We start from the raw sequence: 50,682 nt of genomic DNA, 5'->3' as shown, positions 1-50,682 counted from the left end.
TTGTAATAATGGTGAAAGAAGAAGAAGAAGAAGAAGAAGAAGAAGAAGAAGAAGATGATGAAAAAGAAGAAGAAGAAGAAGAAGAAGAAGAAGAAAATGATGATGGAGAAGAAGAATATCCAATTCCATTATATGATCGAGCAAAGGAAGGAGCCAGGATCCAAATCTAGACCTGGCTAGCGTGAAAAATATAGACAAACTCAAATAGCCCATAGGTCGGTCCTACTATTCTCAAATCATAGGTATAAACATTTCAGATTTTATGAACCATTATAAGAACCAAGAGAAGAATGTTTTATATTGATAAAAAGAAAACCAAAGTGTTCTATATTTTTTACTGATTATTGTAGTTTTCACTTGACTTATTCAATTTATCTTCAAAATAGACGACGAAAGAAAAAATAGCATAAAGATAGAGAAACAATCCCATATCCAAGAAAACATGCATAAAAAACCTAACATCCAAAACCAGTTTGAAGAAAAAGAATTAAAATTATAATCTGAGATTGAGTAATGCGTCAGAAAGAGGAAAAGGGAATGAAATGAAGGAACAAGGATAGTCTCTAAGTATATTTTGACTTGAACCGTCGACCTCTTACTCATACATACTAAGTCAATACCAACTACGCTACTGGGTTGTAGATGAAACTGAAGGATATATTTCCTCGGTCAGAAGGAATGGTATCCTTCCGAAGGAATGTCCTTCGACCAAGATGTCAATGCGTACGATTTGGCGAATAGGATCTTAATGACCTTACTCGGAAGATCACTAGTCCGGTCCAATTAGGGGTCGTAACGCTTATCTAGAAGTCAACTACGATCGTTGGATAACTTCGGTAATCCGCGGCTAACATAGACCGGATCCTACAAGGGTTACACATAAAAGTGATGATTTGAACGGAGAGAATTGACTAGTAATAGACTGGCATATAATGTTGGGTTTTACACTCTTCTACTAGTGTTTATAGCGGAATTAAGACATCTAATGTCTACACTAGTATTCCCAGGATCACATGCATAAGCCTATGATAATCATTAATTAAAACTAGAAAGATAAATACCTTATTCGCTAGTTTTCCCTCGAACCTTTCCAATTGCTTATGAGAAGATCAAGAGCTTCAAGTGTAGCTCCTCTACTTGGGACACGAGCAATCAATTTGATCTCCCACCTTGTTGTATAGCTAGCACACCAATGGTGGTTGGAAGAAGAACTCCTTTCTTCTTGACTAGATAGATAGTTAATGGGAATTAGCTCACTTTCTCCTCTCTACTTGATGTGGTAGAGTAAGAAAGCTTAGAGAGAAATTCCACACCTTATTCTCTGCCCTAAGAGTGTTTATATAGAACCCTAATAAGAATCCACCTCCTTTTAGGTTTCCTAAAACACCCTTTAGAATAAGATTTAGGGAAATAGTCGAAAATAGCAACTATTGATATTTTCTCAATTCCCTAAGAAGGAGGTGTCCAAACACCACGAAAATTGTCAGATATGATGTTTATTATATCAGCAACTAACCCTCCAAAATTCAGCCCAATCCGAGTCCTAGAAGTACCCGAACCGGTCTAGGCCCAAAAACCCTGTTTTTGGCCTTTTTGTACTATCTTTGCCTAATTCCTTTTTAGGCCTATGAGATATGTTTATGGGACACTCCCATGATTATATCTCACTCCCACTAGTCATATCCTAGATCAATTTATCACTCTTATGTGTAACCCGTTGTAGGATCCGATCGAAGTTAGCCGCGAATTACTTCGTAATTCGACGATCGTAGTTGGTCTCTAGCTACAACTCTACGATCCCTAAATCAATCGGACTTGATGATCTTCCACATCAATTGTCCTATCCGACAAATTGTTCGCATTGTCACCTTGGTCGAAGGACATCTCCTTCAACTCCTTCAGACTCCCACTTGGACTTAGAACAAGTACAATGCTTGATTCCCATGTCACTTAGTATCCCATCTGAAACATCACGTCATTCAGACTTTCTTGATCTCGAGTACAACTGTCAAAACAAATGATTAACTTTTAATCCATTTTAGCACGGCCATGCATTTTCAGTTGTTGCTCGTCAAGTGGCCCGAGGACACTGCATGTAACATGGTTAGGAGGACATAATCCATTCTTGCGCTCCCACTCAACTTCATGTCTATCCTGTCCTTCCCAGTATCCGCTTTTATAACCTCCTTTTACGGCGCGACGTTTAACGGAACCAAAGTCAGACATTCCTTACATAAGATGAGCTGAGCACTCATGTTTTGAGGAATCTCTTCAATCTTGTCTTTATGAGAAGTTTGACGATTTCATCATTCTTTGGATGAACTTCTCATGTTGAGGGTTATTCCAGTGTATAATCCTTATTATGCACTCACGTAGTCGAATCGAATACACTATTCCTATAGCCCATGAAACTGCGCTATCCCATCGACTCCCGTACTAGTCTTCGTGAGTCATTGTTGTCCATGTAATGACCTGGACTAGGGAATTGATAATGAATCACTCCAAGTTCACTTAGTAAGGTTTCATTCATCAGATCACGTATCTGACAAGCCTACTCGGAGCGTTTTCTTTATCGTGTGGACTGTCTCTTAAAATACCAAACCAAATTTTAAGGACAAAATAAAATTTCTTTTATTTTATTTATCGAATGTAAGTAATTAGGCACATAAACTCTTTTATGAATCCAAATTACATTTGTTGCCATTCCCCAATGCGCTTTATACCAATGTCCCTCATGTGTGAATCATGTTTGGGCTGAGGTAACGGTTTGGTCAACGGATCTGCAACGTTATCATCCGTATGAACCTTGTAAATTACCACATCTTTTCTTTCTATGATTTCTCTAATCAAGTGGTACTTCCTTTGGATATGTTTGGATTTTTGGTGCGCTCTTGGTTCCTTGGCTTGGGTTATTGCTCCGTTGTTGTCACAATAGAGAGTTACGCCCTCTTCTATGCCAGGTACGACACCAAGTTCTATCATGAACTTCTTGATCCAAACTCCTTCCTTTGCAGCTTCCGAGGCCGCTAGGTATTCTGCTTCAGTGGTAGAGTCTGCAACTGTGCTCTGCTTAGAACTTTTCCAACATACCGCTCCTCCATTCAGACAGTAGACGAACCCAGATTGTGATTTGAAGTCGTCTCTATCCGTTTGAAAGCTTGCATCCACATGGCCTACAACTTTTAGTGTATCTTCCCCGCCATATACCAGGAAATGATCCTTAGTCCTTTTCAGGTACTTTAGGATATTCTTGGCGGCGTGCCAGTGCGCTTGGCCTGGATTTGATTGGTAACGGCTACACATGCTCAAAGCATATGAGACGTCTGGGCGAGTGCAGATCATGGCGTACATGATTGATCCTATTGCCGAAGCATAGGGTACTTTCATCATGTGTGCTAGCTCATCAGGACTCTTAGGACACTGATCTTTGCTAAGCACCATACCATGTGACATGGGAAGGAATCCTCTTTTGGAGTTTGTCATCTCGAACTGTTGAAGAATCTTATCTATATAAGTTTCTTGACTAAGTCCGATCATCCTCCTTGATCTATCTCTATAGATCTTGATTCCCAATATGTATTCTGCTTCCCCTAGGTCCTTCATAGAGAAGCATTTCCGAAGCTAGTCTTTAACTGATTCCAACATCGGAATCTTGTTTCCTATGATTAATATGTCATCGACATAAAGGACTAAGAAAACTAGGTCGCTCCCACTAACCTTCTTGTAAATACAAGATTCTTCTGCATTCTTGAGAAATCCAAATTCTTTAATTTTCTCGTCGAATCGAAGATTCCAACTCCGGCTTGCTTGCTTGAGTCCATAAATGGATTTCTTAAGCTTGCAAACTTTTCCAGCATTTTTGGAATCTACAAAACCTTCGGGTTGTGTCATGTACACATCCTCTTCCAAGTGTCCATTCAGGAAGGCGGTTTTGACATCCATTTGCCAAATCTCATAATCATAATGAGCTGCAATTGCTAGAATGATCCGAATGGATTAAGCATTGCGACAGGTGAAAAGGTTTCATCATAGTCTATGCCATGAATCTGTTTGTATCCTTTTGTCACGAGTCTAGCTTTGAAAACGCTAACGTTTCCATCCTTGTCAGTTTTTACTTTGAAAACCCATTTGCATCCGATTGGTGTTGCTCCATCGGGCAAATCGATCAAGTTCCATACTTGATTTTCTGACATGGAATCCATTTCCGATCTCATGGCCTTTAGCCATTTTTCGGAGTCGGGGCTCGTCATAGCTTGGTTGTAGGTACTCGGCTCATTATCTTTTAACAGTAGGATATCTGTTTTCTGAGATAATTCCTGGAGCCTTTGAGATCTACGAGGGGCCTGAGCAACTTTTGGAGTATTCTCAACTAGTTGAGATGTCTCCTGTGAATTTAATTCGACTTGAGCGGGAGGTACTCGCTCGACCTCATTCTCCTCTTCCATACTTTGTGTATAGATAGGAGCCGCTAAACCTCTTGATATCTCTATATCTGTGTTTATTTGTTGCTCATATCGAATTTCATCGATATCTACATTTCTCCCACTTGTCTGTTTGGAAAGGAATTCCTTTTCAAGGAAGACACCATCTCGAGCAACAAACACTTTGTTCTCAGATTCGTGGTAGAAGTAGTAACCCCTTGTCTCTTTTGGATAGCCCACAAAGAGACATTTGTCTGATTTAGGTGCGAGTTTGTCTCCTTGTAAACGTTTTACATAAACTTCGCATCCCCAGACTTTGAGAAAAGACAGCTTTGGAACCTTTCCAAACCATAACTCATATGGCGTCTTTTCTACAGCTTTTGACGGAGCTCGGTTAAGTGTGAAAGCAACCGTTTCTAGAGCATACCCCCAGAACGTGTTTGGAAGATTTGCTAAACTCATCATAGATCGAACCATGTCTAACAAGGTGCGATTTCTCCTTTCAGAAACACCATTCATCTGGGGTGTTCCTGGCGGAGTGAGTTGAGATACTATACCACAACTCCTAAGATGATCGTCAAATTCTTGACTCAAATATTCACCACCTCGATCGGATCGAATGGCTTTTATTTTCTTGCCAAGTTGATTCTCTACTTCGTTCTGAAATTGTTTGAACATGTCAAACGATTCGGACTTATGCCTCATCAAGTATATGTAACCATAACGAGTGAAGTCATCCGTGAACGTGATGAAGTAGCCATAGTTACCTCTCGCCAGAGTACTCATTGGTCCGCATACATCCGTATGTATGAGTTCCAAGGGTTCTTTGGCTCGGTCTCCTTTTCCTTTAAAAGAAGACCTCGTCATTTTACCCATTAAACATGATTCGCATGTGTCATATGATTCTAAATTATACGAACCTAGAAGTCCATGCTCATGGAGCTTCTTCATGCGTGTCATGTTAATGTGACCCAAACGACAATGCCAAAGGTAACTTGGATTTGAATCATCTGACCGTAGCCTATTGGTTTCTATGTTGAAGACTTCGTTCTCAATATTCGTAATATAGAGACCGTTGTATTGCTTGACACTGGTATAAAACATTTCACCTTTGTATAAAGAACAACGCTGGTTTTTTATTAATAGGTGATATCCCTCTTTGTCTAATTCTGAGACAGAGATAATGTTTCTAGAAATAGAGGGTACATAATAGCAATTATGAAGTTCTAAAACTAGACCAGTTTCTAAAGGTAGACTGAATGTTCCTACAGCTTTCGCAGCAACCGTTGCTCTATTTGCTACTCGTAGGACAAGCTCCCTTCCAGATAAATACTTGATTCCCTTAAGGCCCTGCACATCATAAATGATATGAGCACCACATCCGGTATCGAATACCCAGGATTGAGAATCAAATGTATTTGCTAAGTTAACTTCGATAACATAGATACCTTGGTCGGAATCGTGAGTTCCTTCCTTTTTCCTTTTGTTCTTCTGAATCAGTTGAAGTTCTTTCTTTGATTCAGACATTCCAATGCCTCTCCGGATTGCCTTGGAAGTCCCGTACTTCCTCAACCGTGATTTGTTTCGGGACATGTCCCTTAATCGACGGATGATTGTGTGCGCATCCATCTTCCTGAATCTCTTTTGAAGATTAGGCTCCATGGTTGCCAACATAAGGCAAGTTACTGAAATTGATTTCATCCGGATACTTTTGGCCTGCTTTTGTTCCTCAACCTTTGAGTTCGCAGTTATCCTTGGAATAGGGGTACCCAGTACGCTTTCTTTGTTTGTAGACTTGAGAACACTTCTCAATCTCTTTTCCCAATCAAGGAAGTTATCCATGTTCAATTTGTCCTCATCAAGGATTGAACATAGGTTGAAAAGATTGATTTTTGCCATAGTAAAACTACATGAAACAGAAAAAGGATTTTGCTAAGTATTACATTCGATAATTTTTGCAAAAAGTTCTAAGTTTTTACCACATTATTCAAGAAAACGTGTCCCTAAATGAATAATGCGATTCCGAGATCCCATCTCTCAAGGATTAAGCGGACTAGGGCCCTGCCCTTAATTCCCATTGATTTAGGTGAGTGAACACTTTCACTGATCATACCATATGATTCTCGGTTGATGGATTACATATTTATTGTAAAATCCATCCTTTTGCCTCGAGTATCCAAGACTCTCTTGCTGATCTCGTTGAGTAGAACCATTTAGACATGTAGGCCTCTTCTATAGACCTACCCGCAATGTCCCAAGGTAGAGGAGGTACTCTGCGAAGGCCGACCCACCTTCCTCGAACAAGGGCGCAAGGAGTGTCTTAATTTGGATAGGCACTGTACTCAAAATTACTTTTAGGGACTTTTACGCTAGTCTGGCGTTCGTTTTAGTGAACTAATTAGCCTAACTAACATCCGCGACATAAGGCGTAAAAGGTAAGTAAATGCGCGCAAGAAAGTAAATCAAGCACATATGGATCCTAGTATGGCCCCTAACCTAGAAGATCTAATCTCCTTTGGTTTGCTTCTTGTTTCGCCTTTTAGTTCGTCTAGATCTCCATCTTTGAACCTCCATTGATTTCTCCCACTCGCCTTTGGATTTCCTCCTTCAGTTTCATCAATGGACTCATAAACCCTAAACTCTAATTACAAGACTCAAACGATTCGCAGATCGTGTAAACTTGAAATTAAAATTATTACAAATTATGCACCCATCTGTGCTTAAAACAAGAATAAGAATTAAATTCTATGGCCATACTAGTTTCCGCATTCACATCACATGCAATCATATAATATATTTCAAGGCTAACAATTATATATGCATGTATATCCGGGAGATACTTTTGTCGACATCCATATGTCATGTACGTACCTTAAGTCTACATCAAAGGATTAGACTAATGGTGCGTCTTGGTTTGATTTTAAAATCTGATTTTAAAGAGAAATTCCGTTTGGGCTTTGAATGGCCCGGGTTAATTTCGGAAATATTTGGATGGGAATTTGGGAGAAAATTTGGATAAAACTCCCACTCGAATAGTGGTCCCTTTTCGTGGTCCGAAAAGCCTTGAAAAGACCCGGGACAAGTCTTAGACAAGTCCCGGCCCAAGCCCACAAAAGGGTTTGGACAAGGTCCGGATATGGCACGACCCATAGGGCCGGCATGTCCGAGCCGAGGCCAATAGGCCTGATCTCGTCCTGGCCGGAGCCAGGACGCTAGTCCAAGCACCAGACGCGTCCTAGACGCATCTGGTGCTGGACCGGACCAGCACTAGGTGTCTCGGACTTAGTCCGAGACACCCAGGACCCCAGACTCTTTTAATCAAACCAATTTGGATCAAAATTTTAGGTTTTGAAACTCTTTTCAAGAACAAATTTTGAAATCTTTTGACAAATACTTGAATCTTATCCAAAATTAATCAAAATTTTGTGTTCAAAACACTTTTAAACACAATAATCTATCTAGAAAAGCATGGAATTGGTCCAAAACTTAGATAAGATAGGCTAATTGCAAGAGGCTCTGACGCCACTGTTGGGTTTTACACCCTTCTACTAGTGTTTATAGCGGAATTAAGACATCTAATGTCTACACTAGTATTCCCAGGATCACATGCATAAGCCTATGATAATCATTAATTAAAACTAGAAAGATAAATACCTTATTCGCTAGTTTTCCCTCGAACCTTTCCAATTGCTTATGAGAAGATCAAGAGCTTCAAGTGTAGCTCCTCTACTTGGGACACGAGCAATCAATTTGATCTCCCACCTTGTTGTATAGCTAGCACACCAATGGTGGTTGGAAGAAGAACTCCTTTCTTCTTGACTAGATAGATAGTTAATGGGAATTAGCTCACTTTCTCCTCTCTACTTGATGTGGTAGAGTAAGAAAGCTTAGAGAGAAATTCCACACCTTATTCTCTGCCCTAAGAGTGTTTATATAGAACCCTAATAAGAATCCACCTCCTTTTAGGTTTCCTAAAACACCCTTTAGAATAAGATTTAGGGAAATAGTCGAAAATAGCAACTATTGATATTTTCTCAATTCCCTAAGAAGGAGGTGTCCAAACACCACGAAAATTGTCAGATATGATGTTTATTATATCAGCAACTAACCCTCCAAAATTCAGCCCAATCCGAGTCCTAGAAGTACCCGAACCGGTCTAGGCCCAAAAACCCTGTTTTTGGCCTTTTTGTACTATCTTTGCCTAATTCCTTTTTTAGGCCTATGAGATATGTTTATGGGACACTCCCATGATTATATCTCACTCCCACTAGTCATATCCTAGATCAATTTGTCACTCTTATGTGTAACCCGTTGTAGGATCCGATCGAAGTTAGCCGCGATCGTAGTTGGTCTCTAGCTACAACTCTACGATCCCTAAATCAATCGGACTTGATGATCTTCCACATCAATTGTCCTATCCGACAAATTGTTCGCATTGTCACCTTGGTCGAAGGACATCTCCTTCAACTCCTTCATATAAGTGGATTGGATCCATTATAAGTAAGACCAATTAGTTCGGAGGAGTCTGAATAGAGATAAACACATCCGTGCCTTAAAGGAAGACCCGAGGAGGCTTTAGGTGGGCCAGCCATGTGATGGCCGACCTAAGCAAGGGGTCGGCCATCTCATGGCCGGTTAGACCCTAAGTGGGCCGGCCAAGGAAGCCCATAAAGGGCTATGTTGGCCGACCACACCGAGGGAACCCTAAAAGGGTATTTTTGGAAAATACTTATAATTAGGCTTTAGTAATCCTAGTTTGGGTCAAACACCTATTCTAGGGATTTCTATATAAGGACCTAATTAGACAACCTAAAGTAAGATAAAATTCAATTGAAGGGAATTGAAATCACTTCTTCTCAAGGAAAGAGAGAGAGAGATAGAGAGCTGTTTGAGAGAGAGAAAAGGAGTTTTCTCAATCATCTAGTCAAGAAGAAGGAGTTATTCATGTCAACCTTCAAGAAGGTCCTAGCTGACTGAAAGGAGGGAGTTCAAGTTAAACACTCAGTGTCTCAAGTAGAGGAGCAACAATTGGGGCTCTAATCTTCCGAATACTGGTCGGGATTTAGTTCGTGGGAAAGCAATTAAGGTAATCTTCTTTCCATTCTAGTTCATTGATATGTTCATGTATAGATCCTGGTAACCTAGTGTTAAACATATAGATGTTTGAGATTCCGCTTACAACACTAGCAATTAGATGTATTAGATACATAAGAAATCCTATAGAAACTTCTAACCACGTCTATTAAATATTCATGAAGGTATCCCTAGATGCAGCCAGGGATAGTCTCCATATATCTTTGCCCTTGCGTTCGAGGGTGTAGCGGAGGTTGTAGCAACGGTAAAAGAAGAAGAAAATGTTTTTTTTTTTTAATCTAGTGTATTTGTTTCTTTGTTTAATTTTTATATTGATATGAATACTTTATAGTTCTGTGTCACAATTACTTATAGATCAAATAAGGCAATTGTGTTTGACTTATATCGAACTCGGTAGTTATTGTTCTTGCAAGACTTTTGTTGATCCACGTAGTGCCCACTGTATGGGCCAAGATACGTCACCAGGAATGGTCCCTGAAATACACGATTAATGGGCCTACACAATGACCAAGCCCATGAATTAATGATTAATGAGCCTGACCCATTCATCTCCGGCACCCGAAGCAACAGTAAAATACGCAAGCACATCCAACCCTGGATAAAGAGGGTAGTCCTCATCTCCTCAGTAGACCTACGTCCGTATATCAAGGAGATGTTACAATTATTCCACATGATAGTATCTCAAATATATCCGTTAGGGGGTTACGATATCCGTATTTATGGTGACAGCTCTATGCGTTACTGCATTAAAGAGACAACTCATTGACAGGTGACAGTCGACACGCTATAAAATGACCGAGAAGAGGATGATACAGATCATCGAGTATTGGCCTAACATTACCATCCAATTATCGACAATAACATCTGAGATCTCGATATCTAAACATTCAAACCACTTTCTCTCTTATATAGAGCAATCATCGGGTTACCACTTTCTATCTTGCTCTTTCATATAATTCCGCTGTCTTGTAGAGTCCGACTTTCATTCTCTAATCCAAGTACTGTTCAGAGGGTACATGACCTTATCAAGTACTAACGACAGAGAGTACAAGGCCTCACCTTGAGAAAACAAACATATACTTTACCAGAAAGTACAAGTACAAAACCTTATCAAGGGTCTACTTTGTCAAGGGTCCGCCTACTTTATCTCTCTAGAAGGTCACCTACTATATCAATTGTTTGCCTATTTTATCTCTCCGAGAGGTCAGACCTTTTCTACATCACCCACGTGATTATCTACAGAGGATACAAGGTCTGCCCCTAAAGTTTCCCACTTTATTTACGGTACATACCCTAACATGAACAAGACAGCCCTCACCAGGGATGCCTTATTTAACGACCGACCTTACAAATTGTCATATTCTCTCTCCAAACAAGTTAGTCTTACCCATAGAGATCGAGCTTCGGCCACTCTACGAGTCGTGTCGTACTCCGACCATTTCCCCGAACGGTAATATTCCATGGATATCATTCACGTGTCTATTACTTCTTTTGAAAGCTTACTGACTTCACTGTCAGAGTCCCTTTGGTCAGCACCACCCCGGTGTCCCCCAAGGATCTTAATGTCACGTGTGTTTCATTTCTTGTAACAGGTTAAGCCCTCAGACGTCGTCGGCGCCGATAAAAATATTAACAGGTGAAGGTCTGACTTCTGGTCAACGACCCAGTCCCGTTGACTTCTTGACCTGCGATTTCAGCTCCCCACACCCGCCAAATCGTCTTGGACAAATGGAACAAATAATGTTTCATTTAAAATGATTTTTATTATATTTGGACCGTTAAAAACCAACGAGGCAGATATAGCATGGTGATATCTGACATGGACTCATACCGAAGTGGAAAATTACTTGGGGATTGTATTTAAAAATAAAAATACGAAGTGGAAGATTACTCAGGGACTATTTAAAATTAAAATGGAGCATCTGAAGACACGACCACCTACGAAAAATTACAGACCTGGGTGTGCCCACTTTTTTGGTTGTTGTTGAGTGTTAAGGCGAAGTGGTATACACATACACAAGTGTAATGGGAATTTTAGAGAGGAAAAGAGGTTGCAATAATGGCAGGAGGAATGGAGGTAAACAAGAACAGGGGCGTAGAGGACGAGAATGTGCTAGAGTGAATCTGGAGCATAATTTCCGATGGACTCGCCGTAATTGGATAGGATAAAGACGAATTAGCGTTTCAATCCATGGGGAATAATGATTCAATTCACTGGTACCAAAGACACTTGCATTAGTAATTTAGGAAGTTTATGGCTACAATAATATATTTTTATACCTCTGTTTCTTCATTGCTTTATTCCTGTAATTTTAATTTGAGAACAATCATAACTTGCTTGGCTATCATGTATATCTAGATCAAAGAAAACAATTTTGTGTTAAGTTTGTGGTCATCCAACTCAAAACCAATTGGCAATGAGTGAAGAGGACCTAGACATTATATTTTTGGTTGTTGGAGTGTCCACTCCAAATGTAAGACTATTCTCATACGCCCCTTCACGTGCGCCCTTCTTTGGGCCTAACACGTGTTTTTTTTTTCTTTTCGGGTGACGTGGAACACATGTGGTTTTAAACCTATCACGTGTAGGTCTAGCTCTGATACTATGTTAAGTTTGTGGTATCCTAATTGAAAACCAATTTGCAATGAGTAGAGAAGACCTAGACATTTATTCTTGGTTGTTGGAATGCCCACCTAAATGTGGGACTATTCTCACAACCTGTGTGTGTCTTCTAATTTGTTCATTACAATGATATTGTAAAGGTAGAAAACATGTCTAGATGGGATCGAGCCATCAAGGTAATGAATTTTAGTTTGGTTGGAAAAAAAGTATTTCCCCTCGGTATACGTTTTGGTCCACTCTAGAATCGAAATAGTTTACCTCTTCCATATTCCCCGATTGCATGAATCATTTATTGGAAGCTTTGATTACGCACCGCATTTAACAAAATTCCCGCTTCTAACATCCATCCAGTAATTGCTTCCCAAGCTTCTTGCTTCAACTTTTCCTTAATAGGATTATTTTGCTCACGTGCGGTTTGCTCATTTTTTCGAAGTCAGGCTTCATATGTTTATCCATGGGAACTCTAACATCACTTGCTACTTTCAATTTTTTTGGTAAGTTGAACTTCAACTACTTCTTCGGCTTCATCATCTCCTCCAGTCATTACAGGGATCTCATTGTCAAAGAATTCATCGATTAATTCCTTCTTCTTATGTTTGTCCTTTTTCTCCTTCATTGAGTCTTGAATTTTCTTGATGATCTCAATGGTTGTTTTAGGACATGCCTCTACTTGTCTTGATTTTTGTGACAAATGTACCTTTAATCGAGTAATCCTTCCATGCATTTTCTTAGCACACAATTTGCATGTAATAACCCTCTCGTTATTTGGGTCTCTCAACTCTCCCCATTGCCAAGCAATGTCCTTCTTACTATCACTCCCAAAAGCCATTCCTAATCTCTTAAGATCATATAGATTTACAGAAATTAGTTTATAAAAAAACCAAAATCTGATTTAATATAGTTTTTAGTTATATAAAAGAGAATTTAGTTATATAAAACAATTTTAAATTTTAAATTTTAAATTCAAAATCTGATTTGGAATAGTTATGTAGAAAAAAGTTTAACTATTTATATAACAAAACACAAAGGTTGTGACTAGGACAAAAAAAAAGTAAAAAAATTGCCAACTGGATTGGAAGACGACACTTTGTATTTAATCCTCAAACTTCATCATAAGTGTTCTCATTTAAACCATGTCTATTCCTCCAACAACCAATTCATTTAGTAAAATAATTTGCGTTACTAATAAATTCTCAATTAACTCCTTTATTATCACATATAAGTCAGAATCAATGAATTATTTAATTCTTTTCTAATGGGAGCCCTAATACCGAATTGACTACTCACAAGTACCCAAACTATTCACAATCCACACTCAGATGACTGTTCATAACCCCTTTTACGTCCCTCATTCACTGTACCATTCAAATTCCACCATGGATGTTGTTCATCATCCATTTCAATTACTCTCTAAGTATCAAATTTCATTCTCCATAAACCTTTCTGTCTACCACCAAGATTTTTAATTGACCCTCCTTTCAATATAATGCTCATCAATGGATTGGTTTTGAACTTTAGACTGCTCTACTTCTCTATAGAACCCTTATTCATTATCCACTAAAGCACACCAACTTAGTTCATTCCATTGTGTTCCAGTTATCCAAAATTAACCTCGATAAATTTTGCTCCTCCGTCTTTTAGCCAGTTTTATGATTCTTAATACATGTAACATGTTTGTTATAAATGTGTATTATGGTCGATGGGTGTAAAAATAGAATCAAAGACACAATTATATAATATGTTTATTTTTAAGGTGAACTTTCTATTATATATGCCTCATAATGCATACAAACATTCCGTCTCACTGTAGTCCGACACTGAAAAGTTTGAGTGAATGTCATTTTTTGGGTCATAGGTATTCAAGATTTCACTGATTATGTAAACTAAACATTGCAATCTTTTCATAATTCAAATGCACACCAATTTGGTTACTAAATTTTTCTATGTAATTCAATTAGATTAGTTTGCCTATATTAATCAGTTCTAGTTAAACTTGTATTATGTTATTAGAGTCTAAAATTTCTGTTACAAGAATAATATTTGTAATTGGTCATCTATAATTGAATCGAAGCTTACCAATTCTTCGTCCAAAAGTTCTGATGGTTGGATGGTTTTGACAACTTCAAGACACAAGCCATCAACTAGCTCTATATAATGAGTATCCTAAAATTTGTAGTTTATTCTTACAATTCTAAATTTTATAATGTGTAGTTTGAAAACAACAGAGGGTATATTGAAGGACATAGTTGATGTTAATAACTTAATGGAATACAAGAAAAAAGACTTATGATTCAAAAGTCAAAAACTAGCTCGGGCATTATGGCTACTGGTGCACCAATAAGGTCAAAGGAAAACTTAAGGACTTCTGATGATTTCCATACTAATATGAAGTTTGCTTGGCAGGAATATTAATCGGTTTCAAATGGGTTGTGTTCTTGGTCATGGAGGAAATATATGCGAGGCTGAAGGTCTTGTGCTACCAATGCCTATTTCTCCGGAAGGAGGTGTATGGGGATCTTTACTTGTTTCTGATAAAATCCACAACGATGTTGAAATAGGTGAATGGGCAGCCATAAGGGCTATAGAATTGGAACCTGAAAATGATGGGTACTATATTGTGATGTCTAATATGTTAGTTCAAATGAAATGTGGAGGAAGGCAGAGATGATCAGAGAAACCATGAGAGAGAAAGGAGTGAGAAAGAGTTGGTTGGAGTTCTCTTTAACTTAGAACAACCAAGTTTATGTAATGTTATATCGGAAATACTTTAAAAAGTGAATTATTGTGTTGAATCCATCTTAGATTTTGTAGTATTGGTTTTTGATGTGAAGTCAATAATTAAAGATTTGTTTCATTACTCCATACAGTTTAATTTCTAATCAAAAGAAAGATATACATATATATACATATATATATCTTTCATATCTATATCTTTCTTTTTTTAGAAAGAAAGATATAGGTATGAAAAAAAGATTGGTTGCACGGCATAGAATACTCTTTCTCTGTCCTTTTTTTTTTATATTTTGTCTCTCTTTTCAAGTTGTTTCCCTCTCTTCTCCCCGCGCCCATACAGTCCATTTCATTTCAATGTCAAAATGCTGTCATTTTGTTTTGGACGATATTTTCTAATTCTTTAACATTTTTGTTGAAAACAATGTTAATATTGAAAGACTTTTATAGTAAACTAGCTAAACAAAATAAAACAAAACAAACAAATTGTCTGATAACTAGAAGGGAGGCAACATCAGGGAACTAAGAGCATCTCCGATAAAATAATGCTCCGCCAAACACATAAAAGGCGTCATCACAAACTAAAAGCATCTGTGATAAATTTTCCAGCATAAAGTATTTAATTTTTTCAGAAGCAATAGGATTTTGAACTTTGGTATCTCCAGTATAAAGACATATATATTACCACTTATTTATAGTGAACAAATATGCATTTTTTTTGTTGAAACAACAAATATGCACTTGAAGGTGCTAATCGTTTTGCTCATGAACTCCTACCTATTTCACTTTGTAATTGTAGTCACAGGTGACGTTAACAAAAATTTTGTATTTTCGAGGGTTGTAAAAGTGAATAGTTTGAATTAAGGGGTTTTCTCGATATTTGTGTTGTTATTAGGTATACAAGGATTCAATGCTTGATCCATTTAGTTGCTAAAGACTATTGAGCTTCGTTTACAAGTAAACCTTCCATTTTTCTAGCTTGCCTTGTGTGATTCCAACAATGTTTAAATGACTAAAGAGTGGTTGCACGGAGCTTCTAAGTACATCAAGATTATGATTTTTCTCAAACGTATGATAATCACACTATAAATTTGAAATTAGAACTTCACCGTGCCGGAGGCACGGGCTATGTCTAGTAGGAAACAAATACAATTGAAGTTTTACTGAAGAAGGTGGTGGATTTCATTTCACTGATGTTGTACAGCGCGTGTACTTTTAGCTACTGCAACTTCCATTCTCAACAATAAGATTATCTTTGACTAATCCTAACCCTAGGTGTTGAGGACCAAATAGCGAGTTAAGTTTGTTGGACGGTCTGAGTCCAATATTTACGAACTTGATGGGGACGACCTACTTGTATATACAAAGAGGCAAAAGACAAATAAAGCAGTGAAAGCTTGAGTTATGTGTGGTTCATGACCCTAATAACTCAGACAGTTATGTGAATGATCAGACCCGTAGCAATAATGTAAAATAAAGAGACTACAGAGGTGGCACAATGTTGAGACCCTGTGGAATTCGTGCGAGTTGGATTTTGCACTAAAGACATGTCTACTGTGAGCTATTCTAAAAAAGAATGACGACATAGTCTTCCTCTCGAGACTCCAAGAGGTAGGATCACTACTTATGTCCCGTGGCAATTTTTGTGTCTTGGGGTGTTCGGAACGATAACGACTTGGTTATCTCCCATAAGTTGGACGGAGACCCAATTGTTTGGATCTTTAAGCTACATCTATAAGGTACTGCTACCAGGGACGGATCCAGGATTTTCACTTAGGGGGTGCGGATTTATATACCTAAATAATTTTTTTTTCAAACACAATAATTAATAAAATAATTATATTCATTCATTATATTGATACATCAACGGTTACAAACGCAATTGACCTCTACGAGAGTTCATATTTTGAAATGTTCGAATAATCGATTCATTGTCAATTTCACTAAAAATTTCTTTTTCAATAAAGACTACTAAATTATCATTTGGCCACGCATCACTCATCCTGTTTCTTAAGCATGTTTTAACTAGCTTCATAACTGAAAAAGCTCTTTCAACAGAGGCGTCACTAGCTTCATAGCTGAAAAAGCTCTTTCAACAGAGGCAGTTGCAACCGGCAAAGTTAGTGCTAAAGTGATAAGCAAATAAACTAAATGATACGCTTTATCCTTCTTAGTTTCCACCAATGTTCTGGAAAGAGCTCCAATTCCATCTAGATTTGAGAATTCGTCATTGTGCCTCATATCGTAAATGTAATTATCAAGCTGAGAACTTAGTAGCATAGTGTCTAGACTACTGAAATGTGACGGATAAAATTCAGCAAGACGCATCAACTTACTTTTATCGAAAAGAGCAAAATCTCTAGATGGACTCAAACATGCCATACAACGGAGCAACTCGGTATTCTTCTAAGTGAAACGAGCATTTAATTCTTGAAGTTGCATATCAATAACGGTATTGAAAATCTCCACTTGATAGTGATACAAGTTTGTAATTTGTTGTGCATTCCTTCTGCTTCTCCCTTGAACTATGTACGAAGAAAATTTTCTTTTAAAATACCTTTCCATAATTACTAGTTGAACTTGAGTACTTGATTAGATGAATAAGAAGAAGTACTAGTAGAGGAGAAGTGATTTTGGTGTGGTTTGGGATGAAGAAATGAGAGATATATATAGAGATAGAAAATTGTTTAGTTGAATAGTTGGATATATGAATTAAAGTTTATAGGGGTTTAGGATAGATGAATTGAAGTTTATAGAGTTTAAGGGTAGATGAATTGAAGTTTGTAGGGGTTTATGGTAGATGAAAAGAAGTTTTAGAATTTAGGGTAGATAAATTGAAGTTTGTAGGGGTTTAGGGTAGATGAATTGAAGTTTGTAGGGGTTTATGGTAGATGAATTGAAGTTTTAGAGTTTATGGTAGATGAATTGAAGTTTGTAGGGGTTTATGGTAGATGAATTGAAGTTTGTAGGGGTTTAAGACATTTGAAGTGATTTTATATAGGTTAGTAGTTGAATTGATTGTATTTTTAAAAAATAAAACTAAATTGGGTGTAGCTGGGTTCGAACCCGTGCCACATTGGTTCTCAAAGACCAGAAGCTTGCCATTTCTACCATCATGCCACTCTCCAACTCTGTCATTGTAATGCACAGTCACTTACATATACAAAGGCGCTGGGTTTCAAACTCATGCCCTTCATGTCAAGGTGATTTGAATCCCGTACTTGAACCATTACGCCAGAGTCTTCATAATGTCATCTACACACATCGTTATATACATATGCAGATATACCTATATGTATAAAAAAAATTATTACTACTACTATTTTTTGGCCGCGACTTTGGGGAATAAAGAAAATTCTCCGGGGAATATATTCTCGAGGGAATCCAGATTTCTTTGAAAATCTCAGGGGAATAAATTTTTATGGGGAATACAGAATACATATTTTTGAAAGTTCTCCTCCATCTCATCACCTCTCTACCACCTCATCTTCTCGCCACCTCATCATCTTCTCCGGCGACCTTCAAACATATTTTCTCTCTTCCTCTCTCTAACACTCCGGCGAAGGGAGACCTTCGCTGGAGTGTTAGAGAGAGAATTTTTTTTTATGTTTGAAGGTCGTCGGCCGAAAAATTTGCCGGCCGACGACTTTTGCCGGAGAAGATGATGAGGGGGCGAGAAGATGAAGTGGTAGAGAGAGGTGATGAGATGGAGGAGCCTTCTAAAATTTGTTTTATTTTGAACTCCCAAAATTAGAAGCCCCTTAGCAATAAAAAGAAACATAAATGTCAATCTTATTTGACTAATTTTAAGAAAAGTCTTTATTCCCCGGAGAATTTTCTTTATTCCCCAAAGCCGCGACCTATTTTTTTTCAGGGGGATCCAGGGGGTGCGGCCACACCCCCTCGCACCCCCATGGATCCGCCCCTGACTGCTAGCACAGTGGTTTCTAAGTGGTCCTCAATAGGAACTATAGTTGAATACTATCAAAGCTTCTATAAACAAGTCCAAGTTTGGACTTGAGTTGAATAATATCAAAGCTTCTATAAACAAGTCCAAGTTTGGACTTCAGTCATATTAATTAAGAGGGCACCTTCCTAGCTTTGTTTTTTAGTTACAAGTTGTACAGAGTTACAGCGAACCCAAATGCGAATTTTACCCCATTTATAATTCTCTGTGACATTAATAGATCATATTGCAATAGTCTTCTTCATAAATTATTTCTTGTCCAAAATTGATACTAAATCAATAATATAACGAAATTGCAGTAAAATTTCTCATATTCGTAATTGAAAAAGATCAGTTTACACTCAACTTATAGTAGTGGTATTGTTATCAATTTGATATTCCATTGTAAAAATCATCAAGTCCCATTTTTACTTATAAATTACACGGGGGAAGATAAAGAAAAGAAATTTACCTACTAAATAACAATTATTTCCTGAGTTGCATCTTGTAGACCGTAGACTTGGAGATATTGTGGTTTATTACCATTTTTTTCTGTTTAAATGTATACTTCATATTAATAAATTAGAACTTTGTTACAATACATTTTAACTAAAAGAAAAGGTACATTATTCCATGTCTTCGATCTATTCTTTATCCTTGCCCATTTTGTTAACTTGTCCGCCGGAGAGTTGAATTTTCTATTCGTGTGATTGAATTGGACCCTTTCCAGTCTATTTTTGACTTCTTGAATTCTTTGTATGTGGATTCTGGACTGCCATTGTACACCGTGTCTACTATTTTTGTATGTTTTTGATGATGTTGATGTTGTCGCTTTCTATGATGATGTTGCGGTAATTATGTGCTTCTGCCCATAACAGGCCATTGAGGATTGCTATAGCTTCACTTTCCTCAGTGTTTCTACTTCTTGTGGTTGATGCATGTGCTTTTATGAATTTAGATTCTGTATCATGTATGATTAAGTTGATTCCTGTGATTGATTGGACATTGGTAAAGGACGCGTCTACATTTATTATCAGGAACGTTGGTTCTGGAGGTTGACATTTTTCTTGGATAATTTAATTATTGTTCAACTGAGTGATTTGGTTTTTCGGGAAAGTTAATATCATGTTTAGTACTTTAGATAGAGAATTAATTTCATGTTGGAAGCAGTGGTCACATATAGTTTTCCATATTATCCACAGAATTGTAGCGTAGTGAATATTATTTACCGTGTTACTATGTTGAGATGTGTGATCCTAAGAGAAAACCCATTCTGCCACCGAAGTGATGTTTTCAGATAAAATATTTAAATAGTAACAGATGTTTTTCGCTAAAGGACAGTGGAGCAGCGCATGTTCGATAGATTCTATTTCATTGCAATTAGGGCAATTCAGATTGTTATCAATGTATTTACCAATTCGTTCTCTCATCGGGAGAGCCTTGGAGCAAATTTTCCAAATGAAGAGTTGGATTCTGGGCACAGTTGGGATAGACCAGATGAAGTTCTAGTTGGGGGAATGGGGTAGAGGGGTATTTGTGCTCATGCATAGATGCTGATACATAGACTTGACTGTGAAGTTACCCGATTCTGTAAGGGTCTATTTCATTTGGTCTCCACCTTCACCATTAATAGGAATAACTTTGATCAGATTTTTCATAGTATTATCAAAATTGCTGGTAAGAGCTTCATCATTCCAATTATTATTCATGATGAGTTGGGATACTGTGGTAAGATTAGAGTTGTGGCTATTGCTCGGAGGATTGGGTAAAGAGGGGATCCAATTATCTGTCCAAATATTGATCTTTTCTCCATTGTGGACCTCCAAAGTAGTAAGATCGTCTATATGATTGAGGTGTTTATTGATGGTCTTCCAGTTCCAGGAGTGGCGCACCTTGGCTGGTCCAGGATTCCCCGTATGGGGGAAATACTTGCTTTTAAGAATTACACCACATGGAATTAGGTTCAGATTTGAGTCTCGGGGCTAATTTACTTAGCATGGCTTTGTTGTCAAGTTCTAGAAGATGAATACCTAGACCTCCCATATTTTTTGGGAGGCAAATAGAAGACCAAGATTTGGTGCAAATACCTTTGGACTTACCCCACTAGAACGACTTTTGAAGTGTCGAAATGCTTTTACTTGTACATTTAGGGATGGCAAAGCATTGCATCTGGTATCGGGGTACGGCAACAACTATTGCTGAAATGACAACAGTGCGCCCAGCTTGAGAAAGGAAAGGGTGATTCCACTTCTCTAATTTGTTTTTTATCTGCTGGAGAATATCATTGAAGACCTTCTTCTTCTGCGCCCCAATGAACAGCTGAGCTCCGAGGTATTCCTCTGAAGAGGCAGTGTACTTGACTTTAAGGGTGCGTATGATAAGGCGCTTAAATTTCGGGTGAGAGTTCTTGGAATAGAAGATGTTGGACTTATTATAATTGATCATCTGACCCGAAGCTTCACAAAAAGTGTTGAGAATAGATTTTAGGATGTGAATGTTATCAAGGGAGTTACGGCCAAAGATGATGCAATCGTCCGCGAAGAGGAGGTGTGAAATTACAAGGTTAGGATTGTTGGTGGGGAAACCCTTGAACTTACCTGTGTCTAGATCTGCAGTGATAAGACGACTCAAACCTTTCATGGCTAGAGTGAAAAGGAACGAGGATAGCGGATCCCCTTGTCTAATGCCTCTGGAAGGATAAAAAGTAGGACCAGGGCGGCCATTGACTAACACTGTCATGGACAAGGTAGAGATACAGTTGGAAATCATCTTAATGCAGTGTTCCGAGTATCCCAAACTCCCCCCTCAAATTTGCCTTGAGGGAGGCCCCTATAACACATATAGGGGGGCCCTTTAAAACTACCCTAACCAAATTCCCAGTACACAGAATAGTTTCCGGTACACAAGACAATTTCCAGAAAACAAGAAAATTTCCCAGTACAAAAATGTCTAGTACATAACCAAATTCCTAGTACACATAATATTTTCCGGTACACAAGACAGTTTCTTAAAAACAAGAAAAATTTTCCAATACAAAAATGTCTAGTACATAACCAAATTCCCAGTACACAGAATATTTTCCCGGTACACAAGAAAATTCTCTTGTAGAAATCAACAGAAAACTACCAAAAAAAATATATGAAAACAATTATAAAAAAATAATATATGAAAACAAATCAATGAAAAACCATCAAAAATGAGGAAAATTAAATTTTAAAGAGATAAGAAATAAATCTGGAAAAAAGAAGAAAATTTGTTGAGATTGGAGAGAGAAATTTGTTGAGATTAGAGAGTGTGTGAGAGAAAATAAAAAAAGAAACGAATCTGAAAAAAAAAACGAAATGGCAAGTTGGTAATTTTGTAATGGCAATTCTATAATTTTGTGGGAAAGTACAAGGTCTAATAGCCTGGTGTGTCAGATAGTTTTTCAAAAAATTTCATATTTCCCGGGAATTTTTCGGTGGCAATGTTGTAAATACGTGGAAAGTACAAAGTCTGACAGCCTGGTGTGTCAGATAGTTTTTCAGAAATTTTCGCTTTTCCTAGAAATTTTTCGATGGCAATTTTGTAAATATCGAAAAAAATAAGGGCTTTCCGAACATTCCATCTCCTCGTCTGACGCAATGGACCTGATTTATATTTTTGGCCGAGTTTGGGCTGGGCTCTTATTTTAGGCCCAATTTTGGATCTTTCATCCATTCCCTCTTTTTTAGTCCTTTCACACTCCGATCTTTCTCTCTCTAAATTCATCTTTAGATTTTATAACCAGAGAAATTTGCGAATCTCATTCTCTCCATCTTCCTCTCTCTCTCTGTCTAAAATTCATCTATAGTTTTAGAAAGAGAGATGGATAAGACAGTAAGATCAAAAGATGGAAGAACATCTAAAACACTTCCATCATCACCATCTTCTCATCACTCATCTTCAGATTTTGAATTCTCAATTTCATTAACTGCCCACAATTTTTTTGGTGGGCAATACGCGGACAACCGTTTTTCTCATATGGACAACTATTTTCGGGCCCGATGCGAGTCAACTGTGCTTGACTTACTTGACTTTGATTTAATAAGGGGACAACTCCATAAAGTCTTAAATACTAATAATTAGTAACATGTGGACTACTAACAAAAATAATAGTTAAAGATTGAAAACAACTGTCTTTTTCTTCATCTTCTTCCTTCTTCTTAGTCTTATTCTTCTTTCTTCACTTCTACTAAAAGTAAACTGTAGTTTCTACCATTTTTGTTTATCAAACCCTAGATGGATGAAGAAGACAAAATCTCTTCTTAGTCTTATTCTTCTTTCTTCACTTCTACTAAAAGTAAACTGTAGTTTCTACCATTTTTTTTATCAAACCCTAGATGGATGAAGAAGACAAAATCCCTCAATCTGCACCTGAAGAAGTTTTTCCGGACGTTTCTATAATAGACATTAATGACATTGATGAGGCAAAACAGAACATAACTTGCGAAGAAAATCTGGCAAAATCGGACAATTTTCCAAATTTTCGTAGCAACTTAGCTTCTGTTATGCCATATTTTCGCAGAAAACCGACGAAAATATTGCATAACAGAAGCTAAGTTGCGACGAACATCTGGCAAGTTTTCTGATTATGCCAAATTTTCGTCGCAAGTGATGTTCTGTTATGCCATATTTTTGCACAACTCGAATTACCAGATTCATCTTCCTCTTCACCATCGTTTTCAGAGTCGGAACCAACAGATCCATCTTCGTCTTCCACATCTTCTCTGATTTTCTCTGCCATCAGTACCATCTTCTTCTTCATGGTTGGTTTTAGAGTTTTAAGGTTCTAACCTTTGTCTTTGGGAAGATTCTACAACAACTCCCTTGCCTTTGTTTCATCCATAACCACCAATGCTTGTCCAAAGAATTTCTCTCTCTACAAATTTGGGTGATGATGAATAACAAGTAATAGAAGAGATGAAGACTAAACTAACCTAGGGTTTATGGAGAAAGAAGGAGGTCATCAAATAATACATCTGATTGTAAGAGGACTTGAGTGAAAATAATAGAGAGTTGTCCCCTTAAAAACTGATGTCCATATAAAAATTTAATCTTTTTTGCGTTATCCACATAAGGTAGTTGTCCATATAAGAAAAACAGTTGTCCGCGTATTGGCCACCTTTTTTTTTTCATATAATAGTAGTACATTTTGTCCAGCTGATGAACTCTTCTTTAAAGTTCAAATCCTTCCTCTTCATTTCTCTCCTCGTCTCTCAATGGTCGAACCACTTTCTCTTTCTTCTTCCTCTGCAACTTCCTCAACTACTACTTCTCGTGATTCAACTGATAGCTCAAATGATCTTTTCTTATTAACTGAATCATGTAATTCTTCTCGAAGACAGAGTTTTGTTATAGATGAAGATGAGTTCAAACGATTCAGTAATTTTTCCAAAAATTGTCAACTCCTAGATCTTCATCACCAATCTCAGAACAACAATATCCAAGAACTAAAGAACCCCAGGAAGTATTCATACTTCTCTTTTGCCAGATTCTCAAATGTGTTTCGAAATGAATCGAAAAACAGAGTAGAAAATGGGGAATTTTTTCATGAATTTTCAGTGAAAAGGATGAGTAAATCAGCTAAAGAAATGATGACGAAATATATGAACAAAGTAAACACTTTGTATGAGAAATTATCACAGAATAAACAACAACGGTCATCAATTAGAGTTGTGAAATCAAAGAAATAATTGAATCGTGGGTTATCTCAATCATTTTCGGAAAATCTTAGATACCCAAGAAAGAAATCAAATTCTGTATCAAGTTGTCCATCTTCAATGAGATCTTCACCAAATCGAGTTACTGTCAATGGTGGTGGAATAAATAGTCTTTACAGCTCAAATTCTTCATCAATGGAAGAACTTAATAATGCTATTCAAGGAGCTATTTCTCATTGTATAGATTATATGTATAATTAGAGAAATACAGTCAAGTAAACTAGCGTGTCATAGTACATTAGTACCAGTTAGAGTATAAATTAGTAAGATAGTGTATATCAAACTTTTAATGCCATTTTCATCCCTCAAGACCAGGAGGCATAGTTATCTCCGGATAAAAAAGGGGTAATTGGAATGGTGGTAGGCGAATCCGGATGATGAATATCAAACAAAGCAGTTGAATGCGGAGGTGTTTGAGGAATGTAATCCGAGGAGGCATCTGGTGTTGTAGTCATAACGAAACAAGAGAGAAGATATTATTAAAATAAATATATTTTGGCTCCTATATTAACTAGTGTTACATGTATTTATAGTATTATGAAAGCAATTAGGATAAATCTTTAGATAAGTATTGGTACAACATTCATGTATATCCCATGGCGGGACCAGTTGGAGTGGGAGGGGGCCGGGTCGATTGTGTAGCTTGGCGGGTAACCGGTTCTCATATGGATCGGGTGACCGATTCATATCCATATCTCTAATAATAAGTCTCAATGAGAAAAATTTATTGACCAAAAATGACTTTGATTTACACGTTCTTTTATCCGTGTGACTTATCAAGTCAAGAATTTTGTCAAATATTCTTTCTACACTTTGATTTAGACGTTCTTTTATTTTCTTAATTGATTCTAGAGAGTGGATTTGAAAGTTTGAAACTTTGATCAATTGACAAAATCTTTGATCAGTTTTAGTGGAGATGACGAGAGGGAAAGTATTTTAGAGAGAGAGAGAGAGATGAGAGTGTTTTTAGTCAAAAGCATAAAATCATCCAAGTATTCCTATCAAATAAAATGAGTGAGAACAACCAAAAGAAGGGGTTGATTTTCACGTTTTAAAAAGTTTTAGCAGTTCCTCACAGTACACCCATATATTTTAGCAGACGAACTTCGTAGAGGAGCCAAGAGAAATGAAAAGAACAAAGGATGATCAAAATCTAACATTTCTAGTTAATTTGAAATCCCATTCTTTTTCCAAAACCCAGTCAGTACGTCAGTTTCACAGATCAAATTGATAACAATATCAGCAACTTCATGATTAGATATTATTTCAAATTTAGGTAATTTGAAATCCCCTTTTTTTCAAACGAACGAGTATTAGTAACCGTAATTTATTTCTCTTTGCTTCTCACAGATTGATTTGATCTACACTAACACCATAATTAGATATTAACTCAAATTTAGGTAATGAATCGATCAAGTTTGCATCGGCTCCGTCAGAAGTGTTTGCAACAATTGCTTGGATTAGTTCGATTTTCTTTGAGAAATTGCGTATGTGCAGGGAAGTTCCAGTACCTAAGGAGGTTGAAACTCCCCGTTGTCGAATAGTAGAATGAATGCAAAAGAAGAGAAGAGAATGATAGGAGAGATAGAGTGGAAGAAGAAATATAATGGATAAGATGGTGGTGGTTGTTTGATGGTGGAAGGTGGACAAGAATAAGATGAAGAAAAGGAAAAAAAAATGTTGCCCGAGATTAAGGTCGTTGACGAGCTGTCGGTCGGCCATCGTCGACAACTTCTTTCCAATGAAGAAGTAAGGCAAAAGACAAAAGAGAACGTGTTTTTAAACTAAGAAGTAAAAAGTAGGTTGACTAATAGAAAAAACAAAAAAAATGACGAATACAGAAGTTCGGTCGTATTTAGGAGGCTAAAAAGATTGTTGACTATTAAATTAAAGAGTTATTACAACATTATATGGCATAGATAATGTTTGGTTTAGGAGTCACCTAGTGTTCTAAGCGCAATTTCAGACGTCTAATATTGCTAACACTAGCTACCTGGATTACATGCAAGAACTAAAGATGAATTAGAGTGGGATAGAGATTATACCTAAATCGCTTTCCCTCGAGAAAAAGATGCATGAAGGGTATTTTGGTCATTTGGAGTCAAGGACATTCTGGAAATTTGGCCAAGGTCAGTGCGTGGTTGAAAAGTAGAGGTCGAGACGAGTCCGTAGGAGAAAACGGAAGTCAAATCGGAGTCCGGGCGAAGGAATAAACCAAGGTCAAAGTCAGGTCAACATTTGGTCAGCATTCGGTACAATGTCGGGCAAGTTTCTGGCCCACGGTATGCTTAGGGACACGTGTCGATGTGCGGAGGTTGGTATATGCGGTTCCTGTGTTAGCGCTCAACAGCGAAATGGCCCAAAGAGATTGATCCAGTGAAGCGCGTCGCAACTTAACTCCGTGCACCAGATCCCATCTTTTAATCTTATCCATCCACTCCCGTGTTTTTGAAATCGTGCGGCTGCTGTGTGTCCCGTGCTTTATTGCATATTCCGTGCAGTTTAAGTACCGTGATCCAGGACACGTGGCCTTGTATCGTCTCTCCATCTCCGTGCAACCTTCATCCGACGGCTACTGTTCCTTCCGCAACTTAACACTATGGTTCCGGCCACACCAAATCAAACCGAATTCCCAACTTTAAACCCTAGCTGCCAGCCTATCTAGGGTTTTATCCTTTTTTAACCTATCTATTTACCCTTTTAGCCCTCAACTTCCCACCATTTACAATTTTAACCCAAACTCAACCCTAATTCTATATAAACACTTTTAGAAGACCAACCAACTTCTCCCTTCTTAGCCCCCCCTTTCCTCCTTCTTGTAGTTGTAAAACCCTAACCCTTCTTTTCCCCTCTTAGCCTCCCTTAGCCTCCTTTTCTCTCTACCTCTTCTCAACTAAAAACCCTAGCCACCATTCTTTTCTCTACCACCTTCATCTTTTCTCTAGATTTTCTTTCTCCTTCTAATTTCTTCTTCTAACCTTCTAATTTCTCCATACCTTCTTCTCTAAAATCTCTTCTTCTTTTATCTCTCTTCTAAATTTCTCTTCTTTTATCTTCTAATAAGCTATTGTTTGGAGATTTGGGTGATATTCTTGAGACACTTGGAGCTTAAATTGGACATCAAAATGGAGATACATGGGAGTATGGATTGTGAACATTCTTGGTGATTTCTTTCCATTAATCTTTTGTAATTCCATTTATTTTATGAATTCAATGAATATTATTTTAGATTCCATGAGTAGCTAAATTTTGTATCTAGGGTGTAGAGGAAACCCATATTTGGGCTTATTTTGAGATATGTTATAAGTCAATGAATCCTTATTTTGAGCTTCAATGCCTATTGATTGTCATTTCATGTTGATTCTATAACCTTATTATCATTCATGTATTATAATTAGATATTTCATGCTTTTATTGATTTATTAGATGAGATATGCCTTTTAGATCTTGAATGATAGTGTAGGAAATTAGTTTTATATGGTAGTCAATCATACATTCTTGATTTTGAATTGTGTTATTAAAGAATATATTCCGAAATCTAAATAGTTTATTATGTTAGATTTTGAGTTATACATGAGAAAAGGGATTTGTTAATTAATGCATGTTTTAAGTAGTCCATTTATGTGGTGAAATCGAAAACCCTAGATTCTTCTTCTCATCTTGATTTCATTCTTATTAGTCTATTAGTATTTCTTTCTTTTTTTTCATAGTAGTTTCCAAATCAAATCAAAAGTTTGAAAGGGGGTTTAATTCGAGATTTAGATAAAATAGCTTGTCCTTTGGAACGAAACTCGACTTATTAGAAATACTATAACTTGACCCCTACACTTGGGAAAAGACCCTATTTTAGGGCCTATCAGTGTGGGATTCCCATGATATGGTATGCCAGGGCAGCCCCTTAGTGGCCTTGCCCTGACCGATCCATCACTCTAGCCGGTCATTACATGGTAGGACCCTTCCACTTGATCTTGGCCCTCCTTACGGGTCTTGTTCCTATCTTTGTTCAGATCCTATCTGAACCTTTTGGGTCTACCAAATTGGGTCTAATCCAACCTTTTACCTTGTATCCTCTAGTCAACTATCTTCAATCAAACTGTCACTCTTTTGTATAACCCGTTATAGGATCCGGTTGAAGTTAGCCGCAAATCACTAAAGTGATCCAAGTAATTGACTTCTAGCTAAGCATTACGATCCCAAAATCGACCAGACTTGATGATTTTGTAGATAAATTCCTCATTATCCTGTATGAAAAATTGAGCACATTGTCTGTCATCTTGGTCGAGCGACACTTCCTTCAGGAAAACATCTCCTTCAAATACAACATAAAAATATCATGATTTTGGATAAGGTTAATAACTACCATATCAAAGAAATTTTGGATCCTAGAGGTCATATATAAACTCTTCGCACCATCCCATGGTGCATGAGAACATATTTGTACATAAATTTATTTTATTTATACCTAAGTTTAATAAATAATGGACTTTTACTTCCATTAGAGTCGAACTTGGAACCTTCAACTCGATATCAAACCACTAAGCCAAATGGTGTTGGAGTTATAGTCAATATGTTATATTTAAGAAAAATCAATATCTTGAAAATGTACTGCATCATTTTGCTCCTAGGACAAGGAAAACATCATTGCTATGAGACTGCGTGTGGACAATGTAGGTCATAGACACACGGTTATAAGTGACACGAGCTTAACCATGATAATCCATCATCAAATTTCAATATAAGAAGAGTTGCTAAAAGGCCCCTGTGAGAATCGTCTTCGCGCCTGTGAGAATAGCTCTTCGCGAGTTATCCTACGTGCGCCTTACCCTTTTTGAATTTTTTTCCATTGGCGCCCCTTGACCCCTATTGCCTTTCTGCCCTAGTTTCGTTCGGTGGATTAATATCAATTATTTTCGGGTGAGTTCGACATGAATCTGTTGGAATCGGAGCCAATTTTGGATCGGTTCAAGTCGTCAAACTCAGAAACGAAGCAATCCATTGCGTTCGTCTCGTCGAGTTCTTAAGTTGAGAGCCAAGAATCACTCAAATCCGATTCGAGATGAATGAGATATTCAAGTCTGAAGTTTGGACGGAAAATGGTTAAGTTAGGGACGAAAAGGCAATACGGAAAAGTTTGTTTGGGGGCCATTCTCGCAAAGGGAACACGTCCAGATCTGACGGTTGGCGTTCTCTCCGCGCTAAAGGCCAGATCCAATGGATGACGTTAGGTCCGTGTCGGGCACGGAGTGGGATAACCCGAAACTCCATCCAACGGCTGATCTTCTTAGATTTCAGGCTACTTTCGGGATACGACCATCAATCCAATGGAGGGCGTTTCCTCCGCGCTTTTGAGCGTGATCCAACGGTTCAAATCCCAGTCGACATGGTCTGTTGCTAAAGAAGTGACCCGTCACTTCACTTTCTCAACAGATGCGTCCCTTAACCAACAGAGATGTCCCAAATGCATGTGTCTATTCGAAACCTATTTATAGGACCCAAATGAACTCCAAATTTAATTCCGTTTTTTCCAGAGTCTCCAGCATTGTTAGAAGATCATATTAGAGTGTCTAAGAGAAAGATTTAGCAGAGTTTTCAACGAGTTTCGTAAGCAATAAGTTTGGTCCATTTGCATTAAGTCAGAGGCTTTCAAGTTCGACAGCTTTCTGATTTGAAGTACCATTGAGTCGAAAGGTAATCGTTGTATCCTAGGAGACAAATGCCGATAACTATTTGGTACTATCAGGACGTCAATTTTCTTAAGGAAAGAGGAATACCTCGACTCGATTAAAAATCTTCTTCTTCTTATCCTCCGATTTTTCTTTTTCTTTATAGTCTATCTGATTTCTTAATCAAAGACATTCTGATTTTTTTTAAATCAGAAATGTGTTGATTTTTAAGTAATAAATCAGTAAACACAGAAGGAATACAATTCCTCTTCCGATCTTAAATCGATAGTGAGATTCGACTACGAATCATCTGTTCTGGATAACAAACATTGTCGGTTAGAAATACGAAATACATTGAGTTGTTCTATTCCTTCGTTTTTCTCCATTAATTTGGAAAGAAAGTGTTTTTGATTGATTTACAAATAAAATCAAAGTAGTAACCAGTTTCACCAATGATTCGGTTATAAACTGCCTGAGTCAACTCGTTGAATCGGTACACTGAAACCAACAGATCCACCGATTTCGATTATGCACCAAATAAGTTCGATTAAGATCAGTAAAATCCAAGAGAATTTCATCAAATATCGTATGTTTATTTCAAGATCATACATACAATTAAAAACATTAGTGCAAATAGTTGTTACAAAATCCTATTTTGGTAAAGTAAAAAACCCTACATTTTGGTCTAGATCAAACCATAGGTTTTTGTACAGTCAAAACCCTAAAAGAGAGATTTCGGCCTAGAGAGAGAGAGAGAGAGAGAGGGGAAGAGAGATTTGATTTTCTCAAATATGTGTGATACAAATCTAAAGTAGTTCGTTTTGGAAGAATATAACAACCAAATGTCATAGGTGGTTGGATAGATTGAGAGAGGGAGAGATCGACATATTTCGTAAGAGGGAAAAGGAGAGCGAAAGGGTTCAACTGAGTGTTGAGTGAAAATAATGGAAATCTAGAAATTCTAAAATTCCATTTATATGAGAGTAAAAAGAAAATCAAAAGTTCGGAAGACCCTAATGAGGGTTGGAGGGGGCATTTTTGCTCAACTACCCTTGAATCAGAACAGTTAAGCAAATTTCCCAAAGCAATGCCACGGATTGGTCAATCCGAGAAAGACGCGTGTAGTTGTCATGAGTCAAAGTATTGGCTTTGGTGAGTCTAATCCATGGGCCGGAAAGAGCAATTATCGAGGGCCGCCTTAGCCGTATTCAAGAGATATAAGGATCCTAGAAGAAAAAGAAGGTTGCATCTCAATGTAAACCTTCTGTTCTTAAGAGATGATGATGTAATCAAGGTGTAAATTAAACTAAAGTATGGACTTAACGGTAACGTCTAACTGAAGCACTTAACCGTCCCAAGTCCGTTGTTACAAACTTGTACCTCTCTAGACATGGCACGTGACTCTACTTGATCAAAAAGTATACGAACTCCAAAGTTCCATAATCAAAATCAACTTGATGGCATCAAAATTTCAGAATCTTAAGATAGAGAAATTCAAGATCTCTAAGATTGACACTATTCAAGAAAAAAAAACATAACCTAAAACGAGATACAAAATTTATAACCATTTTTATAATTTTTATATCTTCCAACGATGATGAAAGTTTTTATGTATTCGTTAACAAAATGAGTTTATCAATACATTTAGACTCAACGAAACTAAATTTTAATTTATTTATTAATTAAGCTTATTAGTAAAAATTTTACTCAACGAAATTGTTTTTAATAAACTTTGTATTAGTAATAAATTTTATTTAGTGTAGAAAATATATTTATTTAGAAACTTTCTTTAAGTAATATGAAATTGTTTTATTAAGTTATATCTATTACAATTTTTTTTTAGTTAATAAAATTGTATTTTATAAGCTTTTCTTTAGTAATAAATTTTATTTATTATGGAAAATATTTTTATTTAGAAACTATCTTTTAAGTAATATGAAAGTTTATTTATACATTAAACTCAATGAAATTGTATTGATTTATTAAGTTAAGTTTGATAAAAAAAATTAATAAACTTTATTTCAATAGATATTTTTCAATAAAATTGTATTTATTTACATTGCGATTTCAAATAAGGGAAATACGTATCTCCTATTAACCTGAGAGTATTTTTTAAGTTATTTACAATTGATGTTTTATTTATTAGTAGAGAAACATTAAGGACATTTTTCAGTGAAATCATAGCTGTCTCCATTTCTCCTAGAGTAAATTTTGTCTCAAGGTGCTATTATGAATTGAGATAATGTAAATGATATATAATGAATAAAGAGTTTGTTGATAATTCCCCAAAGTAAGATGGTATATACTTACTACATAACATGAGTGCTCTGCGGAAGCTACTTTCGTCTATTTCGACAAATCTAACCGTGTCATTGGCACCTCCAGACCAGACCCTCTACGGTAGTTGAATGTAGTAGAACTTTTTAATTTGAAATGAATAATAAAATGAAAATGAACATCAAGAGTAGAGAATGGTACTGTTAGGATTTCAAGATTAGAGATTCTGTTAGTAAAGAAGTGGCAATAGAGGGAACAATTTTTTAGAGATAAAGAAGAGAGACAAAACAACCAATGCAAAACTCTTCTCCCTTCATCTAACCGAGGCTTCTTTCTTCTTCTCCAAAATTTTGCTTCTCATCCCATTTTCATTATCCAAACAAATCTTCTTCTTTTTAGTCAACGAAATTGTTTTTAATAAACTTTGTATTAGTAATAAATTTTATTTAGTATAGAAAATATATTTAATTAGAAACTTTCTTTTAGTGATATGAAAGTTTAATTATACACCAAACTCAATGAAACTATATTGATTTATTAAGTTTAATTTTTTTAAGTAATATGAAATTATTTTATTAAGTCTATTTAATTAGGTTAAGTTTATTAAAAAACCTTGATTTTAGTAATGTTTTATTTAATATAGAAAATATCTTTATTTAGAAACTTTCTTAGTAATATGAAAGTTTATTTATATGTTAGACTCAATGAAACGGTATTGATTTATTAAGTTAAGTTTAATAAAAAAAATTATTAAACTATATTTTAATAGATATTTTTTAATAAATTGGATAAAATTATATTTATCTACGTCGCGATTTCAAATAAGGAAAATACCTATCTCCTATTAACTTTTGAGAGTATTTTAGGAGTTATTTACAATAGATGTTTCATTTATTATTGGAAAAACATTGAGGACATTTTTCAATGATATCAAAATGGAAAAAACCTCATGAGTCATCTTCATTTCTCGCAAGTAAGTTTCATTTGAATGTGTCATTATCAGTTGAGATAATCTAAGTTTTTTTTTTTTTTTTTCTGTTTTTTCATTATCTGAATTTCTGTTCATCGATGAAACCCTTAACTTTTAGAGGATCACAAATGGAAATTGGGTATATTTGAAGATGTGAAACTATTTAGGGTTATTTTCCTAAAGGCCCCCTACTTTGTGACCAGCTTCCCGCGAAGCCCCCTACTTTATCGAAAATACCGAGAGGGCCCCTTTTTTCCGTTACTGTTGAATGCTCGTAACTCTCTCCTCCATCTCATCACCTCTCTCTGCCACGTCACTCTTCTCGCCACCTCATCGTCTTCTCCGATAAGGTTGACGACCGATCAAAATTTCCGGTGACCGACCGGCGACCTTGGTACTTCAAAAAAAAAATTTGTTCTCTATTTTTCCGACCGTCGACCTTCAAACTCAAAAAAGAAATCTCAGATTCTTAGATCAAACAACTCCATATCCAAATCCATATTCATAAACAATATATAGTTGAGAAAAACTGAAGGGGAAGTAAATCTGAAACCAATTCCCATTTTCATACAAATCATCGATAATACATCAAAATTTACCTAAAATTTCACTAAGAAAAAAATACCCATTTGAAAAAAAATGAAGAATCATTAACAATTCATTTTTGCAATCTAGTCAATGGCATCTTAAACATCAAAATCATTCTATCATCAGGGGCGAAGCTACAGCTAAGCCAGAGGGGGTATGGCCCCTCTCGACCTAGCCGCAGTAGTTTCCTTTATAACCATGATTCTCAAAGATATGTTAATTGAAATAAAACGTAAATAATAATTATTAAAGCCTTATAGGTGTTCTGGTAGTAGTGTAAGGTTATAACCTAAGTAACAAGGGTTCAATCCCATCTAAAAACATTTAGCGTTTGGTTTAGCATGTATTTTTCTTTTATAAATTTAGAAAACTCTAACAATTTTTTTTATTGAAAAATTTTAATCTCCTTTCCGAGTTTGAGAAATATAGCATTCATTCAAATGGATTAGACAACAAAAACGACTATGATTATTTTAGCAAAAGTTTTGTCTCAAAAACCTTATTTAGAAGACGATTTCAAGTAATGAAAATAAAATAAAATAAACCAAAACGATAGTTTTTAATCAATGGTACTACTTTTATTTCACATTATATAAAGAAATCGTTTCTTATAAGCGGAGAATAAATATAAAATATAAATAAATTGTCAAACAAAAACAACCTATTAGTATATCTTCGGGCCCCCTTAATCTTTAATCCTGGATCCGTCCCTGTCTATCATGGATTAAGCCCATCTCGGGAAAATCAAACAAAACCAGAAATGATATTCTAATAAACTAACCTTAATAATACAATCAATGGAAGCACTTCCGATTCTTGAATCCAACTCCCCATTCTTCAATCTATTCAAGTAATCTTCCTTGGGTAAATGCATATGTTCTCTCTCAAATATTAACATCAAGTCCTCATCACTCAGTAATGGAAACTGAATAAAATCATCATGAAACAAAGTCGGATTTTGATGATGGGTTTGATGCTTTTGTTCTTCCTCCCAAATCTCATTATCATCATCATCGTCATCATCAAAACAAGTATTGGTTTCTTTTAGACAGGGAAGACTGGGAGGAGACATTTTAGGATCTTTAAAGTCTTTTCCCGTCAAACATGTTCTTTAGAGACTAGAGAGAGTAGGGAGTGGGTTTTGTGGGGAGGAAAAGTAGGGATTTAGCATAATAAATGAAGAATTAAGTCTTACTTTAATACATAATCTAAGTCAAAGAGAGAGATGAGAGATATTTTTTTTATGTTTGAAGGTTGTCCGTCGGAAAATTTTCTAGCCGACGCCCTTCGTCGGAGTAGAGAGTGGTGAGGTGGAGAGAGAGAGAGAGATGATTTTCTTTTTTTAAGTACCAAGGTCGTAGGCCGGTCACCGGAAATTTCGGTCAGCCGGCGACCTTACTGGAGAAGATGATGAGGTGGCGAGAGGAGTGACGTGGCAGAGAGAGATGATGAGATGGAGGAGGAGAGAGTAACGGCCATTTAACGGTAATGGAAAAAGAGGGACCTTCTCGGTATTTTCGATAAAATAGGGGGCTTTGCGAGGAGCTGGTCACAAAGTAGGGGCCTTTAGGGAAATAACCAAACTAGCAAAGTATTTGATAGGGATAGAAAATAGATTTCTATGTGTGGTTTTGAAGTGCTTAAAACACTTAAGGCTCTCTAATCTTGTTGTTTCAAATGGAGATAAATCTAGAGTTTTAAATGGAGTAGAAATTTCTAAGTGATGAAGACGTAATGGGAAAACTAAACCACCATTAAATTAAGCTAAATTATGCTAATTAACAAGTAGAAAACTGCAATCAATATAGATTTTTATTGATAATATTCGGAGATGTAAATAACAAAGACAAACTGGACCTTCTTTTATAAAGTTTTAGACATTTCTAGATAAGCACGAACTAGGTAACAAATAAGTACTAAATTTTAGTTTTTTTTATTGTTACCAATTCTAATCTTACGAACTTAGAAAGAGATAAAAAACTACACTAGAAAACAAATAAACGCCTATTTAGTCCTAACTCTTGGCCGTGAGGCCTTCTTTTCCATTGGTCGAGAGGCCCACTAGGCTTCGAGAGGTCCAATATGATTTGCATCATTATCATAAATGGATTTGAAATGTATATAAACTTATCCTCACTACTACCACAACTACCATTATCACCCCCACCACCACCATTATCATAAATGAGATTTGAATTGGTTGTGGAAGTGAAGATGGAGATGAAGCAGAGATTAATTGATGCAATTTGAGGTGTTTTTTGTTTTTAGGATTGGGATTTGTAAGATTTGATAATGATATGACTTATTTGGATAATAGTGATTTTTCTTTTTGATGTTACTCTTGTTTTGCAGTAATGGAGGGGGAAAAAGCTTGCTGGAGCAACACCATGACTTCTTCAAGAGGTCTCAGACTGACCTTGCTTTGGCTCACAAATTATTCCGGAGCCCAAAACGAGGCCTCAGATTGGTCAGTCTGAGAAGGATGCTTATAGTTGTCCTGAGTTAAAGGATATTAACTTCGATCAATCTAATGGGGCGAGAATAGCAATTATGGAGGGCACCCTTAGCCGGATTCAAGAGATATAAGGATCCTAGTTGATGTCATCTGAGTGTAAACCTTCCGTGCTTAAGAGTTGATGTAATCAAGGTGTAAATAGATGAAGTACGGACTTATGGATAAGGAAAAATGAGCTTCCACTCCAAAACCAACCCTCCCAATCAGACCCAACCCCCCCTGCAGCTTGTCAATTAGCCGCAGGTCCTAACACCAGAAAAGGGACGGTCAGTGTCAGTTTTTTTCTTTTTTCCGTCCTGCAATACCCTTGTACTGTACCTTATACAACTTTCCTTCATTTTTATTCTGGAAAGGATGCCAAACATTGAAATCCTTTCTCGTCTGAGAAAGAAATTTATGAAGGTAGATTTCTTTCTTATTTTAAATTTCGTTTCTTATTCCTTCACCATCTTTATCAACTTCTATGTGGAATACATTTGAAAATTTATTGTATATTTCAAAATGTGGAGTACATTAGAAAATGCATGTTTTAAAATGTGGGTTGCAAACTTCTATGTGGAGTACATTTGCAAATGTACTGTACATATGTAAATGTTGTACACATTTCAGAATGTATTGTAAATTTGTGACTGCACTGTACATTTGTGAATGTATACTTTGAATGTTTTCTAAACTAAGTCAAGAGATGTATCTTATATCAAATTTTACACAAGAACCTATTTTTGAAGTTTCACCAAAACATAATTGTTCAAAAACATACCTTCGTGTACAACTTATTACAGGCGTGTTAGTGCATGAGCAAAAGTACAGTAAATGTTAAAAAAATTGTACTAAACGAATGTATAAACTCAGTACAACAACAACATTTAAGCCACTTCATCTTCAATTTTCTTTCTCAATCCCTCTTGAGACTCATTCTTATCATGTTAGTCATACTGTTGTCGTGTTCTTTGGCTTAGTCACAATAGAGGTAGTGGACTCCACATGTGCTTACTGTAAAAGAGGAACATTTAGCGGTAAGTACATCTCTAATAACATCATCCAATGAATTATGTATATCGCATCCACAAGGCTACCCTTGTGTTAGCGCCGACTCCATACGCTCCATATCTATATCGCATCCAGTAGAGAGGGTCGAACCAACCACAAAACTCCCACAACCCTCCACCAACCCCATCACATACAAATAACTAAAAGTGATATGACACGTTGGTGTCCACGTTGTATAAGAGTGTGGTCCACAAGGCTACCCTTGTGTAAGCGCCGACCCCATACGCTCCATACCTAGATCGCATCCGGTAGAGAGGGTCGAACCAACCACAAAACTCCCCACAATCCCGCACCAACTCTGTCATATCACACACATAATAGCATCACACCACAACATACATAAATCAAAGTCATATTTGCCATTACGACATACGAGTTTCATATTTACAATGTTTTACAAGTAATGAATCGATGTATAATAATAGCCTACAATTCTCATATCATGTTGAGTTCTAACGCATGTTCATGTATCTACATAAAGGATATTGTCCAATAGTGAGAGGCATCTAATTATAAAAGTTATATACTAAAATCATGGCAAATAAAGGGGTTTAGACCTAATTATCATTGTAGTACGGCATTTTGTTAAATTTGCAGCACGACAGAAGAAGCCCGTAAAAGTTTTCCCTAGTCCAACTGTTGGAGCTCTTCGCCCCATAGTGCACGGTCAAACTCTCAAGTACAACATCAAAGTCAGAGCAGGAAGGGGTTTTTCTTTGAAGAATTGAAGGTTTGGATACAAAACGTTGTCTGCTTAATCGCAATCCTTCTTATAAATATGTCCATTTTACTTGATCTTTGTGCTTTCATTAGCTTTTACTAATGTCATCAAAATGTGATAGGATGAAGTGCTTCAAAATAATGAGCCGGAGATAGATTATGCAAGATTATCACTTGGTTTTAATTTGAAGTAATCGCCTAGATTTGTTTAATCTCTTAGTGAAGAACTTTGTGGAAAATCTAATACAATTTTCATTTGGTTTTAATTTGAAGTAATTGCCTGGATTTGTTTAATCTCTGACACGAAGAACTTCCTGGATAATCTAATACTTTGTTTCATTCATACTCAGTTGACATCCCTCGCATGAAATCCAAGTATGAAATCTAACCCTTCCATATAACCCTTCATTACCGTTTTCGTTGAATTTGGAGTTTATGTTTGTGTCCTACATCATATCTAGAAGAGAAATTGAAATGTTTTTGATAGAGAAATGTCAGCCTATTTTTATCTGGCATTGAAGAGAAATATTTGACTAACTAAATTAACATTTTTTTTCATAAATTTTGGGTACCTAATCGCTGTATGGTGGCATTATTTTTAAATGATTGACCGAATCAGATTCCTCTAACTCAAATAGACCAAAGATCGGCCCAAATTAGTCATTCAGATGACGAGTCAGACAAAATTCCTTTTCAAATCTGACTTGACTGACCACAACTCACATGCACATATCAGCATTTGCTTTCTTTTTTTAACATTAATGTTAAAATGAAAAAAAATAATATATGTCATGCTTGTTTGAGACGATGTTCCAATTCTTATGAAACATTTCATATGCAGGTGCCTCAGAGAGTGGTTAAAAGATGCCATCACGGACGCTTGATCTAAAACTCTTGCTTGGTGTAGACTACGATAACAATTTACTCACCCAACTTATTAATTTTTTTAGCTATTTCTTTTTTAGTCGTTCTTGTACATCTTTAATAATATGCAGATCTTAGAATCATCCTGTCAGAATCCATTCTAGACATGGAAAGGTATTGCTCGAATCCTTGTAACATCTTTCTTTGCTTTCACTTACTAAAATTTAAACAAAAATACAAGATGATTGGAATCTATTTTTGAATATGACCATCATCAAACAAGTTGTGTGGTTCGTTTCTATGGAAATTGGAGAAATGGTGCTTGCTTTCAGTAATCAAAGAGCATCATTTTTTGTTTCGAACCCTTGTAACATCTTTGAAAGAACCTTGTCGCACATTCGTAGTTAGAATATAAGATATAGGAAGTTCAGATGTCACATTCTTTTTCCCAACTTAAAGAGTACCATATATTGCCTTTTGATAGTTTTCAAGTGTTAAAGATTATTCAATCTGATCATGTGGTCTTATTCTTGGGCTAGAGTACAAGTGTGACACAAAATGTTGATTATTAAAACTGTCTTTTCATGAAGCTCAATGTGTTTCAAGATTACGGCTATGGTTATAATTGATCTTGATTTCTTTCTTTGTTATAATGATTTAATTTTACAGTCAGCTGGGATCCCAAAGAAACTTGCCCCTACTATTGGTATTGTTGTTGACAACAGAAGAAGAAACAGGTCATTGGAAGGTCTCCAAGCTAATGTCCAGAGGCTGAAGACATACAAGGCTAAGCTTATCATTTTCCCAAGGCGTGCAGGCAAATTCAAGGTAAAAAAAAATCAGAATCATTATTCCGCCGGAATATGATAGTTTCTTTTCATACTATTTTATCTATTCGATCCATTATACGTTTATAAAGAATTCATTAGTCGTTTCAAATATTGAAATATAAGGTAGCTTGTCGGCATCTAATTTATGGGTCTTCACGTTTTGTTCAGAACGGTGACTCAACTGCAGAAGAGTTGGCATCAGCTACTCGAGTACTAGGTGACTTCATGCCCATTACCTGTGAAAAGCCAGAGGTCGATCTTGTGAAGGTAACAAAAGAAATGAAGTCTCTCAAGGCTTACCAAAAGCTTCGTGTGGAACGTACGAACAAGCGCCACATGGGAGCAAGGTTGAACAGAGCCGCTGAGGCCGAGAATGAAGAGAAGAAGTGAATTGCTAAAACTTTAGTTTAGTTTGGATTATTATAATAGAGTTGGGATTTCAAATATTGGTTGCAATTTAATGTTTTGAAAGAATTATGGTAGGTTAATATATGACGGTTATGTATTTCACGCAATCAATCAACTATCTACATAGATTAGTCTTGTTTTAGTTGATTATTATACCAAGTCAGGACTGTAATCTGACTTGAGTTCTGGATTAAATGAGTGAGAGTTGTTGTCTTTCGTCTCTCTATAAGTCTTATATTTCAACATGGAGTCTAGCTGACTAGGATAAAATTAATGGTGATGACTCAGACAAAATAAATTCATTCCCATACTTACTAGAACAATCTCCTCGCTTACTTGGCCAAATATCTCAGGTCAACGTCAGTCGGAGGCCACGTCACGCCAATCTCCTCGGTTGCGGAAAGAGAGAGAGAGAGAAAATGTTTTTCCTTTTATTTAATTTCAGTCCCTTATTACTCAATTTAGGTCTCTCTATTCTCTTCAATGAGATAAATTAATAGAAAACTTGGGGGATTTAGTGCTTTTTTTAGGTGTTGGTTTCTTCATCCATCTTGGTACAATTCATTAGGTATTGTTCCCACAATTTAACAGGTGTAGTTCTTCATCAATAATGTATCATTAATCCATTAGGCCTTCATCAATTTAAAAGGTTAGATGTTTTCATTCTCTCTCTAGAAATCGGGAAAGTTATTGATCCAATTTTTTTCCCCTGACGTGGCCGGCCAAGTCACAAGTCGGGCTGACGTCGGCCTGCCAAGTCACAAGTCGGGCTGACGTCGGCCTCCAAGTCACAAGTCGGGCTGATGTCGGCCTGCCAATCGGCCAGGCATCATTTCTCAACGGCTATTCATCTCCATCTTCTATGTCCGTCTTCTCCCTTTCATCTTTCATTCTCCATTAATCTTGCAAACACAAGTCCCTCTAACTTCACAACAGTTAAAGATTTTAATACCCAATTCATTATTCTTCTTCCATCTTCCATACCAATTTGTCTTCCTCTATAATTGCACATTAACATACCACATCAATGATCACATTTAAAATATGGAAGAATCTCCCGTTACTTCCATTCAATTCGTCTTTTTTGATAGCCACTATATAAATTGCATTCTACCTTCAGAGTACCCATTCAAAATTGTGAAGTCAACGCCTAATATTTCTGCATATCAAGGTAATTTCTCTTCTTCTTCTTCTTCTTCTTTCATTTCTAATCTTTCTTCTTTATAAAAACTGCTTACCAACTGTTTGATCAATTGCCTGAGTTACCTGAAATGTATGTAACCACTTTTCTTTCAAAAGTGATTGTTACTACGTGATTGATGTTTGTATAATGTACAAAATATATTTTTATTACTCCCACTAAATTGCCTTCTTCCTGATCTTACCACTTTTCTCATATTAGCATCCTAAATTTAGGAACTTTAGTGGTCTAATCCTAAACCACTGATTAAAGAAGGTTGTTTGTATTGTGAATTATTTGAATTATCTCTTACTTGTTAGGACATGTAATAAATTGTACATCCTTTAGTAGTGACATCGATCTTTAGTAGTCGTTATGTTAGGTTCTTACGTTCTGTTGCCTGCTATTTGACATAGTTTTAGTTTCATATAGCAAACCTTATTTCCTTTGCTGCCACCGTATTTGTTTGCTGCCAAAGCCAATGTACAATATGTTGCTTCACCAATGTTTTTTCATTTATTCTTCTTGCATAAACACTCACGATTGCTTTGTGAAATGAAATGCAGAATGAGTTTAGCCATGACTCGGAATCTTGGAACAGAAAGAGCCATTAAGGCACTTAATCCTTACAAAGGGAAGTGGACTGTTAAAGCCAGAGTCACTTCAAAAAGTGAGATTAGGAACTACACAAATACGAAAGGTCCTGGGAAAGTCTTTTCCTTTGACATTATTGATTCCAAAAGGAACGAAATCCATATAACTTGCTTTAATGCAGTAGTCGACCAATTGTATGATGACATTGAATGTGGTCACCTATATTTCATTTCCAACGGTATGGTAAAACCAGCATCTAAATCCTTCAATCCCCTTCAAAATGAACACGAGATTTATCTTGACAAATCTTCGAAAGTTGAACGTTGTGTGGGTGATGATAACATAATGTCATTTCACCAATTCCACTTTCGACCAATCAGTGAAATCAAAGGTATGTCACACCACTCGTTTATTGATGTAATTGGTCTGGTTACATCGATAAATCCAACCACGACTATACTGAAAAAAGACGGTTCTGAGACCCTAAAAAGAAGTATGGAAATGAAAGACATGTCTGGTTACATAGTGGATTTGACTTTATGGGGTAAGTTTTGCAATGTTGAAGGTCTTAAAGTCCATGAGCTACTTAACTCTTCATCGTTTATTGTGGTTGCGGTCAAATCGGGCAGAATCAACGATTTCAATGGCAAATCCGTAACCATCCTGTCCTCATCCCAGTTACTTATAGATCCACAAATTCCAGAGGCACTTAAGCTCAGGTCTTGATATAGTTCAGAGGGATCTAACACCACATCGATCTCCTTTTCAAAAAAATCATCTACAATCGTGGAATCTATCCGTAAAGTAATCTCTCAGATTAAAGAAGATCGACTAGGAACATCTGTAGAGCCTGACTTGATAACTGTTACCGCTACGATTTCATATGTCAATCCCGACTTTGCCTATACTGCTTGCCCCCTGATGGTTGAGAGTCGTAAATGCTACAAAAAGGTAACAAAGGGCGTAGAGGTAGATTGGTAGTGTAGGAGGTGTGATCAGTCCGTTCCTGAGTGTGAGTTTAGGTACATTTTACTATTACAACTTCAAGACTACACAGGTACAAAATATGTTACTACATTTCAAGAGGCTGGTGAAACGATAATGGGCGTTTCAGCAAAGGAATTGACCCTTTTAAAAGAAGTCGACGAAGAAAAGTTCACGAACATTATGAGGAATGTCATCTTCAAGCAATATACATTCAAGCTAAAAGTAACAGAAGAAATTTACAATGGTGAAAGCTCGGTCAAATCAACTGTGATTAAGGTCGAGCCTTTGGATTTTGCAACTAAATCACACTTTCTTTTGGAGTCCATGAGTAACATCGGATGATAGGATATATATTTTACAAATATGAATACTTATGAGTCTTTTTTATGATATTTAGATTATTTAAGTATGAATTGTCTAATAGAATCAACACTAGCTATTAACGTCACATTATAGGTGACTACTCTTATGACACATCTAAATTGTTCAACTTATATTACTTAATGAAATATTATTGTTGTGTTCATCTCTACACCTTCTCTTCTATCATCGACATGTTCTGAGTTCCTTATTCTGATTTTAATATTCTTTTTTTTGTTCCATAGATCATATGAATTTTACAATATGATTCTTTGGTTGAGTTATTTTATTGAGAATAGTATACTTGAATGCCTTGACTGTTTTGGTTGAGTTATAACTGAAACAAAGCCTATATGTAGTTCATTTTTAGTATGCTTGAGTACCATTTCTTTGAAGCCAATCATTTATTCAACGAGAACAGTGACTAGGTTAAAAAGATCTTTTGTGGTAAGGAAGCCTTTTGGTCCCCAAAATAGTAAGATAAGCAGGAATTCCTCTCTCAAGAACAAATTGAATATGGTTCCGGTGGACATCATTGGGTGCTAAAGGCATTGTTATGATATTGGATTAAAGAAGGAACGTTCCAAAATTTGCCGCACCACATCTTATAGCAAAACCCGTTCGGATGTTTCCGTCCTTGTTTAAATTGTTGTTTGAAAAATTAAGCACATATACAACAAGAAGTAGATTATGGATTGAAGTATATATCGTCAGAAATAGATGTATAAAAATATATACCATTCTAAATATGATGGACTATTGCGGAAATTAAGAAAAAGAGTACAAAATGCTGCTAAGAGAATAATTATTACTAGAGGAAAACTTCTATTTCATCCCCTATAGATGCTAGAAGTTCTATGAATACAGACAGTATAGAGAGAAGAAAAGAACTTCTTTCCTATACACATCTCAGAGAAGAATTAAATGTTTATAGCAGCTATTGAACTTATCTACTTAATACACCGTAGAAGTAAAATCTTACATTTGCAACCGAGGCAATATATTTCTCAGCTCCATCATGAAAATTAGTCCCACCCCCTGGAAACACGATATTTTCACCTTTAAGAACCATCCAATTCTGGTCATATTTCTCACTTGCAAGGTGAGTGTGGGGTATGTTAGCTTTCCATACTTCATCTCTACTTCTTGGCCACTCCACATGAACCTATTAAGAACAATAAATCAGTAAATGAAGAAGTAATTGATATTTCAACAACTTCGTTTCGAAATTTAAAGCGATGTATGACCTCGTACCCTGCTGGTGGTGGAATGAAGCAATTAAAGCAGCTTTCAAGCATAGGTCAATATCTCTTATAGTGCTCCATTACACATAAATCTATGTTCGGCCCCATCTGGTATATAAGGGTTTCTGTCCAGGCCGGGAATTATCTCTGAATGTCGATCATCACAACCCTTCAGACGCAGGAATAGAAACAAGACACGTTTGTAAAACAATTTTAGAAGCCGAAATTATACTAATAACTGTTGCCGTGCTTGCCCCAGGATGGTTGAGAGTCGTAATGCTACAAAAACATAACAAAGAGCGTGATCATCGCCATCTTTTGAGTTCTTTATTCTGATTATAATATTCTTTTTCTTTTTCTAGACAGTGATCATAGGGATTTTAAGAATTTCGTTCTTTAGTTGAGTTATTTTGTTGTAAGCAATCTACTTGAATACCGAAAATCTTTAGGTTAAGTTATTTTAAAGAAAACCTATATGTAGTTCATTTTTACTATACTTGAATGCATAGATCATCCGATTTTTAGAATTTGATTCTTTTGATGAATTTTAAAATTTGATTCTTCTGATTTGAATACCTGAGCCAATAATAGTGTTAGATCAGAATTGTATAGAGAAAAAGAAATCAACTGAGGTTCACGTGCACACAAAATGTTTAATACAAATCCCCAAATAGATTAATTCCTTGAACATTGTTATTATTTGGCTAAAACATACTACAGTGTTTGTTGTTTCATAGTTGTTTACTTGAAACCCATTGATTCTGTTACAACATTGAACTATACCCACCAGGTTTGTTTGAATCAAACCAACATTGAATACATCCTTGAACAGAGTTGGTTGTTTAATTTTGTAAGTGTTTACTTGTGTTTGTTGTTTCATATTTGTTTACTTCAAACTCGTAAGTGTTTAGTTGAAACCCTTTCACTCTCTTACGCCATCGAACTATACCAATTAGGTTTGTTTCAATCAGTTCTTTCATAGTTTTAATTTGCAATCAACAATGAACTATGCCCATTAGGTTTCTTCTAACGCTTCTTTCGTAATTCTATTTTTCAATCAATACTTAATTATACCCATTACGTTTGTTTCACTCAATTATTTCATTGTTTTAATTTGTAAGTCAATGAATGAAACCCCGTTTTGACTGTTTACTTTCTCTGTGTATGTGTAGGTGACATTAAATTGATTAAGCAATCATCTGATGCAGAGCTCCTAAGAAAAATATAACTTTTGCCATCTGGTAATTAACAGTCGCCTAATACCTCTGGCTACACTTCACCTGAGACAACTTCTCTACTACATATATTTATAGTTGTTCTTAGTTTAATGTCATCTTCAATATTTCTGCAGAACTATGATATTTAGTTTCTGATACTTAAATTTTGTTTCTTTGTCGTTGGAGTTACTAACAGGCATGTACCTTCAATTTAGAACTACAATTTACCTTTTTACGGTACATTGTGACATTTGCTTAACGATATTAGGGTCTTATGGGGTATGTTCTTCAAATTGAAGGAAGTCTTTTTTTTTAACTCCTGTTATAACTATGCCACAATTAGTGTTTTGCTTTTGGTATATTAATACTTGCATATATCCCGAAATAGGAAATGATGAGTTGATACTACTGATGCGATAAACTCTTATACACCCTGTTCATAGTATTATATTATTGTTATGTTTGATGATATTACTAATAATGCATATTTTAGTTAAAGCCTTATGTAAACTTAAAGGTATGAGTTGTGCAGACTTATAGTACTTAATGAAATATGATCTTAAATCTAAAAATCTATTTACATCTCCCTTATGAAATATTACTCTTATGTCCGTCTCTACAGTTTCGTGGTCTTCCATCACCATCTTTTAAGCATCACTTGATCCGAATTTCAATGGTTACATCCACTCCATCAAGAAATAGCAAAGTTGACAACGCTTCCAACAATGAAATGAAGAGACCCAGTCACATGTACGCGGCTGATTACCGTCATTTTATTTATTTCTCTGTCTTTACATTCTACACACGTTATTCAATTGCATAGACAACATCAATTCTATTCTAACCCAACTTCGTCATACTAGTTACTCCCTTTTAAGACCACATAAATGAATCCCACTAACGAATAATGCATCTCCATTTTGAATTTCATATGTACATCGTACAGTTAATGTCAATAACACATTGAAATCTTACTAAATACTTAGTTACCCCCACAACTCATCTATATATTAACCTTAACTTCCACATATTTCTTATAATGACTTCTTAACTTCCTGCATCTAATTACTTATTTCTTTTCTGACTACAATTATTCATTTACTAGGAACGCAGTGCAAGTCAACGTCTACGTCGTGAGAGGGAACGACTATCACGCAATAATAAGAGAAAATCTTTGGTGATACCTAATAATGTAGGTCACTAATTTTTTCCTTTATTACCCAATCTTACTTTCCCTTATTAATCTCTATTGCATTCTAAATTATTATTTACTTCAACATCGATTGGTTCGAATGACACAATTACATTTTTTGCATAAAATTTCCCATTCACCAAAACATACCCCCATTTTTTTCGGGACTAATATTACTTAACTATGAAATCGCAAGCTACAGGAATCTATGGACCGCCCATTCAGTTTCATACAAACTACATCTTTACGGCCTTTGAGAATAGATGACACAAGATCTACCATACCGACGGAACATGCAACACCCCCAAGGAATGCATATAAAAATGAGGTTTGTTTGAAAAGATTTACAACTTTATTTTATTATTTCTATCTTAACTCTTGCAATTTATATATTGTCTCACTCATAAATCAGGCACTTGCTACCTTAATCTGATGCACCTAATCCCGCATACATATTTCCCATGATTTTGTAGCAGTAAATTATGCCCTACGTAACTTCGTTTACTTCTTATTCAAACAAAATCGCAGTATGGCTCAATCCTTGCGTTGCAACAAGGAACGACTAACCTCCCAACATAACGGAAAAGCTACAACGATACCTATTGAAGTATCTCATAATCCCATACCACCTCTATCAACCCAAGCAAATGCTCATCAGGTTACTTGTCTCTTATTGTTGTACTTTCATTCTTTATGACTTGCACTATATATATATACATGTAGCATGAAGTAATGATATTAGGCACCCAATACGCTGTTCCATAGTACACATTCATCGAAGCGTGCAAAGATATTATCTCAGCAACCTCGTGATGTCACACCCAATAATCAAGTTTATATGGAGTTTGAGAGGTTGACAACTCAAACACATTCCCATGTAGATGTCATCACTACAATCTCCATCGAGCGCCACTTCTTAGGTTTAATGGAGGTCGTGTGTCCTCACTGTCAAGCCCTACATTGGGTAGACGAACGATTGCAGAAATCTTCTCTATTAAGACCGTTATTTGGAACATGTTTGCAAGGAAAAATCTGTCTTCCACTGCTACGCGAACTACCATTATCCTTAAAAGCGTTGTATGATGGAGTTGACGCAATGTCTACCTCATTTCGTCCTGACATTCGACGTTACAACGCAGCAAATGCTTTCACGAGTCTTGGATGCACATTACAATCAAGAATTCTAACAGGTCGAGGTCCATATTTATTCACTATTCACGGGGAATTGCGTCACAGGACTGGTTCACTCTTACCGGCTAATGACACATCGGCCTCTTATGCTCAACTCTATATTTATGATCCTTCAACTGCATTAAGGATTCGTAGCGAGAGAAATGATAATTTGGATGTTGCTATCCTCGCGACAATTTAAGATACTATTCTCCTTCTTAATGCATTTTATAGTAAATATTGTCAGCCATATGAGATCTTATCAGAAATGAATTCTCCTGACCAAGATTTGCATGTTCACTTGCATTACAATCCATCCACTGACAAACGGCTTTACAATGTTCCTACATCAAATGAGATTGCAGTTATAATACCGGGAGATGGTTCTGAAAAAACTTCATCAAGGGATAATGTCCTTCATTTGAAAGGGTCAACCGAATTACTTAGAATATCAGAATGTCATCCAACTTACTTGCCTTTACATTACGTCTTATTATTTCCATTTGGCGAGTTAGGTTGGGACCCGGATCTGAAACAATGGGATACCAAGAAGAATCGTGTTAGAAAAATACGACAAACGCAAATGCAGTATTACAGTTACCGTATCTTTGAATGCCATAATGAATACTCATCAATATTGAGGGTTGGTAACTTATTTCAAGAGTTTTTGGTAGATGCATGGGCGTCCACCGAGCATAATCAGTTAATGTATATAGACATCATCAAAGTCACTTGCGGTCCGAACTTTATAATGGTCTTACTGATATATGTAATGAAGGAATACGTCCAGATCAAGTAGGTCGTAAGTTCATCTTGCCATCATCCTTCACAGGAAGTAGTCGACATTTGTTTCAAATATATCAAGACTCAATGGTGATAACACGTTACCACCACCATCCTGATATATTTTTAAGAATGACTGCAAATCCAAAATAGCCAGATATACCATCTGGTTTATTGCCAAATCAAACTGCAGTTGATCGACCAGATTTGGTTGCACAGCTGTTTGAACTAAAGAGGAAAAAATTAATGGACGTTATAAAAAAAAGAAAGTATTTTTAAAAAATCGGTTGCCCATGTTTACACAATTGAGTTTCAGAAACGTGGTTCTGATGAGACATGAAAATGTCCCATCTGAATCTCTTAACTCGGACTAGTTAGTCCATTTCGAGCGGTTACTCTGATGATTTGCTTGTTTTTCTTTCTCAGGTGTCTTTTATAGAGTTTGATAAGAAAAACATATAAAAACGAGAGAAAGATACTCGTGAGGGCATTTTGGTCATTTGGAGATGAGGGTAGTCTGGTTGTGTGGTCAATGTTGATACTTCGATGAAAAGTTGCATTCAAGACGAACTTGTGGGCGAAAACGGAGGTCAAATCAGAGTCCGGATGAGTAAAATAGAGCGAGTCAAAGTTGGGAGTCAAAGTCAATTGACCAGAGTTTTCAGCAACACGTGGTGAGTTCAGGAACAGAAGATGGACGGTAGATGTGGATGTCGGTACATTTTCGATACAATGGTGGAACATGCGGGTCACAATCCGGATTTTAGCTTAGTCTTTGTTCTAGTGCAACACGGGACAAGCTATTAACATAGGTTGGTAGGATCTGACACACAATGTACAACGCCCGGAATCAGACGACTAGACTTACTCAGTAGTACGGTAACCCAATAGTCCCTGTTACAACGAATTCTCTAAGATTTCAACCAGCATGGCATTGGTGATGCAATCACACGTGGGTTGTTTCTTTTGGTAACTAGGGAGGAGATCTAGCCAATCAACTTGTGCCATCTCACCAATTCAAAAAAAAAAGGGGGCTTTTGGTTGTTTGTTTCCTTCTCCCTCGTCTCTAATTAAAGAGAATATCTTCTCCCTCTACAGATCTGAAACGAAACTAGAGAGGGAAAGAGAGAGAAGTCTGAATATTGTTTCTTGAAGACAACAATGATTTGGTGATAGAAATGGAATGGAAAAATATCGAATGAGAGAAATTGATCTTGAGAAAGAACTTTTAGGAATCAATGAGCTGGGTATATATGTTAACATGGAGATGGATCTGATTAGTTGTCCTTTGTTACAGAGATGGAAAGAGGAAGAGATTATTTAGAGAGTGATTGCTGGAAGATATATAATCTAGAGAGAATACTCTCTAATGTGATAACAGAGAATTGAAAGAGGGGATTTGGTTGAATATTTTATGATAGAAGAAGGAAAGGAATCGACTTGCCCTGATTGCTTCCTCTCCGATTTAGAAACAGAGTGATCATAGAAGATTGTGCTAAGAAGATATTGAAAGAG

At 36.4% G+C, this 50,682-nt stretch overlaps 2 protein-coding genes and 2 pseudogenes across 2 annotated transcripts; 3 read left to right on the top strand and 1 right to left on the bottom strand.

Annotated features, from left to right (window-relative positions):
• Positions 1 to 20,917: 20,917 nt before the first annotated feature.
• LOC147531734 (uncharacterized) lies at positions 20,918 to 21,553 on the bottom strand. Its single transcript, XM_086649813.1, has 2 exons — positions 21,412 to 21,553; positions 20,918 to 21,270 (listed from the first exon to the last, which is right to left on the bottom strand). Exons 1-2 carry the CDS (start codon positions 21,551 to 21,553, stop codon positions 20,918 to 20,920), a joined length of 495 nt encoding a protein of 164 aa, XP_086505939.1.
• Positions 21,554 to 22,660: 1,107 nt separating this feature from the next.
• Positions 22,661 to 30,962, top strand: LOC147531733 (putative membrane-associated kinase regulator 1; annotated as a pseudogene).
• Positions 30,963 to 37,406: 6,444 nt separating this feature from the next.
• LOC147531732 (large ribosomal subunit protein eL13z-like) lies at positions 37,407 to 40,422 on the top strand. Its single transcript, XM_086649812.1, has 4 exons — positions 37,407 to 37,584; positions 38,216 to 38,342; positions 39,865 to 40,030; positions 40,201 to 40,422. The coding sequence occupies exons 1-4, from the start codon at positions 37,407 to 37,409 to the stop codon at positions 40,420 to 40,422; spliced, it is 693 nt and encodes a 230-aa protein (XP_086505938.1).
• Positions 40,423 to 42,187: 1,765 nt separating this feature from the next.
• Positions 42,188 to 42,940, top strand: LOC147531731 (replication protein A 70 kDa DNA-binding subunit A pseudogene; annotated as a pseudogene).
• Positions 42,941 to 50,682: the final 7,742 nt, after the last annotated feature.

This window comes from Eschscholzia californica, unplaced genomic scaffold, assembly GCF_041429995.1.
Source record: "Eschscholzia californica isolate CP2 unplaced genomic scaffold, dmEscCali1.0.p SCAF_6, whole genome shotgun sequence".
Classification (NCBI taxonomy): domain Eukaryota; kingdom Viridiplantae; phylum Streptophyta; class Magnoliopsida; order Ranunculales; family Papaveraceae; genus Eschscholzia; species Eschscholzia californica.
The sequence above is the reverse complement of the archived record's forward strand: the minus strand, read 5'-3'. Positions and strand labels throughout refer to the sequence as shown.

Bases quoted from the DNA above. Each gene is read 5' to 3' on its own strand.
- LOC147531734 (XM_086649813.1), bottom strand. From the start codon at position 21,553: ATGACAGTGTTAGTCAATGGCCGCCCTGGTCCTACTTTTTATCCTTCC. The intron at 21,271-21,411 runs GTAAGTTCAAGG...CTTTTTGTGAAG, and splicing joins CACTGCAGATCTAGACACAG to CTTCGGGTCAGATGATCAAT.
- LOC147531732 (XM_086649812.1), top strand. From the start codon at position 37,407: ATGTATAAACTCAGTACAACAACAACATTTAAGCCACTTCATCTTCAA. The intron at 37,585-38,215 runs GTAAGTACATCT...TTAAATTTGCAG, and splicing joins TAAAAGAGGAACATTTAGCG to CACGACAGAAGAAGCCCGTA. The intron at 38,343-39,864 runs TTGAAGGTTTGG...TAATGATTTAAT, and splicing joins AGGGGTTTTTCTTTGAAGAA to TTTACAGTCAGCTGGGATCC.